The 71818-nt window shown below is 36.1% G+C and overlaps 5 protein-coding genes, 1 long non-coding RNA gene and 2 other non-coding genes across 13 annotated transcripts in view; 2 read left to right on the top strand and 6 right to left on the bottom strand.

The window, feature by feature from the left end:
- LOC139197723 (zinc finger BED domain-containing protein RICESLEEPER 1-like) overlaps nt 1-559 on the bottom strand; it is an 864-nt gene extending 305 nt beyond the window's left edge. The window contains exon 1 of the mRNA XM_070825675.1: nt 1-559. This exon is cut by the window's left edge and continues 305 nt beyond it. Coding sequence (XP_070681776.1) covers nt 1-559 — 559 coding nt within the window.
- A 15741-nt stretch (nt 560-16300) lies between these two features.
- LOC103454766 (uncharacterized) lies at nt 16301-19296 on the top strand. Its single transcript, XM_008394366.4, has 8 exons — nt 16301-16631; nt 16895-17011; nt 17149-17296; nt 17385-17474; nt 17992-18046; nt 18183-18305; nt 18854-18910; nt 19032-19296. The coding sequence occupies exons 1-8, from the start codon at nt 16585-16587 to the stop codon at nt 19163-19165; spliced, it is 771 nt and encodes a 256-aa protein (XP_008392588.1). The 5' UTR covers nt 16301-16584; the 3' UTR covers nt 19166-19296.
- Nucleotides 19297-20737: 1441 nt separating this feature from the next.
- LOC114826210 (U5 spliceosomal RNA) lies at nt 20738-20857 on the bottom strand. The gene has a single exon (XR_003775131.2). It is a non-coding gene; the product is annotated as a U5 spliceosomal RNA (small nuclear RNA).
- A 1151-nt stretch (nt 20858-22008) lies between these two features.
- Nucleotides 22009-22129, bottom strand: LOC114826208 (U5 spliceosomal RNA). The gene has a single exon (XR_003775129.1). It is a non-coding gene; the product is annotated as a U5 spliceosomal RNA (small nuclear RNA).
- A 3803-nt stretch (nt 22130-25932) lies between these two features.
- LOC103415098 (UDP-glucuronate 4-epimerase 3) lies at nt 25933-28300 on the bottom strand. The gene has a single exon (XM_008353453.4). The coding sequence runs from the start codon at nt 27617-27619 to the stop codon at nt 26303-26305; it is 1317 nt and encodes a 438-aa protein (XP_008351675.3). The 5' UTR covers nt 27620-28300; the 3' UTR covers nt 25933-26302.
- Nucleotides 28301-32170: 3870 nt separating this feature from the next.
- LOC139197722 (uncharacterized) lies at nt 32171-35597 on the bottom strand. Its single transcript, XM_070825674.1, has 7 exons — nt 34782-35597; nt 34623-34700; nt 33894-34137; nt 33613-33755; nt 33388-33478; nt 32672-32733; nt 32171-32566 (listed from the first exon to the last, which is right to left on the bottom strand). The coding sequence occupies exons 1-7, from the start codon at nt 35595-35597 to the stop codon at nt 32171-32173; spliced, it is 1830 nt and encodes a 609-aa protein (XP_070681775.1).
- Nucleotides 35598-47287: 11690 nt separating this feature from the next.
- LOC114825779 (replication protein A 70 kDa DNA-binding subunit B-like) lies at nt 47288-63776 on the bottom strand. 5 transcript variants are annotated; one of them, XM_070825229.1, is made up of 17 exons: nt 63213-63776; nt 61947-62008; nt 61167-61244; nt 60400-60449; nt 57478-57571; nt 54083-54128; nt 52508-52560; nt 51203-51350; nt 50213-50486; nt 50007-50106; nt 49798-49922; nt 49647-49728; nt 49431-49563; nt 49101-49258; nt 48120-48569; nt 47776-47928; nt 47288-47685 (listed from the first exon to the last, which is right to left on the bottom strand). In XM_070825229.1, the coding sequence occupies exons 8-17, from the start codon at nt 51344-51346 to the stop codon at nt 47655-47657; spliced, it is 1650 nt and encodes a 549-aa protein (XP_070681330.1). In that variant the 5' UTR covers nt 51347-51350; nt 52508-52560; nt 54083-54128; nt 57478-57571; nt 60400-60449; nt 61167-61244; nt 61947-62008; nt 63213-63776; the 3' UTR covers nt 47288-47654. The 5 variants fall into 5 exon arrangements, with proteins under 5 accessions (XP_070681330.1, XP_070681331.1, XP_070681328.1 ...); XM_070825230.1 differs by having other exon boundaries at nt 57478-57566; XM_070825227.1 differs by lacking the exon at nt 61167-61244.
- Nucleotides 63777-65895: 2119 nt separating this feature from the next.
- On the top strand, nt 65896-66725 carry LOC108170514 (uncharacterized). Of its 2 annotated transcripts, none has more exons than XR_011582554.1 (3): nt 65896-65953; nt 66215-66307; nt 66390-66725. It is a non-coding gene; the product is annotated as an uncharacterized lncRNA (long non-coding RNA). The 2 variants fall into 2 exon arrangements; XR_003774572.2 differs by having other exon boundaries at nt 66383-66725.
- Nucleotides 66726-71818: the final 5093 nt, after the last annotated feature.

The following is a 71818-nucleotide window of genomic DNA, read 5'->3' as shown; positions in this document are numbered from 1 at the left end:
CACTAGAACCACTTGGTTGGTTGGAAGAAGGAACATATTCATCAAATAGTTCGAAGATTAGGCTTTTTATCTCATCCTTCTTAGCTATGGCTTCATCAATACTACACCCACAACGCTTCAAAATATGTGGCACATAGCCCAATTTATATCTTGGATCAAGCACAAGTCCCACAAATAGAAAAGGATTCACTTTAACAAGATCACCCCAATACTTATCAAATTTTACCTTCATGCTTAGTGCCATTTCATGCAATATCAAGCTTGTGTAGGTTTGAGTTAATAACATATCTTCTTCGACAAACAAATCAACTATCTCTTCGTCAATTGCAAGCAAATAAGAAAAAGTACTATGACAAGCTAGATGTAAAGTAACACTCATCTTCAATGTCATTTGATAGAACACTTTCAAAAAATTGACAAAGATAACGGCATTGCTCCAATCTTCCATATTTGGTGGCCCATACCTCTTTTTACCATTGGAAGGTCCACCCATCCGTTCTTCTTCTCCTGGCAAATCTTCACCAAACCATGACAAGTATGCAATCTCATCATCTCCCATTCTCACAAAAGCTTTTTCAAATTTCAAAGCATTTGTTAACATCAAATAGGTGGAATTCCACCTAGTTGGCACATCTAAAAAAACAAGACCCTTGCATTCAATTTTTTCCTTCTTAACACACTCCTAAAAGCTTCCACCCTTTGTGGAGAAGACGTTACATACACCAACACATTCCTAATAGCTAAGATGGATTTATCTAACGTCATCAAACCATCTTGAACTATCAAGTTAACAATATGAGCACGACACCTGACATGCATGTGCTTTCCCTCAAGTATCATTCATGAATTTTGCCAATGACACATCTTTGTCTTCAAATAATCTATTGCCACCTTGTTTGAAGAAGCATTATCAACTATGATGGTTAGTACATTCTCCAAACCCCATTCTAGCAAACAAACCTCAAGAAGTTTTCCAATGGAGTTCCCCTTGTGAGTAGCTATGACATAAAAGTTTAGTATTCTTTTGTGCAACTTCCAATTACTATCTATGAAACGTGCCATTATCACCATGTAGTTTACCTTTTGAAGACTTGTCCAGGTGTCGGTTGTGAGGCTAACTCTGTTTTCAATTTTGCTTTCATTTCATCAAACATGAGGACAAAGTGCCTGGCAAGTGTCCTATGAGATGGTGGATAAAAATGGGGGCAAACAATACTACAGAAAAACCTAAACCCTCTCCCTTCAACATGTGTAAACAACTCATCTAAGACAACCATTTGTACCAACGCCTTTATGCAATCCTTTTTCGTACCCCCTAGCCATAAGAGTACCACCATCATCATCAAAAGATAATCTTTTGCCTTTTATCCTGATTTATTCCTGGGTAACTCTTACATCTTCCTCCCTCAATATGTTTTGTAACGGTTGAAGTATCATTTCCAGAAGGGTTAGCAGCAAAGGTAGTAGAACAGTGCTTTCACCTAGCTTTCCTTCTAATTATTGTTTCTTTGGTCCTATCTGGCTTCACAATGTTTTCTATGTCATCATATTCAACAAATGCTCCCACACTTTTGCCCTATGCCTACTGTTCACAAGAGGAGGCAATGGAGGAACACCACTTGGTTGAGTTGGTGATTGTGCTTGGGGTGGAGTTGGTGGTTTGGGTGGTGGTTGGAATTGGCTTTGAGTTGGTGGTGATGGTGTTGGACCCCGGTAATGACGAAGGTGATGATGAATAAATAGATGCAACAGAAGAACAAAAACCATGTGATTTTGATTGGTTCATCATCCCTAAAATAAACACACACAAAAAACCCAAATTCAACACAGAGTTTGTCATTCACATGCATATTTTGAATTATAGGAATATACTGGAAGGTTATCTTCAGTTCCCTCCGATCGTTGCATTAATATATAATAAACTCCTAATAATCTAACTCGTCTATTGGAATAAGAAAGGACAATTACATACCTTCAGTTCTCTCTATCCGTTGCACCTGATAATCTAACCCGTTGGTCGGCACAAGGCTTCCAAGAAACAGAGGAACTAATGGCTCCAGCCATAAATCTTTCGGCTCAGATTTATTCTTCTGCCCCTACATCATTCAATGTATAGGCCAAAAAAGACACATCGAGTCATTAGAATAAGATCTCATCAATTAACTACACTCAGATTCCAAAGGAGGCAGAGAAGACAATACCTCTGCAAAGCAATTGAGGAATAATTACTCTAAACAGGTAGATTGCAGTAACCTGATTGTTCTCCCTTAGATCACCAACTATCTTCAAATCTATTACCTTTGGAGCCGCTGGAATTTGACAGAGCAAAAAAAAAAAAAAAAAAAAACAGGAAAACAAGAGGAAGTCAGTGACAACATAACAACATCATAAAACCAAACAGAAGCATATAACATGTTAAAATTACAACTGTTATCATCACAACATATATAAAGACTTGCATGAAATGGGCACGTCAAATTGGCGGTGTCCCAAACCTAACATTTGTCGCCAAGTGTTTTACCTTCCCACATGTCAATGTGCCTTTGACATTTTCCAATAATATACGATAACAACCATTTTGCATAGTTAATGTAGGTAACTATATTGCAGAATACACATGTTTCGGTGAAGTCAGTGACCCAAAAGAGCAATCAGCTTTAGAATAGTATACATAAGATGTACATGTATATATGCAAAATGCAAATGCACAGATGACCCAAAAACGCACATCCTTGCAATTTCACCAAGTATTTTAAGCATGTACGGTTAAATGTACCCTTTCTGCAACATAGAAGAGAAGAATCACCAAAACTATAATGAAAAAGAACAAATACCCTGTCTTGTAACATCCATTTATTTTAACTCCTTCATCATGGTTATATTTTTCAAACAGTTCCACTAGATTGTAATTTTATTACATCTTCAAATATATAAGAACAAATGAATTAGTTCTGGAATCATATTGAAGCGTATGGTAACAAAACAAGGAGAATTTAAAAAATAAAAATAAAAGACTTGACAGCTATGGTACCTCAATCAAGTGGTCCATCAAGTAAACCATGCGAGTGAATCCAAAGGTGTAGAGATTTTGTATGTTTAGTGCAGAGGATACAAGTGGGTGATGAACTAAGCATAACTCATGTTTCCTCTGTTTCTAAATTAGACATCGGCAAGGAACCCATCTGCACGACAGTAGTCAAGGACTCAATTAGACATATAGTGCAGGTAAAAGAGAATGGAAAACTAGTGGAACTCAACCATATTCCTAATCTCAAATATGAGAATAGATAGAGAAAATACCAAGGAGTGAGGACAGACCGACAGAGGACCAAATGTCGTGAGCTGTCGCAAAGGAGGGATGATGAGGGCCGTCGCAGTTGAGGTTGTGAGTTGAATCACTAATATTTTGGATAAGAAGTCGTGAGTGGGTGGTCGCCGGTCGACTGTGTGAAATGGGGGAATCAGGAATGGGGTGTGAGTGAGGCTGTGTGTGTGAGTGAGGTGAGGGTGAGGTGAACGAGAGTGAACCCTAATTGGGATGGGATCCAATGCTTTGCAATTTGGTGAAACCAATTTTTCAACCTATCATACCATGAGATGTGTGTGTGTATATATATATAATTAATTTATTATTAATAAAACGGTTCGGTTCGGTTTCAGCCGGTTCTTGGTCATTCGAAACTGGAACCGATTTGAACGATCTGATTCGGTTTTTTACTCAAAGTTGACTTTTCCGATCAACACGATTTTTTTTTCATACGTTTCGATGCGGTTTTGCGGTGTAGTGGTTTTTGTACCCACCCCTAGTCGCAAGATTAGAATTTTAAACTGCTAATCTTGTTGGCTCGTTATTGCTCCGATTCTGAAAACAATGGGTACATAGATCGAATTATGCCAGTGAATGAACAAAATTGGAGGCAAATTCATCATCGAAGATGATGGCGTGATATAAAAAAGGCAACATTTTATACCATGTATGTAATACAATTATTGTTGAAAAAGTTAGAAGCGCATAAACAAAAAAAGTAATAAAAGAAAAAATATGAGAGAATTCTTTTTGTTGTGAGATAAATCTAGCACATGTGTATTTGTGCAAACCATTAGTTGAATGTATGTAGGATACTAGAAAACCTTCTCTTATTAGTGTATTACTTGTCACGCAAGGAGTCCTATCCAATTCACTATAAACAAAGGAACAAATGATGAGAAATACATATCACAAAAATTCCACAACCCTCTCTTTTCTCTCTTTGCTGCACCTTCTCTCCCCCTTCAGTAAAATAGGCACTATACGTTATCAAGCATGCTCCTAATGCTGTGGTAAAAAAACTGAAGGATATTATGCTACAAACTTGTTCACAAGAATCATCATAGCAATCCAGGTTCTTTTAAAATACGAATGCAGATATATTTTCATCTTGATTGCATACATTATGTACCCCATGTTCACACCCAAATGGCCTAGCAATTGTTCATAAGTGCCTTCAATTGATCTTTCAGACCTTGGTCATGAGGACCAAGCTTCCGAAATATGCTTGGGGTTGTGAAATTTTGCACGCAACTATGTTGATTTGCTTGAGACCCATTTTTACCAAATCCATTTCACCATCACCATTACAGCTGATTACTGCATACGAGCTTGACGTCTCGCACTTACGAGTGTTTGATTGCTCAATTTATGTGCCAATAATGCCACCACTGCGTACCAAAATGGGTACTTAGAGAAAAGTGAGAATCTATGTCAGTTATGATTTGCAATCCATTATTTGCTACTTAAAGCCCTTGACATGCGATCTTTTACCACTCGCCTTGCAGATTGTTAGGAAACAATTTTTATGTTGTTATGGGGAGCTAAGTACATTAATGTTCCCGAAGAACACTGTGAATTGTCGTGCATTAACCCCATTATGTCTCATATAGATCACCGTATTGCACAGTCTGAAACAAAAGTGAGATGCATTTTAGATCTACAGAGCATTGCTCGAAGCATGCCAAATGCTTTTAACGATCCAGTAAAAGTGACAAGGTTAGATATGCCAACTGTAAATGTGCTTGAAAGGACGAGCTGCCCCTAATGTACTGCATCTGCTGCGTGGCTGGGCACACTAGTGGCTAGCCAATCATCTGTTCCTACGTTAAAGCGTGGCAAACTTGTTTGTTCAAAGGAGTCATAACCCCAGAAAAGGAAATTCACCATCGCTAACTCATCCATTCTAACACATTAGGTTATTCTAGATTACGGAAGAGTTCTTGAAGAAACGAATTCGCCTCCTGAGAATCGTGAGATTTTGGTCCATTATGCTAGCTTAGATGTACTTTGGAATTGAAATGGGATGACAGTTACACGATAACACTGAATCGTGTTCTGCTAATGAATGTCGATGTAGAATTGATTAGTCACACTGGAAAGAAGCAATCCAAGATGAACTTGATTCACTTGCGAAACGTAAAGTGTTTGAGCCCGTAGTTCCTACACCTTCACATGTTAAGCCCGTTGGCTACAAATGGATTCTCATAAGGAAGCGTAATGAGAAGAATGAGATAGTGCGATATAAGGCATGCCTCGTGGTGCAAGGCATCTCTCAACGTCATAAGATTTATTACAAGGAGATGTATTCCCCCATAATGAATGTCATGGCTTTTCGCTACCTTATCAGTTTGATAGTTAAAAAAAAAACTAAATATGCAACTTATGGACGTGGTAACAACGTATCTCTATAGGGATCTTGATATGAAAATTTATACGAGAGTACCCGAAAGACTTACATTGACTAGATCAAATAGTCCTAGACCATGAAACAACCTCTCAATTAGATTGAGGCATTCACTCTACAGATTGATATAATCTGGACGAATGTGTTATAACCTTTTAAGTGAGTATTTGAATAGGCATGGATATGTAAATGATAACTATGCCCATGCGTGTTTATCAAGAAGTCACATTCCAGATTTGCGAATGTTGCAGTTTATATTGATGACATGAATCTTATTGGAACTCCTGAAGAGCTTGAGGAAACTGCCTCGTACCTGAAATTGGAATTTGTGATAAAAGATTTAGAAAAGACTCGATACTATCTTGGCCTAGAGATCAAACATTGTTTAGATGGTATTCTGGTCCTCCAATTGAAAAGGTCTTGTGACGCTTTAACGAGGATAGAGTGAAACCTTCGAGTACTCATATGGTCGTCTGAACGCTAGATGCAAAACGAGAATCTTTTTGTCCTAAAGACAATGAGGAAGAGGCTATGGAGCTTGAAGTTTCATATCTAAGTGCAATTGACGCTTTATTGTACTTAACTTATTGCACTAGAGTGAACATCTCATTCCCTAGTAATCTTTTTGGTAAGATACAACAATGAGCCTTCACTTAGATATTTGAATGGTGTTAAAGACACCATACGTTACCTTAAGGGTACTATGGATTTGGGATTATTCTATCACCTATGCATTTCAGAAGATCATACCATTTTGGTTTCAAAATGATGATTGCCTTGTTAGTTATGTTGACTCAGGTTATTTATCTGGCTCGCACAAGGCACGTTCTCGTTGACTCAGGTTAACTAAACAAACGTTAATTACGACTTCTTCGAACCATGCTGAATTTTCGCCCTTTATGGAGTTACTCAGGATTGCTTCTGGCTGAAAGCCATTGAGCATGTTCAATGAACTTGCAGACATTCTTCCATTGTTGATGTCTTTAAAACGATAAATATGAAGACAACACCATCTGTATCAACCAGATTAAGAAATGATACATCAAAGGAAATAACACCAATCATATGCTCCAAAATTCTTCTTCTCACATCAGTAGCAAGAGCGTCAAAAGATTGAAGTAAAGTAGAATTAACCCTAAGAAACCTTGCCGACCACTTTGCGTAGTTATTATCGAAGTCTACTTTCCAGAAGTTTGTTCAAGGAATTGGTATGCGTAGATTATCTGATTGGCAATGCTTGTAATTCTCATTTGGTAGTTTTGTCAAACTCAGGGGGAGTATCTAGAAGTATAATCACTTAACCTTAATGTACTTTTTTCCCTTAAGAATTGGAGCATTTTTTTTCACTGAGTTTTTGCTACCTTACTAGGTTCTAACGAGACACATATCCTGAGCCGGTCATGTTGGAAGTATGCCCACAAAGCCACTCATTTAATGTAATAGCTTTTTGGAATACTTATTGTATTAAACTTTTATATGTTTAATGGAGGGCAAATCTTATTGTTAATCACTATTTATTGTATCATGTGTTTAAGCAATAAGGGAATCCAAGGAATGTATTTGTTCTAAGAGATAAGTGATCTAAGTGAGTTAGATTATCGAGACCTTTCTCTTATGTTCATTCCTAAAACGTTCCTAGCCATAGGATTGCCAATTGGGCATTGACAATCCGCTAAGGTTAGTATGTGTTGTGTTGACTTAAGCGTGAGTATGACTAGTCTCAAGTCATTTGGTGTTGGACACTAAGACAAACACATAGGTGCTCGAAAGAGTAATCGAGTACACTGAACTACGATCAAAAGAGAGTTCGAACATACATGTCATGTATGAACTCTAAAGTTGCAATATGCAAAGTAGTCCTTTGACCTGAGGCATCATAGATGTCTAATGGTTAGGTCCTTGATCTTTGATCATGTCAAACGGCATTCCATCGGAGTGTCCACGGCATTGTTGGGGTCAAGCTATCTAGTCATGTAGGCATATGAATGCACAACAAGGGATCTCTAACCTTCCAAGGTGGAAGGAGAATACTCTAAGATATGATTCTAAAGTCTTTGGCCAAAGCAAATAAATATGACTTAGGAAGTTTGTTCCAAATTATATTCAAGGGAATCATATAGGAAAGTATCACATTGGATAGTAGACATGAAACTAACTATCACTTAAACAATGTGATTAAGAGTATTGTATTAGAGAAGGACCGTATTGCATTGTAGTTGTAACTGGATAGGTTCTCCAACCAATTCTACTTAGCTTGGGTAACCATGATATTCTGCTAGGCGTCACTCATGGTTTGTGGAAGCCCTAATGATTAGCAAACACTAATCATCAAAGGGAGAATTGAAATGTGGTTTCAATTCACAATCGATCGTTAAGAGTAACATCGCCCACTGCCTCGCTAAATGGAACCTAATGGATCGTACACCGAGTAAGGATGTATGTGAAGAAATTAAATGAAATGGATAAGCAATTAAATGGTTTAATTGAAGAATGGTCAAGATTAATTAATTAGTTAATTAATTTTACGAAAGGTTTGTATTGGGCTTATATGTTGGTTTTGGGTTTCGGGGCCCAAAAGCGTTTTGGTCCAAAAGGCCCATTATGTTTAAGTTGTATGACAACTAAAACAAAATGAGCAACAAGCCCAACAACAATATGATGGCCGGCCATTAGGGTGGATGGTGAAAGCTTGCTTAATTGCAAGTTTGCCACTCACCAAAGAAAAGGTTATAAAAGCAACTTTATAGCTATTTTCTTTTTAGGGTTTTCTAGTTGAAATTGGGTTAAACATTTTCTCTCCATTTTCTTCCAAGAGGCCGGCCACTAAGGGAAGGGACATCTAGCAATCTCTTCTTCCCTAAGTCATCCATATCATCTTCACAAGATACATCCTTGGTGAAGAGACTTAGAGACATCAAACTTTTGGTGTTTTGGAGAACTTATCCTCATTTCCTCAAATCTTCAAAGGAGAACTAAAGGGAGGAAAACACAAGGAGGATTCAAGGAGCTTGGAGGTGACTTGAAGGCCCTCCACTTGGGTGAATCCCTTGTGTAAACAAGGATGAGCTTCAAGGGTAAAGAAACTCTAAATCTTTACTTATCTTTAATGTTGTTAAAGAGTTTATTGGTTCACCATATACTAGGCTTTGAAAGTCGTGGGTTTTATGAATTGTTTTTTGGATGCATGTCTACTTTAAAGTGTTAATTGCTTGCATATGTATTCAAATGTTCATACTTGTTCTTAGCTAGGACAAATTTTTCCTTCAGGTCATACCCTATTATGCGTTTTACCTGCATCTTGAAGGTGCTTAGTTTTGACTTAATGCATTTTCTCACCTTTCTCCTTAGATTGTGAGTTTTATCCTACCTTGGTTTTACCATAACCAAGTTTTGTGAGTTTTACTCCTTATGCATTCTTTTGTTATTTTTTTATACTCACATCCACTCATTGTGCTGAGTAGACGAGACAACATCATCAACTGCTTTTACATAATCCATAAAGATCCGATGTGACATTTACTTGAGTATTTACACACTCAAGAGGGAGTGCTATGACATAAATTCTAGCACAAGTGTGATTGTATAAATCATTAGTAGATTTTATTTAGGATACTAGAAGATCTTATCTATTTATGAATATATTACTTGCAAGGCAGACAATCTTATCCAGTTTACTATAAATAAAGGCACATGTGATGAGAAATACACATCACAAAAATTCCTCAACTCTCTTTTCTCTCTCTTTGCTGCACCCTCTCTCTTCCTTTAATAACCACAACAATTTTTATTACATAAAAGTGGTTAATCACTATTTTATCCATACTATTTTAAATCAGGGTGATTTTGTATAAAATCACAAAAAGTTACTATATTAACAATATATCAACATGTTAATGATAAATATAACATTCATTTATGTGATACTTAAATGCATTTAAAATAAACAAAATATTCCCTCAAAAAAAAAAAAAATATACAAAATCTGCCACCACGACTGACACCCGCTTAAGATGAAACCCCCTTTCTCATATTGTGAAAAACATTTGATTTGTGGGTGTTGCATACGAATCTACACCGTACAAACTATATATCATTGGAAATATCAATGCAGATTTAGACACTGCAATGTAGTGTCCGTGTCCTGATTTTGTTTTTTACATATGAATTTAGATGCTGCATTGCATTGTTTGTTTCCTGACTTCGTTTTTTTCATCTTTCACACAGCTCCTACGCTTTATACATCACTTGACTCCTTTACATTTGGATTCAGACACTACAATGCAGTGTCTATATTTAGTTCTAGTTTTTGGATGTTGTGTTGTAGTGTCTGTATTTTGGTTATGTTTTTTCCATCATTCACACACCTTTTACGCTTCACGCCTCGTGCGAACCCTAGTTTTTATATTTAAATCCAGACATTGCAAATTTTTCTGGTTCTGTTGAGCATATTTGAAGCACTTGCGGACTTTCTTCCTACATTAACGTCTCCACAATGATATATGTAGACAACGCCGCCTGTATTGATTAGATCAAGAAATGATACATCAAAAGAAATAACACCAAGCATATTGCGCCAAAATTTTTATTCTCACATTAGCAGCAAGAGCATCAGAAGATTGAAGTCAAGCAAATCTGACCTCAAGACAACCTTGCCGACCTCTTTACGAAGTTACTGTCTGAGCCTACTTTCCAAAAGCTTGTTCAAGGAACTGATTGTGTAAATTGTCTGATTGGCAATGCTTGTAGTTCTCATTTGGAAGTTTTGTCAAATTGAGAAGGAGTATATAAAAGTATACTCACTTGACCTTAATGTACTATTTTCCCTTAAGAATTGGAGCATTTTTCCCATTGGGTTTTTGCTACCTTACTAGGTTCTAACGAGGCACCTATCCTGAGCCAGTCATACCTTTGTGTGTGTTTTACTTGCATCTTGAAGGCGCTTAACATAATTCATCTACTCACATTTCTCCTTAGACTATAGATTTTATCTTACATTGGATTTTACAATAACCAGGTTTTGTGAGTTTTACTTCTTATGCATTCTTCTGTTTGTTTTGAGACTCGTATCCGTTTATTGTGCTAACTAGATGAGACGACATCATCAACTGCTTTTACGTCATCCATGCTGTCCCATGGAACGAAATTTGGTTAAATTTCAGTTCCACCTCTCCCCCTGGAATGACTCATTCCATCTCCGTGAAACACAAAATTATAAAATTTTAAGGCAAAAATACCCGTCATCTTTTTTCAATATTTACACCATCCAAACCATAAAATAAACCCTAAGGGGGTGTTTCTTTGACCGGATTAGGGGGGACTGGACTAGACTAGACTAATTGCTAGTGTAGTCTCATGTTTGGTTTGCACAAGGATTAGGTTTAATGGGATTAGATGGGACTCGCTGGGATTAAAGACTTCGTTAGGAGTTCTTGGCCAAGAACCCCAATTTCGGCCGGACTCGTAAGACCACCTGCGAGAGAGAACCTCGCTCTTCCTGTGAGAGAGAGTCGTCACCATCGCTCCCTGCGTTCCCTGCTCCCTCCTTGCCCTGTTTCCTCATCATCGTCTTCATCACCCTCATCTCTGTGTCCTGCTTGCCCTCATCAGCATCCTGGTCGCCCTACACCTAAATCGCCCCTCCTCCTCCCCCGTTCGATCCCACTTGAAGTAACCCTTTCTCTCCCCGTCTCTAACTCTCTCTGGTTCTTTTGAACTTTTTCCATCTGTTTTTTTATTTTTTATTTATTTATGGAATCTGGGTTTATTGAAAGGTGTTGAATTTCAGAATTTAAGTTGAGTTTTTGCAGGTTGTATAATGCGATTTAGTTAAGGTTTATGTGTTAGAGTTTGTCAATCTGTTAAATTTTATGGACTGATTGGATTTTACCGATTGCGTTGACTGTTTGATGGGTTTCAAGCATATTGCTATGTGTGTGTGTGTGTAGTGTACAATGTGCAATGTGCTCCAGGGCTCCAGGGACAATGACATGGAGAAAGAGTCCCTGCTTGTAATTTCCAGCGAAGAAAAAGAAGAAAGAGTCCCTGTTTGGATCTAATTTGAGTTGTTTGTGCTAATTTGGTGTCGGATTTGTGAATTGCATGTTGAAAATTTTATTATCCTACTTCTTAGTCCCACACTGCACCAAACGTATCACTAAGTTAATCCAGCTTAATCTAGTCTAAGCCAGTCCAGCTTAGTCCCTGTAGCTAGTCCAATCCGAGACAGTTCGATGCAACAAACACACCTTAAAATTCTATCATCTTCTTTCCATCTTCTCTGCCTCTGCTTTTTTCTCCCAGGTCTCTCGCAACTTTCTTCTTCATCCTCTCCCGTAGCCTCTCTTTTCTCTTCCCCACGGAGTGGAACTCAAAGCTCTGCATCTCCAGGTTCCAGGTTCCATGTTCGATCTTGCTCTCTGTAGATCTTTGATTTTGCTTTTTTGTTTGGGTTTTACTTTTTCGTTTTCTTGATTTTTCTATGGAAAATTTCAATTTTCTAGGAAAATAGGATGATTCTGAAAAAATAAGTTCGTTTTCTTGGTTTCATTGGTTTAACTTGTGCTTGGGAATTGCATTTGATAAGTGGTCTGTTTGTGGTTTCATTTTCAGTTTTCCATTTTTTTTTTTTAGAGTCCCCCACTTTGTCGATCAATCTTCAGCCTTGTCTTCCTCCCAGAGGTCCAAAAAGGTAATTCCCTACACCACCTTCGCTGTAATGCCATCGGATTTGTGTTGTGTTAGTGTTGTTATACAAGCTTTTTCTTAAACTGCCCTGTGGGAAAGAGTGCACGAAGGTGTTTGACAAATTGCCGCAATGAGATAATTTTCAATTAGAGCGTACATTTGTTATATAGATTGTTAAGGCTGAAGACAGATGTCTCTTGATTATTGGTTACTGTGTAATCAATGCCACATCAGCCTAAGTTGTTATAATGTTTGTTAGGTGGTTAAATGATTTGTTAGTTGGTTAATTAGTTACTTATGGTTAAGTAAGCTTGTATTGTTTAGTATATAATGCACTTCCACTTACAAATGTAGTTAGTTGTCATTTTCCTCAAATATATAAAACTTTCTCTCTCTCTCTCTAAACTCTCTGTGTTCTTCCTTTTACTCATCCTTTCTTCTTGATTTTCCCTTCAATTCTCAAACACTACAATGTAGTTAACATGGTATCAGAGCCACCAGGCTCACGCCATTGATTCTGGTGGTTCCACTTCCCATTATTTTACATATGTTTCCAGCTTAGTTTCTTTTCCAAATTTTCATTAGGTGTTAGGATAAGCTTCTGGGTGCTTCCGCGATCATTCTTTTAGGTTGATTTGTTTTTGGGTTGATTTCTTTCCGATCAAATTCATGAGTCTCCTCGTGCCCGATTGAAAGCGAGAGATCGAAAGTTGGAGAACCGAGGCAAAGTTCTCGGCTTGTTCGACTTCGGAGAAATGGCGGCTTCACCGATTCCAATCCCATATGAGCTGATGGTTGCGCTTGCTGATGGCAGCGACGAGCATCACGGCTTGATTGTGTATTGGGTATTGCAAATTTTTTATGGTTGTTTGTTCACGATTGCAAATCTTGGGAGTTCTTCAGGTTATGATTCTGTGCACTCCAACTGTTTGAAGGAATGGGACAATGAATTCTTGGATCTCTACTCTGTTCTTTGGTATGGAAGAAAGGTCAGACATGGATGCAGTCCACGTGTTTGACGAATTGCTCCGCTTAGAATTTTTCATGTGAAGATTGGTGCAAAGTTTGTTTCAAATCGGAGTTTTTCGAGATAGTGGTGTTTGTTTCAAAGTTTGTTGCAAAGATTGATTGCGTATTGGGTAGCCTCAACGCCATGGTCAGCTTCTGGGTTTGAGACTGGCAGAAGATGAGAGAGACGCTAAATGCCATGTCGTATCTCCATGGTCACAGACGCTTCCACGGCGACATCAAGCTCGGAAACATCTTGGTTGACTCTGATGGGTCTAAGATCGTCGATTTCGGGGTTCAGGTTGTTTTCTGTATCTTTAATCCTTTTCTGCGTATATGGTGTTTGTGAAAATGTCTTAGACATATATTGTGGGATTTTATGCATGATTAAGTGTGAAGGCCGATGTCATATGTTGAAAGATGATGAAATATGAGTTCTTGTTAATTGAATCATAAGGCCGATGCCAATGGATTGATGTTCTGAAGATTCCAATGTTGAATATTGTTAATCTTGAAGTTGAAATTGTTCATCAAGATGTCTGATAAGTCTGTAAGAATTGAAAGTTGGATTTTAATTGCTTGAAGAACTGTGTGATTGGATTCATTGATTGTACTCTGTTCTCTGCTATGAAAGAAAGATTAGACCTATGCGCAATTCATGTGTCTGTCGAAATGCCCAGCTCAACATTTTCATGTGAAGGTGCTTATTAAGGAGTTTGTGCAGTATGTTTCCCTTATCTTAGCCTATAATTTCAGAGTCTAACCAACTCAGTTATTAGCATGAATCTACAGTAAGTCCGGTTACACGAAGGGTAGAAGAAGTTGTTAACGGTAAATCCCACGAAGGGTAATCCCGTGTTTTGAGTAGGTAAATCCCACGAAGGGTAATCCTACATAAATGTTGATTTTTCAGTTGTTGAAATTGTGAAGGCCAATGCCATTGTTCAAAGAAGTTGTTTTTGGTAAAATCCACAAAGGGCGATCCCGTGGTGCTATAGTTAAGGCCGATGCCACACTATAGTTTGTTAATTTTCTGTTTTTGTAAATATTAAAGGCCGAAGCCAAGTTGAATGAGATTGTTGACGGTGAATCCCACGAAGGGTAATCCAGTAAGAAGTTGTTATACCGGCATGAGGGTGTGCTACAACTACTTTATAGAAGGTTGTTCTTGTGTAAAACTCCTGATAGAGGCAGAGGCATACATAGTGTCTTTATTTGTAAGGCAGTGGAAGAAATTTGGACTGACAGACATAGGTTTTTGGTCAACAGCTACAAAGAGGTTATGGGGTACACTTGTGTGTGTTATGTTATGATCAGGCCGTTTGCTGCTACTCCACTGTGGTTGTCTGATTAAAACAAAAGGATAATGAGCAAACATTAGTGCCAAAAACTTTGATACATGATTGGCAGGCATAGCAGAGGAGCCATATGCTGGACCTGGTGCAAGGCAGGCCAGTTTGGAGATTGCAAAGATCAATAAGGTGCAGATGTCTCAACTTGCAGGACTCAACAGTTTCTCTCATGCTCACATTGCTGCAATCTCAGGCTTGGTAACCTAGCTGAGATTGAGGGGGGATGAAGACAGATGTCTCTTGATTATTGGTTACTGTGTAATCAATGCCACATCAGCCTAAGTTGTTATAATGTTTGTTAGGTGGTTAAATGATTTGTTAGTTGGTTAAATGATTTGTTAGTTGGTTAATTAGTTACTTGTGGTTGAGTAAGCTTGTATTGTTTAGTATATAATGCACTTCCACTTACAAATGTAGTTAGTTGTCATTTTCCTCAAATATATAAAACTCTCTCTCTCTCTCTAAACTCTTTGTGTTCTTCCTTTTACTCATCCTTTCTTCTTGATTTTCCCTTCAATTCTCAAACACTACAATGTAGTTAACAAAGGCCAATAGCATTACTAGTTGTGAGGAAGAAGCTCTGAATTGTAGCAGAAAGTTGTAGAAGCCCTTGAATCTCATAGCAGGAAACCCTTGAATCTCCTGAATTTGGGACCTTGTTCCATTTTGCTCTGAACTTTCAATTTGATATTGAGCATCCTAAACTTTCAATTTATGCTAATATTCCCCCAATAGTCAAGTCTTTCACAATTTTTGTCATTTCATCCTGTACATTATGCCTGGCCAACTTTTATGAGACATATTTTGTGCTATGTCAACGAAATGGTATATCGCAAAAAATTAGTAATACTTAATTTTGTAGTGGTTTAACACAATCCAACTACAAGGAACTAACTGTTATGTATGTAAAGTACAAAAACAAAGTGGTTTGGATGCCGCTTTGCATATATTTGATGGCTTTGCATATTGTGCAATATACATGTATCTTACAATATTTTGGATTGGTGTTTTTGACGTAGTTTTGAATCGATGAATAGTTATTCAAAAAACTGATATATGAACACAGAAAAGTCCATATCTGCCAGTAGTGCTAGAGTAAAAAAATATATCATAGATAAGTATATATGTGTTCAAATATTAACAAGTTAAAAAAAAAAAAAAAAATTGTCCTGTCCCGTCCCACGCATAAACATTGTACCAAACAACAAATGAAACATGGTAGGTTAGTCATTTATCTTTTGGTTCCGTGCCGTCATGTGCTTACCAAACGCAAAATGGAACAACCGTCCCGTTCCTTCATGCGCGTACCAAACGGAACCTCTGTCCTGTCCTGTTTCGTCTCGTTCCGTTCCGCCCCATTTGCGTACCAAACAGTACCTAAGGGAAGATGAGTTTGGTTGAGCCACACAATAGTCAACCTAATTTGGTATCAAATTTACCATTTACGAGATTTGAACGTAAGACCTATTATTTCAAATAAAGAGAAATACCACAAGTAAGAACGAGTGACATGAATTTGAATCTCACTTGTAAAGGGGTCGTGGATTCGACCATTATTATGGAATTCCAATTAGACAAAAAAAAAAGAAAAAAAAAGCCCCTGTAAAAACCCGAACCGATTAAAGTAAGCATTCTCGTCTCCCTCTCCTTCCTCATCATTTCATCTCTCTCAGATTCTCGGGGCTTCACAGGGTCTCGAGACATTCGTGTGGTCGTCTGTTACCCACGGTAACATTGGAGTTCTACGCTACTACCGTGTTCTCGTTCCATGTAGCCCTAAATCTCCTCCTCCTCTTCCCCCTCCCAGCTTTCCTGCTCTGGTTTTCATGGACAACAACAATCGCAACGTCAGCAGCAGCAGTACCTCCGGAAGGTAGTTTCTTCCCCCTCCCATTTCCTCTCCTATCCTGTTTGGTTGCTGAGAAAATCAGGGAACGAGTTCCAATTAAAAAAAAAAAAAACAGAATTGTGACTTTCCATTGTTTTCTGAGAAATTTATTCAACTTTTGAATTGTTTCAATCAATTGACGATTTATTGAACTTTTTTTTTTCATTTAATGGCAGAGGAATAATACTGGATTTTTTGCTTGCATATAACAATACTGTGAAATTCTGATAGTATATTTTTGTGGGCAGTGGAGGAGGAGGAAGACATTGGGAGGTGAAAAATGATAGAGAACGATCGAGGGGCCGCGGTGGCGGCGGAGTTGGTGGCGCTGGAAAAGATAAAATTGATGCACTTGGTAGATTATTGTAAGCACTGCACTACCCACTCAGTCTTTGTTTCTTTGTTTCTTTGTTTTGTTTGTATATAAATGTTAATTATTGGTAGAGTAATGCAGCTTAATGGCATAGTTTATTAAAACTTAGCCTCTCTGGTAATTTTCTAGGACGCGTATATTGCGCCATATGGCGGGTGAGTTGAGTTTGAATATGCGAAGCGATGGATATGTGAAGGTTAATGATCTGTTAAAGCTAAACATAAAGACATTTGCTAATATTCCAGTGAGATTACATACTATTGATGAGATTAAGGAGGTTAGTGAGCAGTTCTTGATAGTCCTTTATATGTCACATGAACTTACTGACTAAGAAGCATGTTTAATTATGTGATACTTCTTGTTAGGCTGTCAGAAAGGATGATAAGCAGCGCTTTGGCCTCTTGGAAGAAAATGGGGAACTTTTGATACGTGCAAACCAAGGCCACACAACAAAGGTAATTTATCTTGAATATCTGTTTTGAGTCATTTCATGGAGATGCGAGACCTTTTGTGAAGTGCTTGAATGGGGAACTGTTTTTCTTGGATTACTATTTTACTGCTTTAGTCACACGCTATCCTAGTAGTTTTTGTCTGTGTAATCTTGTAAAGTCATGGCAAGGTATTAACTAGTTTCTCTTTGCATAATCTAGTGAAAGCACAGTCAGGTCAGAGTCTTTCTGTAAGTGGAATCTTTGTTAAGACTTGAAAATTTGTTGACGCTGGAGAATTGTTTTCTTACACTTGACTGGATATCCTTTCACTGTTGTTCTTGAGCTCTGAGTTTCAGATCATTATGTAGATACTTATCGAATGCTTAACAAATCAGAATTTTAGTTCTCCAATTTATTTGTGATGTGCAAGCATTATGTTTACCATTGTTATTTTTTCGTTATGCGTTTTTGGATTGAGCATCCATCTATACTTGTTGGCTTTAACATTATGTATTAATATCTACTCTGTGTATATTGGCAGATAGTTGAATCTGAAAGATTGTTAACACCAATCATTTCATCCGAAGAAGTTCCAGGTTTATCTTTTAGTCTGCAATCTTATTGTATTCTTAGCACATAATTTCTCTGTCCAGAATGAAGAGTTGTTTGTGTTTCTATGGAAATTGTACCTTTTTGTTTGCTTCACTGTTTTTCTTTCCCCTTGATATGCAGTTTGCGTGCATGGGACCTATAGGAGGAATTTGGAATCGATACTAAGGTCCGGTCTAAAAAGCATGAAAAGATTACATGCTCACTTCTCACGTGGCTTGCCGACAGATGGGCAAGTGATTAGCGGTAATGTGTTTGATTAGGGATATTTATATATGTACACGAACCTGTGATGATGAACCCATTTTATTTCTAATCACACATTAACACACGTCCGGAGAGGGCCATTTGTGGACCCAATTGCTAATCATCCGTGCAATTTCTAGTAGGCCTGAATTTGCTTTTTATGTCTTTTGCATATTTTTCCATTTTGAAAGGATCAAAATTCTCATAATTCATCAACTCTATAGCGAGTTGCATACAAGTCTGCATTAGTGAGGGAGCTAGTGAAGTAATACTGTTCATAGGTGAACCTATTGTTTATCTGTTACCCTTTGAGTCTAACCTTGAGGCATTTGGCATTCTGAGGTCACCGATTGTTTCAGGATTCTAGACTTCTTGAAAGTTTTTGGGTATAAGATTGTTTACTGGGGTACGACTTGGTAGTAACTATCATGACTTAGTGAGCTATAGTGACAATGATTGTGAAGATACGGATAAGCTATTCATTTGAATACAAGACACGGACATTATCCATCTCACTTTGATAACTTATTTTCTTTGCATTCTTTCAGGTATGAGACGCGATGTCAATGTTTTGATCTATCTCGATGTTAAAAAAGCTTTGGAAGGTATAGTTCTCAAACCTTTCATTATCAAATGCCCGAGCGCCTTTTATTCTTTATCATGGCAGTGCAGGGAGCATGCAGGACTTCTTTTGCCTAATTTATTTCTTTTTAATCTTTATTGCAGAGGGAATGAAGTTTTACATTTCAGAGAACAAGGTGATCTTGACTGAAGGTTTCGAGGGTGTTGTTCCAGTCAAGTACTTTGAGAAAATAGAATCATGGCCCGATAGAACGCCAATACCTTTCAGAAGAATCTGAACCTAAATTGCAATTTTGAACCTACATCTGTTGGATCGTTGTGTCAGCTTAATGAGATACAGCACTTCTCTTTTGGGTAAGACATGTTCAGCCTTTCGTATCCTTGTATAAATGGAAATCAAATTGATGTCTGTGTCCAGATTGCTAGTGCTAGAATTCTACCTTTCGTATCTAAACTACATATTAATGCAACTCTGTTTTTCAGTCAAAACTCTAAAAAATTATGATTCTAACCCTCTCATAAAACATGAACAAAAATGAAATACATGGGCAATTAGTAATTACATACAACACAAACTTTGTTATTTTTTTTACACAAATCTAACAGCCACGTATTCATCACACGCCCTATTTAAAAATTAAAAATTAAAAATTAAGAAGGTTCTTTTTAACCTGCGTCTCTCACTTCAACCCCCTCCCTTTCTTTCAAGTTCGATGCTCAATTTTATTTCGTTTAGAAAAAAACAGTTTTTTTTTTTAGGAAAACTAATGAAAAGGGTTTGAAAACTTTGAGTTTTAACAATAAGGACAAAATAAAGGGTAAAGTGAATAGTACTAAGATTGATTGTTTAGTGTAAAAATGTGGTTTTTCATTAAAGTGAACAGTACCAGCAGCTTTTTGTTAAAATTCCTTTTTTTTTAAAATTTTTTTTAAGTGATATAAATATTTTCAAAACAAATAATAGACAAATTTAATTACACATATAACGTGTGGGCATATGACTGGTGTATCTAATGAAAGTGGAATGAAGTTAGAACCATTGCTAGTAAATTTGGTAAGCATCTAGAGTCCAGATTTAGGGTTTGATGGGATTGTCAATTGGTACCCATTTAGATAAATGGAGGCACTGTTCTAAAAATTCCTGCCCAGGAGCTAGACAGTTAGCCACCGCCCCGATTAATGCCTAGGCATTTGAAAATTCAGAAGGGCACCTAAACCGATTGAGGCGCCTGCCTAGCCCGCCCAAACACACCTAGACACCCGCCTAGGTTGCGACTGACTTAGACAGAAAATAGATATGTCATTCTATACTTCATAATATATATGTCATTCTATCTTGTCATTTATGATATAATTATATATATTTTAAGTATAAATAGACACTTGTTTACACGAAATATAACATATTTTCTTAAATCTACCTAGTCCGCCAAGGCGCTAGGCCCCAGCCCACCGCCCGACTATCGCCTAGCGTCTTTTAGAACCTTGAATGGAGGTCAAGTGTAAACTATGTGTTATTAGTGGTGGTGAGTGGAGTTTGTGCTTGTCATTGTGATAATGGTGATGTATGAAGTATCCATGGGTACCCATTGACCATCCCACACTGCTAAAATAAACCTGAATTAATTCTTTATAAAATGGAGACTTACGTACACCAGGTAATGACAGTATCACAAATCGGTAGTGCACCAATAATATCAGTTTGAAATACCACCACAATGACTTACCTCCAGAAGAGGTTTGTCCTGCTGATATTGAATTTTACAAATTATCTGAATTGAACTTAGACTCAAGGCTCCATTTATTGCAAGTAAAAAATATTTTTAAATTCTTGAAAACTAATCTTTAGGAGCTCCTCTGTGAAGAGAAACTCCTAAAAAAATTGGCGTATGCCACTAATTGCAGCTAGCACACGGCATTTTTTTAGTAAAAGGTGAAGGAGTAGTTCGCTTTGTGCTCACCTCGTGGCTGCGTGGATCCCAAATGTTCCCATTTCCTCTGTTTTTAATAGCTGTTTCGACCGTGATGGTTTTACTTCTTTTCCATGTGAGGTTTTGAGAAACAAGCACCAAAGGCCTTCTTTCAAATTGTACTGGATCTTCGATTATCCAATCCATTAATAGCACACTACAGCTTTAGGGTAACCCTTTAAACATTTTAAGGTTCTTGTTAGAAGTATAAAGAGGTACGCTTCAAAACAACACAAAAGATGGATGGATAGCAAGGTTTCCGAGACAGTTAAATGGTACTCGGTGGTATTTGACTCAAACTAAGGGACGATTTGGAATTTATTCTCCAAGAAGCACTTTTGGTTATTAGCATTTTGTACTTCTATTAGTAGCAGATAAATTTTTTTCATAAATATGTTTTATAGAAAATCACTTGAAAAGCACTTTATGAAGAGTTCAAAAGTACTTTATGAAGAGGTGCTTCGCCATAAACACTTTTTAATGTTGTTGGAGAAGTATTTTATGGTTAAGGGCTTTCGTGACCAATAAGTATTTGAATGACTATTTTGATAACCATTTCGTTTTTTTATTTTTATATTGTGTGTTTGCGTTAGAAGAGAAATAGAAAAAGAAAATGGGGGATGAAGAAGAGTGAATAAGGATCCTGGGAGAGATGTAAATGAACGTATAAAGAACGACACGCAAAGTGACAAAACAAAAACAAAAAATCAAAACTATTTTAACTGTTTTCACTTTTATGATTTTCTTTTAATTTCTTCTTCTTTTCTCTCACATAAATCTTTTTTATCTATCCATTTTTTGCCATATAATCATCCTCATACCTCAAGCACAAAAGGTGAAAAGCAAAAATTAAAAAGGAAATGATTCCAACATTAGGAATTGATCGTCCGAAAGTACTTTTAGCATTCCAAAAAAAAAACTTAAACAAGCTATGAATCTCTTCCAAGGCTACAACATGCTGCTTGGTAAAGAATGATTGAGTTTTGCGTGTCATGTTTAATTCGAGGAAATAGAATCACGGCCTCACAGAAGGCAGGGACCTCTTTGGACCTGGAATGTAGTTAATGTGTAAATAAAATACTTTAAAGCCTGATTGAGTCGAAAGCTTGCGCATAGAGATTAGAGAACTATAAAGTTGAACTAAATTGTAGGGTTCTCTTGTGAGAGAAATCCCTTCACAAAATTAGCGTATGCCACTAAATGCGCACGCACACGGTATTCCTTAGTAAAAGGTGAAAGAATAGTTTGCTCTATGCACACCGCACAGTGCATTCTAGCAGGGACTCTGCTTTGCCTCTTCCGATGTGGGATTGCTTGTTAATTAATGACGTTTTTCTAAGTTGATATCTTGGGTAGTCGTATTTCTCCATTTAATCACATCACGTGATAAGGGGCATCAAGATTTACAACCATATCTTACTACTAACCAAGTTAGAGGATGAAAAATATAACATAGGAGGACGAAATTTTTTTGGGGGCCCTCAATAATTAGGAGCTATGTGCCGGTGCACCGTTTACACGCCCTCAGCCCTGCTTTGTACTCATCACATCATTTGCCTAAAATGTAATGATTACTCTTTTCACAACTATTTCATAATGTGGTAAAGACCATACTGTAATGTGTGAATATTACACTATGCTACAATTTCTCGCTAATTTGAGTGCAAAATTCCTTTACACAAACAAAACCCCGTCACCGCCTTCTCCACCCAAGCTCCCTATCATCGGAAACTTGCACCAACTAGGGTTGTACCCTCATCGCTTGTTTCAAGCATTATCTCAACGTCATGGCCCTCTCATGCTTCTACTCTCAGGAAGTGTCCCCATCCTTGTTGACTCTTTAGGACTTGGGGCTGGTTTGGTATTGCTGTGCTTTGAAAAAAAGCTGCTGTGAGAATAAGCGGCTGTGCTGTGAGAATAAGCGGCTGTGAAATAAAGCCAGTAGAGTGTTTGGTAAACGTTTTTGTGAAAGTGCTTTTGGAAAAAAAAGCAGGATGATAGTGTGTCTTTTCATTAAATGAGCACTGTAGCTCCGTGTGCTTTGAAAAAATTGGCTTTTTTTCAAAGCAGCAAATAGCAGCTTCAGCTTTTCCTTTGATTTTCAGCTTATTCTCACAGCAGCTTCCAAAATAAGCCATTTTTTTTCAGTTTACCAAACACAAAAATGACCCTCAGCTTTTTTTCACAGTGACTTTTTTTAAAATCACCTCAATCCCAAACGGGGCCTTGAAGGCATTATATTTGTTTTGCTTTGTATCCGCGAAATTTCTACTTACTGTTGTTCTCAGAAAATTAAGAGAGGACAGGAATTGTAGAGCATTTTGCGAGGAACATTGTGGATGGTTTCAGCAGTTGAAGATATAGGTGTCCCTTTCTAGTTTGCAAGGTTCACAATGAGGAATCTTACGCTGTGTGTTTTTTTCTTCCTATCATAACTTTCAAATTCTATTTTGTGTAGAATTATTATGTTTTTGTTGACCTTAAAACCTACTTAGCCTACTTGGTGTGCAGACCAAATAGCTAATGAGCTAACTACGTCATTCGGTTGAATGCGGGACGTGACAACTCGACGACAAGCTGTGTCAAACACGCGCTCCTTGTTTTAACCAGACCCTTGGAATGTTACCAATATTCCTATGCCATCCTGATCTTTGAAGACTCCTGATTGAATCAGGACTCAGCCGGATCAGTCCCTTGTATTTCATATTGGTGCTTCTTTGATTCTCTCTTCTGTAGATGTACAAGGGTTTCTTGCAGAACCGGCATCACTTGGTGCACTTGGAGCACTTGGGAAGGGAGTACGCAGGTATTTGTTTGAGGTACTCCAAGTTGCTGATCCGAAAGCAGTTGAAAGGAAACAGAATCGACTTTATCACGGTACGTACCGTTACGTACGGAGTGCTAGAAACGCACAACTTGTTAAACATAGTTTGGTAAGTTCCTTCAAGAAAATCCGTGTGGAGCCAAATGGCTGGATTCTTGAAATTACTAGGCTTTGCTGGCAAGTTAATGCAGGCGCGCACACACCCAACACAATTTCTCACAAGTGTCCAATATTCAGGCACATCAAATAATTGAATTGCTAAAGAGGACGGCCCCTCTCCAAAGAACACTTGACAGGCAATAAACGTCTAATATGTAAAACAAACCAACAACACAAATAAACATATGTCGAAACGACATACAAGAAAACTCATTACCATTTGAAGCTTTCGCAGCTTGTTCCGTTCCACATGTCAAATGATCCGGGACAAGAAGGAAGAAAGCCATACGCTTGACGCCTTCCCGCTTGTTCCTTTCTTGTTGAATGTATGTTCCAGATTAAGAGTGTTGATAACATAACTTGCCAGATATCTGAGAAAAGAATATTACCCTTTCTCGAACTTCTTGCAAAACAATCCTAATGATTCAGTGTTCCTGCAACTTATTCGCACACAAACTACTAGCTTATAATAGAATGCTTTCGTCCCTAGCATGTAAAGAAAGTATAACAAAGAGTCAAGCGTATTCTTGCCGTCTTCTGGAACTAAAATGGGCTGAGCATGAGACTGATTACAAGGAATAAATGAATTGTAACAAAAAGCAAATCAACTATTTTCTGCCAGAGCACTGCTGTTATTCATTCTACATTTGCAAACACTACCAGTCTACGAATCTTTACTTACCCTGCTTGCATGCCAGAAATGTACAAACCATGTTACCGAAAAGAAAAAAAAATGCCCAGCCCTGCATTTGGACAACGGAATTATCATCTTTGTCATAATTCACTTACTAAACAAAGACAACATACAGCTTTCCAAAACCATATCATGCACAAACAAGGAAATGTGGATAAAAAAGATGAAGGAGTTACTTGAGGTAGTTTTAAGTTTTAACATACGTATAATGCCAAACAGGTCTTTCAAAATCAGCCGAAGGAGCAAAATGTGTAAGAATTCATGTGAGTTCATTATGTATGAATTCATGTGAATTGCAGCCAAGCTTAGTAAATGAACTATACATAGAGTTAGACTTCTAAGGGTTTTATATCCGGACAACTTAAACCATATTGGAGGGAAAATGTCATTAAGTCACATTTGAACTAATGTAGCAGTTGGCTTAATGAAAAATGTAGGTAATTGCCTCGTTGATGGGCTGAGATGGTTACCAAAATGAAAGTGGGATTGGTCTCTCTTCTCGGTACAAACATAGGTTGTTCATTTTGTGCATGGTTGTCTCATTGACAAGTGACAACCAAAAACTCCCTTGCTGTGCGTACAAGAGAAGAGAAGACAATTCTCTATACAAACCATGACTGCAAGTTCAGGTTTGTATGCATGATTATTATACTGTTAGGGTTTTATCAGCAACTGCATTTATTGCAGTTAGAATTAGGGTTTATCATTAGTACAAACTAATGAAAGACATGTAGTTTGGACTTTGGATACTTTGGTTGATTGGATCCTTGTATGGAATGGTTTGCAAAAAGAAGAAAGGTAAAGTCTGTAACAAAAGAAATTGACAACAGAAGGAAGATATATAAATAAATGAATAGAAGTTTTCACTTTCCACCTTTTTATGTACTTCTATATTCATCGTCTTTCAACAAAAGAAGAAAACCAAAAAGTTAATAAGAACCCTATACGGGAGAGAACCAAATGCCAGAGAGGTAACAATTAAAAGTTCTTTCGCTACCTATATCATAAACGAGGAACACAGTAAATGAGCACCCCAAATTCGTGATCTAGGGTACAAAGCTTAGTAGAACATATAATTTTAGCACCCCAAATATTGTGTGTATTAATGACAATATAAACCAGAGAGTAAAGGAAAACCGAAATGCAAACCTGATATGCAAGAATGATCTGTCATTAACTCTAAGCAATAAAAGTGCGAGCAGGATTAGTCTTGCAGTTGAGCTACATGACATGCTTAAGCACGTTCTAAAGGTCAGAGTGCAGGACGACAAAGTCAGCTGCAAAACTAACCATAAAACTGCAGCATAGGAATCGATGGACATCAATTACAAGAAAATGCATTGAATGAAAAACAAATAACGTATTACACAAAAATACTGTAATTCACTTCATATAGTATTAAGGACCCAAACTATCATGTGCTATTTTATTGATTGCTTGGCAATGATACACGTTCACCAATTAGCATATGTTCTATCAGTCATGAATTCTACAACGCCGTAGCTCCAACAATTACATTCCAAGAAAAAAAAGAAACAGATGGTCCTCGATTTCGCTCAATAGAGCATGGGAGTGCTTAGAAAACAATGTCCCTAAACCACAAAACTTCTTCACCATAGTTCACAAGGTTCCTCCTCATATGGCATTACATCATTATGATATATGGAAAAACGTACCGGGAAATGACAGAAATGTTACAAAAACAATCGTAAGAATTATAATGAACAAGAATTCGAAGGGGGTCTACCGCACAATCAAAAGAATTTTGTCACCCAGAAGCCTTCTTCCCACCAGAATAGTAACTGAGGTACCACCGAACGAATTTCTTCAGCCCTGTCTGCAGATCAGTTGTAGGCTTATATCCAAGTTCCCTCTGAGCCGAACTAATGTTTGCGTGTGTAAACTGAACATCCCCATTACGTGGCAACTTCATTATATTTCTCTTAGCCTTCACCTTCAAAAGCCTCTCCAAAATGGTCACAAGATCCATAACTGGCACTGGCGATGTATTTCCCAAATTGAAAACCCGCAATTGGGCAGGCCCCTTCTTCTTTCCTCCACTCCCAGTACTCTTCTCAGCGGTATCTAATGACGCCAAGCATCCCTTCACAATATCATCAATGTAGGTAAAATCCCTTGCAACGGTTCCATGATTAGCCCCCTCAAAGATTGGAATGGTCTTTCCCTTCAATATATCCCTCGTGAAAAAGAAGTATGCCATATCAGGCCTTCCCCAAGGGCCATAAACAGTAAAGAACCGCAACCCGGTAAGGGAAAGGCCATAGATATGGTTGTAAGTGTGTGCAATTTCCTCACCGGCTTTCTTGGTGGCGGCATAGAGACTAGCCGGCTGGTCAGTCCGGTCTCTTTCCGAAAAGGGTACCTTAGTATTTAATCCATAAACAGAACTAGAACTTGCCCAAACAATTGCAGGTTGTGGATTTGCATTTTTACAAACTTCAAGAAGATTAACAAGACCAGCTATATTACTATGAACATATGAACCTGGGTTTTCCATGGCATACCTCACACCAGCTTGGGCAGCCAAATGCATCACATGGGTGAACGCCACCACCTCGAAGAGCTTGCTCAGCAAAGGGGCGTCGTTTATGTCGCCTTCCACAATGAACACCCCACTCCGCTCCAAAAGCGCCTGCCGAGCCCTCTTCAACGAAGGGTCGTAGTAGTCATTAAAGCAGTCCAGACCAAGGACCCCATCTCCGCGACGTTTAAGCGCCGCTGACACGTGGGTCCCGACGAAGCCGGCAGCACCGGTGACGAGGACGGAGATTCCGTGGCGAGACCGGACTTTGGCGGATGACCTGACCCGTTTTTCCCAGGCGGGTCCGCCCCAATTGTAGGTTCTGAGAGAGCGGCGGGAGGGATCGGACGGCAGAGAATTGGGGGACGGGGAGTGGAAGAAGAAGATCAAGATCAAGCCGAGGAAAACGAAGGACCAGAATGTGAGCTTGGCGAGAGAGCCGTGCCCGCGGAGGCGGTGAATATAGGGCGACTTGTCCATCTTGAACTTGCCGGGCGTTGGCGGACTGATGTCGAGGTGGGACATTTGCTTGAGCTGGGTCATCTTCAATGGCGAATGTGAGCAAAACCCAGGTCTCCGGTTGCTGAATTTCGGCCGGAAAGCTTGGGATTTGGGTCCGGTTTAGGGTTTGACGAACTGGGTTCCTCGAGATTTCCTCAGAAAAAGGCGGTGGCGGCGGCGGCGGGGGTAGCGGTTGTTGCAGATAAGAAAAAGTGAGCTCCTTTTAGCTCCTATCCATGTTCTGGTTAGGTGATGGGGGAATCTTCTGGTTTCTTGGAGAGATGGGTTGTTGGTGGCAGCAGTTTCTCTTCTTTTATGCAGAAAGAGTAAAAGCAAAGTTGAAAGCTTTTGATTTGGGTTAATGATCTGTGATTAATCACTGTTTAGAGAGAGAAAGAGAGGAAGAAGAGGAGAGAGAGATTGATGGAGATCAGAGGACAAAGAACTGCAATATTTAATGAAGATCAAACAAGACAAAGAAACTGTTTAAACTTAATTAAAATCAGTTAATCTGATGGTGGTTTTCTGCAAAGATAGCTGGTTTTGGTCTCATTTTTCGGTTGACAGTTTTGGTTGATCAAAAGAAAGAAAATTCAAAGATTTTGGTTTTTGTTTCTGTTTTTGTTTTTTGTTTTTGTTTTTTTTTTTCTGTCAAAAATTAAAAGATTTGTTTAATGGGGGAACGAGAATTCCAAATTTCAGGGTGGAAATTTTAACATTTCATTGGTTGGGAACCCCTCTAAATATTTGGGATTTATTTTGGGATATTTATTTTGGGATATTTTGTGGGGGAGTTGTATCTATATTTGGGTTGGAGTTATAATATAAACGTTTATGGCTTTGAGGAGTGTGGGGATGTGGTTTGTTTGTTGGAAAGTTTGACTCATTGAGTAAAAAGAAATTAATTTAGCTCCCAAACTAAAAAGAAATTAAAAAATTACAGCAAATTGCTCATTGGTAAGGATCCAAATTGTGGCTCCCCAATAAACAAAAGTTGTGAGATGTCTCATGTTCGATACTTCAAGTTAGTGAGTTTTTTTTTTTACTGTTGCCACAGGCAGGGTGAAATTCCGTATAGTATCTCTGGGTCCGAAAGAGGTGGATAAGTGTGACTTGCCACCAGTTATTCCTCTTTAAAAAAAAAAACTAAAAAGAAATTAAAAGAAAAAGTAACTAGTTTTTAGTTTTAGTTTTAGTTTTTCTTTTTGACATAAGCACGTTCGGGAGCATTCTATACAAAATAAATAAATAAATAAATAAAAATAATTTTTAAGAGAAGTGATTTATGTATACTTTTTCTATTAACACCTATATTTATTTTTTGTATTTGAATTGAATAAACTTGAAAGAAAGTTTATTATTGCAATTGACATCTCACATTGTCGCTTGTATGAAAAAAAATTTAAAGACAACATTAAACAAGAGTATGATGAAGAAAAAAAATGTACGAAACTATATTTCTAGTTAAAAACTTAAAATACGAGAAAAATGTTGGGATAGGGGATTGCAATTTTTTCATAAAGAGAGAGTTATAATATAATAATGGTGATGATTAGGACACATTATAATAATTACATATACCAATTAATCACATCAATAATTAAATTATGCGGGCAAGCTCCTTAATTAATGACCATGTAGGATCATGGGTTTCTCACTCTAGTTTCTCCACCTTAGGTAGACAATTTCAATTTCTTCACATTGACCCTAACCAAGTAATCTTCAAAAGGTTCACCCCAACTATATTTGTTATTCAATTATCTAAACTACTTTTTTTATTATTTTTTGAACAAATGATATTATTTACACTAAGGGAGATGAGATGAGCTTAGCCTCATAATGAGCTAGTAATAATGTAATTTTACAGATTCAAATTTTACTGTTTTTTTTATTAAAATCCCACTTACAAGTGATGTTAACATGTATCTAATATTAAAAAAACAAAACAAAACAAAAACCTCCCACTCCCACTCCAACATGCGTTCTCTCTCATCCTCTCTGTAACATCCCACATCGACCAACAGAGAGGGGTTGATCTGCTTTATATGTACATGCCCACCTCCATATAGCACAAGGCCCTTTGGGAGCTCACTGGTTTTGGGTTCCGTAGGAACTCCGAAGTTAAGCGAGAAATGAGGCTAGAGTATTCCTAGAATGGGTGACCCACTGGGAAGTTCTGCTCACGTGTGACACACACCGACCAAGATCGAGGCGTGCTGGCCGTCACGTGAGGGTGACGTAGTCATGTGCACAATGCGGAAGCGATAAGGATAAGAAATTTACGAATAAATAAAAAAAACTGAAAGCTACTAATGTGCACTAATAAGTAGAAAGTGCTAGGAACGAGATACACGAGTAAATACTCATAATCAGAGCATAGAAAGTCTAGGTGCAGTCCAGTAGGTGAAGTACTAGTTATACAGTACCAGAAGATATCCTACGAATATTTTATTCTGTCAGAACCGCCGAGATCCTCAAAGCCACCAACAACAAGTCTACCTAAAACCTGGAAGGGTGCAAAACAGAAAACGTGAATGCGCAAAAACAAAGCTTTTCAAAAATCATTTCATTATCAAATGCTCTAACCCCTCGTCGTAAAACATGTATAATTTTCTCAGAAATAGAATATAAATATATACATATATATATATACATATATACATATATATATATATATTTAACAATTCATGCTTCACATAACCATATTCATAAAGTATGCCATGCCAAAACATAAAATAGAATAAGTAACTCATGGAAAATAACATATTAGCCTGAACCCCTACAGAAGTCTGTACGGCTGAATTCATAACTCATTAATCAATCTAGTCGGAGTCACTGTAAGTGACCTATACGACACTACTCTGCAAACGAGTCGGAACCATAGAAAAGGTCTATATGACAAGACTGGGTGTAATATAGTTATGCTCAATGCTACGCACTCATGATAGCTATGCGATAAATCGCTAGTCACCTACGAGTTGGAACCACCTATAGTGGTCTATACGACAAGACTGTGGACCTAAATTGGATCCAATGTGAGCATAGGGTGCAAGATGTGACATTATAAACAGACATGGGCCATATCTCTGGCTAAATCATTAATACCAGGGTGCAGGTTTATGAGCTCAATGTTTCTCAATTAATCACAACCGTTATTCACATTCACAATTGATAAATTCACTTGGGCTTACCTGAGTGTCCACAACACCACAATTATATATAATGCATCATATACTAATTCATATACTGAACATAAATTTATATGCATGGCATTTCAAGGCATACTTTCATTTAAACGCATTTTCTGGAAAAATATCAAGTATATAAGTATATACTAAAAACCAAAAGCCCACTCACTGGTATGCCAAAGGGTCGTAGCCCCCGAGTCTCCCTTGACTGCGCTCGTCCTCGGAATAAGTCTCCTATATATGCGAAACAAATATAAAAACGTTAATTTAAAGAACATAACCAATACTAGCTAATAACTTCTCATACATTGCTCAAATGAGATGTTTGAATATAGAAATGTGATCTACACAACCTCACGAACATCCTCATATTTTTAGAAAACATTTCCGACCCCTCATGCGCCGGCCAAGTCATGGCCAAACGCATCGCCCATGTGCAGGCACGTGGCTGGCACACTGACAGCGGCAGTTAACGCCGTCAGGAATATTTCGTCTAAAAACTAACGGCGTTACCTTACGCCGTTAGCATATTCCGTCAAAACTGACAGAATATGTTTCTTCTTCATCGACGAGTCACCTGACGCCGGCAACTGTTCACCGATTTCTGGAAAAAGTTTCTAACCCTAATTTCTCTCTCATTTTAACACCAAACTTCAAGAAACTTGAACCATTTTGAAAATCTCACCAAGACCAACAAAACCATACTTGAGTCGAGTTCTGAAACCACCAGAAACCTGCCGGAAAAAGCCTTGATATTCCGGTAAATCTTAAAACCCGTCGTTCTCGATGATTTGACATCTAATTTCTTCTAACAAACCACTCCAAGCTTCGTGAGAACCTCCTAAAGCTTCAAGTGAGCTTGAAATTCCAAAAAAACACACGATTTTATGATTGCATGAATAGTGACAAAAAATTAGGTTAAGGTTTTCACGAGTTTTCGAATAAGTTCTTACCTAAAAATGGTATCATTCAACTCGTATGAACCTCAGGAACACAATGGCGCCCTTTGAACCATCGATCTGTGCGTGTATGGTTGGTTTTAAAGTTCGTCCGTACGTTTTGTGCATATTTTCTGCAAAATCTGAGAGGGAGAAGAGAGAAATGGCACATGAGAGAGGGAAAGTTTGTGTGTGTGTGTGTGTGGTCCACGTGGGTCACTAACCAAAACCAAAGAAAACACTTTGAGTCCTAAGTGTTCCCAAACTTAGGAAAAATTTAGAATTTGTCCAAATAAATTTAAACTTAAACCACACCACCACATAACTCAATTATATCTCAACGTTCAAAGGTAATTTAGTAACTTCCATGCCATCGATAATTTATTTCAGGACGGGCTATGACAATCTACCTTCCTTATAAAAATTTCGTCCTCGAAATTTATACCATCTTTACAATCCACTAATAATCATAAAATAGGCGTGGATACATCTCTCTCATCCGGTCCTCTGTCTCCCAAGTAGCTTCTTCCACTGAATGATTTCCCCATAAGACTTTTCACCAAACGCATTGTCTTATTCCTCAGAACCTTATCTTTCCAATCCAAAATAGTCATTGGTTCCTCATCATAAGTCAAATCCGAATTAATTTCCAAAGGTTGAGGAGGAATCACATGTGAAGGATCTGAGATATAATGTCGGAGCATTGAAACATGGAATACATTATGCACTTTAGACAATTCTGAAGGCAACTCAAGCCTATAAGCAACTTCACCAACTCTTTCAATGATCAAATATGGCTCGATGTATCTAAGACTTAACTTGCATTTCTTTCTATACTGCACAACACCTCTCCATGGTGATAACTTCAAAAACACCCAATCACCTAATTTATACACCCGATCAGTGGCATGTTTGTTTGCTAAACTCTTATGTTAATCTTGGGTCACTTTCAGGTTAAACTTAATTACCTGAACATTTTGAGTAGTCTCGTCCACAATCTCAGGGCCCACTAAAACTTTTTCACCAACCTCTGACCAGCATAAAGGTGTACGACAAAATTTCCCGTAAAGTGCCTCAAATGGTGACATACCAATACTTGAATGGTAACTGTTGTTGTAAATGAACTCCATCAAATCTAAACAATCATGCCAACCATCGCCAAACTGTAGCACTGAAGATCTCAACATATCTTCTAATGTCTGAATAGTCCTCTCAGATTGTCCGTCAATCTAAGGATGATATGCCGTACTATAAAGTAATCTTGTACCAAGAGCTTCCTGGAATGCTATCTAGAACTTAGAAGTAAATCGAGGATCCTGATCCAAGACAATATCAATTAGAACACGATGGTACTTCACAATCTTCGATATGAATAACTTAGCTAATAGGCTTAATGGGTATTTTTCCCTCACTGGAATAAAGTGTGCTGACTTAGTAAGCCGATCAACTATCACCCAAATGCCTTCATAACCATTCTGTGTACGAGGAAGCTTGTACACAAAATCCATGGTAATATTTTCCCATTTCCACTGTGGAATGGGAAGTGGCTGCATCAACCCAAACGGTTTCTTCCTTTCAGCTTTAACATGTTGGCAAATGGCATACTTACTCACATATTCGACAATTTCCTTTTTCATACCAGGCCAATAATAAAATGGGTGAATGGTATGATACATCTTGTTACCTCCTGGATGCATTGCATATGCCGAAATATGCGCTTCATCAAGGATTTCTTTCTTTAGCTCTACATTATTCAGCACATACATTCTGCTTTCCTGCATAAGCACACCATCAGTTTTCTAATTCTGAAATCTTTCTTCTTCCCCTGATTCCTTGCTTGAATTATTTCCTAAGTCTCTTCATCATTCATCTGGGCCTCAAGCACACGATCAATTAAGATTGGCCTAACTTGAAAATTAGCAAGTAAGGATTCCTCTCTATCTTCCACTCCTAACTCCACTCCAGTGGACCTCAAATTTGCAAGAAGAGGAACATGACAATCATATATGACATTAAGTTTAGCTGGAGTCTTCCTACTAAGTGCATTCGCCACTGCATTTGCATGACCAGGGTGATACTCAATCTTGCAATCATAATCACTAAGCAACTTAATCTATCTCTGTTGTCGAAGATTAAGATCTCTCTGAGTGAAATGATACTGAAGACTCTTATGATCTGTGAAGATCTTACATTTCTCACCATAAAAATAATGTCTCCAAATCTTCAAAGTAAAGATGATAGCCGCTAACTTCAGATCATGAGTAGGGTAATTCTTCTCATGAGGTTTCAACTGTCTCGAAGCATAAGCAATCACCCTACCATGTTGCATCAATACATAACCCAGACCATTCAAAGAAGCATCACTGTAGACCTCGAAATTACCAATATCATCAGGGAGTGCTAAAATAGGTGCATGAGTGAGATAATACTTCAACTGTTGAAAACTTTACTCACAATTATCATGCCACTCAAACTTAACATCATTCCTGGTCAATCTCATCAATGGTAAAGCAATCACTGAAAAATCTTTAACAAATCGTCTATAATAGCCTACAAGGCTAAGAAAACTCTGCATCTCAGTGACGGTTCGAGGTTGCTCCCAATTCTCCACAGCTGCCACTTTTTTAGAATCCACTCGGATACCTTGAGTTGATATAATATGTCCCAAAAATGTCACTTGATCAAACCAGAATTGGCATTTGCTAAACTTAGCATATAACTGGTGTTCCCTCAAACTTTTCAACACCAATTTAAGATGTCTAGCATGCTCAGCCCTAGACTTAGAGTATACCAGAATATCATCAATGAAGACAATGACAAACCTGTCCAAATACAGCTGGAATACTCGATTCATTAAATCCATGAAAGCTGCTGGTGCATTAGTTAACCCAAATGGCATCACAAGAAACTCATAATGACCATATCGAGTCCTGAAAGCTGTTTTAGGGAATCTTCACTTCTAATATTCAACTGGTAGTAACCAGACCTCAAGTCAATCTTAGAGAACACACAGGCACCTCGGAGTTAATCAAACAAATCATTTATATGAGGTAACGGATAACGGTTCTTAATTGTTACCCGATTCAATTGCCTGTAATCAATGCACAACCTCAAGGTTTCGTCTTTCTTCCTCACAAATAAGACTGGAGCTCCCCAGGGTGAAATACTAGGCTGAATAAAACCTTTATCCACTAATTCTTGAAACTTAACTTTCAATTCCCTTAATTTATCAGGAGTCATTCTATAAGGAGTCAAAGATATATGATTCGTACTAGGAAGTAGATCAATAACGACCTCCACATCTCTGTCTGGCGGCAATCCAGGTAAATCGTTAGGGAACACATCCGAAAAATGCCTGACCACACGCACATCTTCCACACTACTAGGAGCATTATCATTCAACACCACAAGAGCCAAATATCCCTGACAACCTTTCGACAACAATCTTTTGGCTTTCATGGCAGAAATAACACCATTCTTCTCCCCGCTTGGTTCTCCTACAAATGTAACTTCAGGTAATCCAGGACGATGAAATGTGACTGTCTTTCCATAACACTTTATTTTGGCACGATTATAATGTAACCAATCAGTGCCCAAAATCACATCAAAATTAACAATGTCTAACAGAATAAGATTAGCTGGCATAACAATATCCTCCATCATCACTGGACATCTTGGATATACCCGATCCACATAACATCCTTCCCCTCTAGGCATAGAAAACTCTAAATCATATCCTAGGGGTGTAGGATGAGGTTGCGTCACTTGAACAAATGTATGAGAAACAACATAATGCGTAGCACCATAATCAAGCAATACTCTAGCAAAATGACCAAGAATATTTAACGTACCCATGATTAAATCAGGATTGTTTTGAGCATTTTGCAGTGTCATGTTATGGATACGTCCCTGATTCTACTGTCGTCCACCACGACCTTTGCTAGCATGAATACCTCGTCCTTGTCTTAGCTAACCAGACTGCCTCGAAGATCTTGCACTGTTAGCAGCAATCTCTACCTGTTGGGGCTGTCCCCCCTGGTACCATTGGGATCCACCTGCTGAATGTGGCTGATATGGCATAGAACCTCCCTGATACTGAGGGTAACCACCCTGATAATTAGGGTCATACGAGTACTGATATTGTTATGTAGCTTAAGGAACGGTGTCGTCCTGATAATGGTAAGCACCTCCACGACCAGTCTGAGCATAACCACTAGGTCTTGAAGCTTGCTGGTTCGGCGCAGATGGTGGTAAGGAAGGCTGTTGGGGCCTCTACTGAATTTAAGGGCAATGTGCAACCCTATGCTTCATCTGTCCACAAGTATAGCATGCATTGCTGCCTCTCCTACACTCCCCAAAATGCCTATTATTACACATGTGGCATAAAGGAGCACTTGAACCACCTAAACCACCAAAGTCCCTCTGCCTCTGAAATCTTGGGCCTCCAGAAAATCTACCACCTCTCCTTTACATATTAGAGCTCAAGCCTTCATTAGAAGAGCTGGAACTGACACCACTTCTCTTAAAGCTCTAGGTCTTACGAGGTTCTTAAGATGATTGACCTTTACCTTTATCATCTCGCCTCTGGTTCCCGTTCTTTTTTTCTTCATCTTCACTTTCACTGGGCATGTTCTTTGAGTCCTCAATTCGCAATAAAACCTCATAAAACTCCTGGTAAGTGGCACAGAGAGTCAATGTCACTATAGAACGCCATTTCTTCTTAGTACCTAACCTGAAGCGATGGAGCATCTCAACCAGATTAGCAGCAACCTCCAGATCATATCGAGACAAATCGGTGAACCTCCTTTAAGACTCATTCGCTGACATCTTTCCTTGTTTCAGATGTGTAAACTCTTGTTTTTTTGCAATCAATGTACTCAAGAGGAATAAACCTTTTCCAAAACAACTGTTTAAACACTTCCTAATCGGCTGCTACCTCTGGTGGCATTTGATAGGACTCCTGTCTCCACCAGGATGTAGGCTCTGGACCTAGAAACCAGGTAGTCGTCTCAACCCACCTATCAGGAGGAAGATTCCCCTGACTCTACACCATAAGGAAAATCTTCTCGACATGATTAAGCCACTTCTTCGCTCCCTCATGTCCTTCATTTCCCATGAAATGATTCAGTTTCAAATTATACACAGTCTCAAGAGGTGTCATTTGAGGAGGACGGAGCGAAGATTGAATGGCATTAGCTATAGCCTCCCCTACTTAATCACAACCGTTACTCACATTCACAATTCATAAACTCACATGGGCTTACCTGAGCATCCACAACACCACAATTATATATAATGCATCATATACTAATTCATATACTGAACATAAACTTATATGCATGGCATTTCAAGGCATACTTCATTTAAACGCATTTTTTGGGAAAATATCAAGTATATAAGTATATACTAAAAACCAAAAGCCCACTCACTGGTATGTCAAAGGGTCGTAGCCCCCGAGTCGCCCTTGATTGCGCTTGTCCTCGGAATAAGTCATATACGAAACACTTATAAAAACGTTAATTTAAAGCATATAACCAATACTAGCTAATAACTTCTCATACATTGCTCAAATGGGATGTTTGAATATACCAACGTGATCTACACAATCTCACGAACATCCCCATATTTTTAGAAAAAATTTCCGACCCTTCATGCGCCGACCAAGGCACGGCCAAACGCGCACTGACGGCGGCAGTTAATGCCGTTAGGAATATTCCGTTAAAATCTAGGGTATTCCGTCTAACCGTTAGCATATTCCGTTAAAACTGACGGAATATGCTTCTTCTTCCCGACGAGTCACCGGAGGCCGGCGACTATTCGCCGGTTTCTGGAAAAAGTTTCTAACCCTAATTTCTCTCTCATTTTAACACCAAACTTCAATAAACTTGAACCATTTTGAAGATCTCACCAAGACGAACAAAACCATAGCTAAGTCGAGCCCTGAAACCACTAGAAACCCACTGGAAAAAGCCTCGATATTTCGACAAATCTTAAAACCGGTCGTTCTCGATGATTTGACGTCCAATTTCTTCCAAAAAGACCACTCCGAGCTTTGTGAGAACCTTCTAAAGCTTCCTGTGAGTTTGAAATCTCAAAAAACACACGATTTTATGATTGCATGAATAGTGACAAAAAATCGGGTTAGGGTTTTCACGAGTTTTCTAAGAAGTTCTTTCCTAAAAATGGTACCATTCAACTCGTATGAACCTCAAGAACACAATGGTGCCCTTTGAATCCTCGATCTGTGCGTGTATGGTTGGTTTGAAGTTCGTCCGTACGTTTTGTGCTGATTTTCTGAAAAATCCGAGAGTGAGGAGAGAGAGAAGGCATTGGAGAGAGGGAGAGTTTGTGTGTGTGTCTGTGTGGTTCACGTGGGTCATCAACCAAAACCAAAGAAAACACTTTGAGTCCTAAAAATTTAGAATTTGTCCAAATAAATTTAAACTTAAACCACACCACCACATAACTCAATTATATCTCAACGTCCAAAGGTAATTTAGTAACTTCCACGCCATTGATAATTTATTTTGGGACGGGCGATGACAGTGTGAGTTCCCAGAAATAGAACCATGAGGGCGTGGTTGGGGTCTAAAGCGGACAATATCGTGCTATGGCAGAGGCGAGGCCGCGATGTGACAATTTGGTATCAAAGCTAGTCTATCGTGTGGTGCGAGTGTGCCGACGAGAACGTCGGGCCCTTAAGGGGGAGGATTGTAACATTCCACATCGACCAACGGAGAGGGGGTGATGTGCCTTATATGTACATGCCCACCTCCATATAGCATGAGGCATTTTGGGAGCTCACTGGTTTCGGATTTCGTAGGAACTCTGAAGTTAAGGAAGAAAGGGGGCCAAAGCATTCACAGTCACTGGGAAGTTCTGCTCGCGTGAGTTCCCATAAACAAAACCATGAGGGCGTGGTTAGGGCCTAAAGCGGACAATATCGTGCTACGGCGAAGGCGAGACCGGGATGTGACACTTTCTCATTTTCATTTTAAAAACAAAAATAAAAAGAGTTCATACACATAATGTGTGTAGATGTTAGTTAATTATTAAATCTTGAGTACATAATTGTGGGTCTAAATTTTAGACAACTATTATTTGTGTTCTAAAAATCTAATTGTGCACTTCTCATATGAGAGCACTCCAAAATTTAGGAACATCTCCTCATTTGTAAAGTCTCATTTTCAACTAAGATTTTAAATTAAAATGCTTTTTGGTTATTTATAAAATCAAGTGGGTCAGAATTTAATAATAAAATATTAATAAGAGAAGAAAATAAAGAAATATGTGGGTTCAACATTAAAATAAAACATTTTTTTTATGTTGCCTTTAAATTGGAGAATGTTAATCCATGTTAAAATTTTGGCATCTAATTGGAACCAGAAACCAGCTTTTTTTTGTCAAAAAAAATTCACGTAGGATTTTTGACATCTCCTTTGGAGATGCTCTAATTGTGCACTTCCCATAAAAGTATTTTCTTTCAAGATATAAAAAGTTTAGAGTACACAATTAAAATTTTACAATGTTAATAACAATTTTTAAAATTTATTTCATGTATTATAATTTAAGTAAACTTGCAACCCAATGGACATGTCATGCGATATTTACATCACACACCAAAATTTGTCCTAAGAGTGAAAGCAATTGGTGATGAAAATGTGCCAATGTGGTGAGTGGTCACATTGTTTTAGCTTCTAGATATCTTTGATCAGGTCATTAACCAAAAAAAAAAAAGTCAAAAAGTCAACAAAAAAAAGAAAGAAAAAGTCCCAATCTATTTCCATTAACATATACAAGAATAAGTAAATATAAAAAACTAAAAATGAAATTCATATAGGCAACATGGATTGGCTTGATATACAATTAAATTAAAAGGAAAACTAATGAAAATGTCTTGAAAACTTTGAGTTTTAACGATAAGATCAAAATAAAGGGTAAAGTAAATAGTACCATGATTGTCTTTTTAGTGTAATAATGTGATTTTTTGTTAAAATAAACAATACCAGAAGTTTTTCATTAAAATTCTCTAAATTAAAATACTTTCCTATAATGCGATTACAAGTGTCCAACACTTTAAGTATTTTTTATGAATTCATAATTATGCTGCGCCAAATAAATACATAATGATTGTAATTTGTATTTCAAACTAGTCTTTACATATTTCTTTAAATTTTCCATTATGTGTCATGTGGTAGGTGAGCTTACAATTCCATGATAACCACATTGTGATCGTCATGCGTGATTGTTCAACACTATGTTATGCAATGCCATATTGATCTGGCAAAGAAGCCTCTCTATCGTGATCGTGCGAGAGGGACTTTCCTGCATCACGTCAGAAGTGAAATAGGCACAAACAACTGCATCTCAATATATATATGTACATATTTCAGCTTTATCAGGGGTTATCATTTTCATTTTTGTGTTATATTGTATGAACAATACTTTGCTCTTACTTAAAAGAACACATTTCTTTTAAGACACAAGTTACAATTCCATACACGTGCATAATCTTTTTCTTTCATGTTTATAACGAGTTGTTTATGTCAAGGCCAGTTCTAAGATTTTGAAGGCTCTGTGCAAGACTCAAATGAAGGCCTTTACATGGTCTAAATTTTGGTTGCTATGTTTTCTTATGTATAAATAGATATAAACGCAAAAGAAAATAAATAAAAATGAAGCATGGTGTGGTGGCTATGTATCTATCATATTACCGTATGAATATCATAATCAGAAACACTCATGCTTTTTATTATCAACTAGTTAAACAAATCTTTGGTAATGATATTTATAGCATCTTATAATAAATCGTTAGGAAGATTCTAACCCCCACCCCGGTTGATTGCCGTTAGATTATTTAAAATTCGAAATTCGTTCCTTAAATCAATTATAGCAAATTAATATAACAATAATCATTGAGAGGCACTTTAGTGGTGTGAGCAAAGTTGTATAATAATTTTGAAAGATCCCACATCGCCCAGGAGTGATGATCTTGTAAGCCTTATATGTATATTCTCATATCTACCTAGCACAAGGCCTTTTGGGAACTCACTGGGTTTGGGTTCCGTCGGAACTTCAAAGTTAAGCGAGTTCACACGAGAGCAATCCCATGATGGGTGACCCAATGGGAAGTTATCGTGTGAGTTCCCATAAACAAAACTGTGAGGGTGTGGTCGGGGCCCAAAACGGACAATATGAGTCGAGCTCGAGATGTCGTGGGAGCCTGAGCCAGGATGTGACAAATTTCCTTTTTAATTTTTGGATGACTAAATGATTTTTAAAGAGAATGAAAATTAGATGACCTTTAAACAATGACCAAAAGAATAAATGAATGACATGTATTCGATTAAACGGAGGCATATAAGGAAGCTTTTTAAAGATTATATCTTCTGAGTTTTAAGGAGTTTAATTTATTATGAATATTCCTAATTAAAGATTTATTACCAAAAGTTATCTTTTATAATGAAAGAAATTAAGCTACAAATATTTAAAAAATAATAATATAGCTCAAAAAAGGCTCAAAATGGTTACCCCGCACATGGCTAATATGAAAAAAAAAAAATGGAAGTACTAGCGCTTGACAACTCTGTTAAAAGAATACAATAAATTGGAAGTATCGGCACTTGACAACCCCGCTAAAACAACATTGTCAATTATGTTCACGCTTTTTCTATATGTAGTACCTTACAAAGGTTATTAAAATTCAGGGGCCCCTAAAAACCGTGACCCTATGCGGTCGCACACAGAGCAGGCCTAATTTATTTATACATGTCATACTAGTATTTGCTCGTAAAGAAAAAGAGATAGACACTCTCAAATGCGATTAGTACTAAGTAATGCAAAGGCTTGCTTGAAATGAAGGCAAAAACATCATTCCAAGAAGTGTTATTGGTATCTTATAGTGCAATTTATGGCAGGCTAAGGCTAGCAGCATCATGTAGATTGGTGCAAAAGTGTCATGTGAAAGTTAATATATATTATTGGAGGATACAAACCCAAACTGCATTACTTGATCCAAAAAGCTCAGTGCCCCCTCAACCCAAAATGAATAAATCACACCTCTGTTTGTGCCCCACTTTCCATGCAACGTGCTCTTCATTTATGATAATACATGTCATGCATAATCTTACATTTTGAATTTTTTTACCATAAAAGGTACGCTTTTTAGTCTACATGGTTTTCGAGATTGACATAATTCCTCATTTTGGTCACTGAGATTTGAAATCGATAGAAGTGGTCATTGAGTTTATCCACCATTAATCATTTTGGTCATTCCGTGAAAAATATCCATTAATTAAGGTTAAATGACAAAAATACCTTCAATTTTTGTCAAATTATTTTGGTCTATTGTTTATTAAATTTAGGGTATTTTGTGATTGGTCATTATTTAATATAATTTTTCACAAAATGACCAAAATGATTGATGATGGACAAACTCATGAACCACTTCTATTGATTTCAAATTATAAGGATTAAAGTGAGGATCTATGTTAATCTATGAGATCATTTTGACTAAAAAGCCTTAAAGATAACAATTATTTTGGTCTTTCCAACCCCTTTTTATCTGCCTTCTCTCTTGGCCATTGGCCAATATTGCCCATTGCCCATTGCCCATTGCCCACTGCCACTAGGGAACAACACTTTTTTCCTTCTTTTCTTTATTACTCATTTATGGAAAGAATAAACCTTGAGAAGGACTTAGGTTCTTTGTTATGTGACAAAATGAGTGGTAGACGAAGTTAAAACACACCACTTGTTTTTACTTATGATTTAGTTAACTTCTTTAACATGTATTATGCTAACTCCATTTACTCAATAAACCCAAACAATATTTTTATCCAAAGAAATAACTTCAATAGATATACCCAACATCACATAAACATGCTTAAAAGGAAAAAATTGTTGAAGCTTGTCTCGCATCATAAATGTCACATCCCGGTCCGGGCCCCTACCATATCCCGGGCTTGACTCTATTGTAGTACGAAATTGTCCGCTTTGGGCCCCGACCACGTCCTCACGGTTTTGTTTCTGGGAACTCACACGAGAACTTCCCAATGGGTCACCCATCCTAGGAATGCTCTCGCGTGAACTCGCTTAACTTCAGAGTTCCGATGGAACCCGAAGCTAGTGAGCTCTCAAAAAGTCTCGTGCTAGGTAGAGATGAGAATATACATATAAGGCTTGTAGGATCCACATCCCTAGATGATGTGGAATGTAACAAAAAACCTCATAAAATTATATTTCCATTATAATAAATGGTTTTACTACTAATTAAATTGAGGTCTTTTGTATAAGACCTCACATCTATGGAATTGCACACATAATTAAATTGAGGAAAATATTGTATGTTGATTTGTTAATGGGTTACAGGATTGTATCTAAAAGTTTGACCAAAAAAATGGTAAAAAAGCAGGAGAAATAGCTAAATAGACTGTAAAACCAAAATTAATCTTAACTACTAGTCTAGTCCAAGCAACCCAAAATCACGAGAAATTTTTTAAAGTGTCCGATATTAAGCGGATATTCTACGTGTCATAATATACAAGTAGAGGGAACATAGAAAAATATATCATTTCTTCTATTTGTATAATGACATGTGGAGTACCACTTGAATGTTTAGCATTTGGAAAAATTTCTCCAAAACCACCAAAACCTAAATTATAAACTTGAGAACAACCGTTATCAATCTCAACGCATATAACCAAGAAGAATATGGAAAACATGATGCAAATTTAGGCAAAATTTACGGGGTATATCTTTGGTAATCTAGCCTACTAAGAAACTAACTTTTTAAATAATTTTTACCTTTCAATATCTTAAGGTTAATCTCGAAATCAATTTTCACGGTTTAATTTCTTAACTACTCCGACTACTGAAGAAAAATTTTAAACTTACATAATGAGTGAGTTGATTATAAACCGTGGCACAACATACAGATACCAAGAACACTATATTTTGAATTACATTTGATCCTCAAGATTCAATGGATCGATGTTTTGTCCATTATAGAAATGTAAGAAGAAAATAAATTTCTCAGTTATCAATCACCATCTCCAAGTGAATCTGATACAAAAGAAGACAACGTTCACACGTCTTGTTAGCCCCTTATATTTAAATAAGATTAGAATTCTCTAGCCTCATCTTTCTATTTCTATTCATCCCCTCCTCTCACATTATCTATTTTGCCTTTCTTTTTCTATAAAAAATTAATATAAAATGTTAACGTAATTTAGTTGTAACCGTTCAAATAGAAAAGAAAAGAAGGAAGAAGAGTAAAAAGATTTGAAAATCCTATTCCATTTAAATAAGCTGGCATCATGTTCCATGCCCTCCAAGTTAATCTAAGCAGCTGGACATGGACACGTCATTAAATCCACCCCCAACTTGTACTATATTGCAATCATGCCCTACCCAGGATCCAAGACGGTGTTCCTACATGCCTATGTTGCTTTTGGATGGGGTCGGTGGACTATCGGTTAAAAGAATTCCCCTAAAACGTATCTGATGGAACTTGTCCCATAAAAAGGTACAATAGAAAAAGGACTTGTAAATTGTATTAAGCTTCGAAGCTGAGTGGATTTGATGATTCCGCCAAAGACAAAGTACCTTTTTCAACGCCACCCTTATTTCTTTATCTCAGCATTTGCAGGGGAGAAATAAAATTTGCTCAACATTTCTCTCCCCTCCAAATGCTGAGATAGAGAAATGGGGGTGGCATTGGAAAAGTTACATTGTCTTTGAGAAGTGAAGAGACAAAATTTGCTAAAAAAACTATGGAATTTGATGATTCCGCCAAAGCTAAAGATTTTTGTGTGGCTCTTTATTCACGAAAAATTGCAAACTAGGGTTCGTTTAAGTAAATTTGCTCAACATTGACAAGCTTTGTCCTATATGTGGCATTGATGAGGAAGACCAAAATCATTTGTTTGTAAAATTTCACCTGAATTGGTTCCTTATAAAATGGTGACTTCCATACACGAGGTTATGGGAGTATCCCAAACCGGTATTGTCATGACATTATATTACTACTTTGAGATGCTGGTATTGAATTTTACAAATTATCTGAATTGAACTCAGACTCAGTGCTTCATTTGTTGCAAGTAAAGACCATTTTTAAATTCTTGAAAACTAATATTTAGAGGCTTCTCTGTAAAGAGAAACTCCTCCAAACTATGTGGATGTGTGGATAGTTCACTTTGTGCTCACCACATGGCTGTGTGGATCCCAAATGTTCCATTCCCTCTATTTTTAGGGAGTTTTAACGAAAAGTCCACGGTACAGTTCACTTTAACAAAAAACCACATTTTTACACTAAAAATTCAATCCTGGTACTATTCATTTTACCCTTTATTTTGTCATTATCGTTAAAACTTAAAGTTTTAAAGTCATTTTCATTACTTTTCCTCTATTTTTATAGCTGTTTCGATCGTGATGGTTTTGTTTTTGTAACATGTGGGATTTTGGGAAACAAGCAGCAAGGGCTTTCTTTCATATATTGTACTGGATCTTCGATTAGCCAATCCATTAATAGCAAATTATAACTTTAGCGTAACCCTTTATAAATATTTTAAGGTTCTTATTACAAGTATAAAGAGGTACACTTTAAAGTAACACCAAAGATGGATGGATATCAAGGTTTCTGAGACAGCTAAGAGCAATTCCACCCATGGAGCCCTTCCCCTGGCAATCCACTATTCAATCCACCCTATTAAACAGTAACTGCCTTAAATGAATAGTAACCACCATTAATGAACAGTAATTGCCATTTACATCTCCACCCTTGCAACCCTCCCCATGACAATAAGCAATTAAAATAATAGTTTTTTTTGTTTGTTTAAATAATAAAAAACCCCCTCTCTCTCTCTCTCTCTCTGACACAAAAAAAAAATAAACAATTACAAAGCCCTCGGGCCACAGGCCCGTCGACTTCCCACCCCCCCTTCGCTCGGCCTCCCACCCTCACTCGGGCCCTTCCCCGCTGGAGCTGCTCCCACCGGCCCTCAGGCCCTTTCTCCTCCCCTGTCGCCCGAGCAACCAGCATCCGCTGGAGTTGCTCTAATAGTACTAGCAAGAAGCACTTTTGGTTATCAGCATTTTTTGATAAGTACGTCTATTATTAGCACATAAAAATTTGTTAAAAGTATGTTTCATAGAAAATCACTTAAAAAGTTCGAAAAGTGCTTCAGCATAAACACTTTTTAGTGTGTATGGAGAAATATTTTATGGTGAAGGGTTTTTGTGACCAACAAGTATTTGATATAACCATTTTATTTTTTATTTTTATGTCTTGTGATTGTGTTAGAACGGAAATACATAAGGAAAATGATGGATGAAGAAGAGTGAATAAAGGATGGTGGGAGACATGTGATGAATGTACAAGGAAAGACACGCAAAGTGACAAAATTGAAAACAAAAAATCAAAACTATTTTAATTGTTTTCACTTTTATGAATTTGTTTTCATTCCTTCTTCCTTAGTTCTTTTATCTCACATAAATCTTCTTCGTCCATCTCGTTTTCCATATAATCGTCATCATATCTCAAGCATATAAAGTAAAAGTAAAAATTAAATACGAAATGATTACAACATTAGGATTTGAATGTCTGAAACTACTTTTAGCCTTCAAAAAACAACCTCAAACAACCCATGAATCTCTTCCAAGGCAACATGCTGCTTGATAAAAAATGATTGAGTTTTGCTTGTCATCTTTAAAACCGTATTCTTACATAAAACTTTCCAGAACTAAAATGTAGGGATACTCTTGTGCGACAAATCCCTTGAAAAAATTGGCTACTTCCCTTGCCTCCCAACGTCATCCCTCTTCTCTGTAAATTGTAACCACCACCACCACCAGTTCACTCAAACTTTGTCTATAAGTCAGAACATGAAACCCAAACTCCCTCTCTGTTTGGTTTCCACCTCTACTGAAGGTAAGCAATTTATAGTTTAGACGTTGGTTTAGAGTTGCAAGTCTCTTGCTCTATTCTTGGTTTGAATTTTTATGTATTGCCTTACTTTTTCATACAAAATCTAAACTGACTTTTCTGGGTTTTGATAAAAAAAATTGGTAATTGTTGCTATGATATTGAAGGTTTGATCTTTTGAGAAAATGCTAAAAATGGTTGAATATAATTTTGATAAATGATTGGGGGTTTTCGTGTGATTGTATTAGTGGGTTTGATGAATGATTGTATTAATGTGATTCAGGTTTTAGTTTAATTTCAAATAACATATTTCGATTACTACCTTCGTCCTTTAGGTTTCAAAATCAGGAAGGGTTTTGTTAATTTCAATAATAGTTAAACATAGGCTTCAATTGAGTTATGGTTTAGTTCAATTTCATTTTTTTGTTTTAGTTTAAAACTAGTAAAAATGCCTGCGCGTTGCTGCGAGAGTTGAATGCACGAATCTTAAGTACACGGATTAGACACATGCAACTTGAAAAAAAAAATTAACAAAATCATGAACAAATAAAAAGGATAGATGAGTGAAAGGTGAAAAAGTAGGTTGTTTTTGTTTTGGCAGCTTATCTTTCAAGCATATATGTTCAAAGCAACAAAGATGTAGTGTGCTTGTTTCCATAAGTTAGAGAAGGAAGATGCAGTCCACATATTTTGCCTCTACAGTTTTGGTGACAAAATACATGCTCTGCAATCTAGGCACTTGTTTAAGTAGTTACAAAAAAGAAACTCAAATGTTCAAAGGAATAAAGATGCAGCATGCCTATGTCCATTAGTTACAAAAGGAAGATGCAGTCCACACATATTTTGCCCCTATAGTTAAGGTGACAAAATACATACCCTGCAGCCTAGGCACCTGTTTAAGCAGTTACGAAAAACCCAAAAAAATGTTATGTTGTTGTTTCCACAACTAAGTTTTCAGCTGCACATGTTTTAAGGGCAAAAAACTGTAGAGCAACTTTGTAGCAATTCATAACGAAGACTGTAGTCATTCATTTTTTCAGTGGGCGAACATCTTCAGTACTATAAGAAAAAACAGGAATCATAGTTTAGTAAACAGTGATATAACAGATGTTATGCAGGTGTGCATGTGAAAAATAAATTGTAATTTACCTATCCTTGGTTTTTTTGGTTTGAGACTTTGTTTTGAGTGCAGCTATCGGTTCTTTATCGGCAGGCTCAATCTTAGGGACAACCAGTTTGTGGAATTCTCTGGCAATTCTAGCAGAATTGGTTGTCTCTGTTTGCCCGGTGCGAGTTTTTTTGCTGTGAATGAAGGTACAATTTATAAGGTCAGAGAGAATTGTGATAGGTATGCAAAAAAAATGTTAAAGACTGAAGCAAAAAGATTGGCTAACGGTTTTTTATCAACAACATAACACATATGTACACCCAAAATAAGCAAGCATATTTATGAAGATTTATACATAAGATGATAACTGAGAGGAAAACTTAACCTGTCTGGTTTGTCTGCTTGATCAATGAACAATGCCCTCTTTGAAGTTTTGGGAGATGCAACCAATTGGGGATGGCGATCTGATTGCAGGGAAGGCATCACTGGGGCGGGAGTCGCTTCACTTATAATTTGTTTTCCTGTAGTGGCAGGAGGCGTTTGCGGGTAAATAGAGGCAGTCGCTGGGTTCAAGGGCAGCTGATCTTGAAGCAATCCATAAATGATAAAGTCCGTCTTCCGAAAATCACTGTTTTGATTGCCAAAAGATAGCAAAAATCTTTTTGTCTCTCCCTCCAATTTTTTTAGAGGCGGTGGCACGATAAAGGGATCGTCATATCCATCTTCTATTACCATAGTGTGGCAAGAAACATGAAGTATCTTTTCAGCATGCCTTCCTAACATAAGGAAGTTGTGTTGATTTGTGCTATCTTCCACTATAATATTGATTTTGAACCTAAGGAAGAGTTGGATATTTTCATGTTAGGCAGTTATCACTACCATTCTTGAAGTAAAATAGCACAGGAACCATATGTTTGCGTATTAGAAAAGTAGCCACAATGAGCACATCATTGCAGTTAAGATGCAACTTTCTCATTCATTTCTCAATAATCTAATACCTTTCTGACTAATTACCCTATCTAACCAATTAGTTGTGATCCAAATACAAAGACGTTTTGTTTACAAAAACAACTTTGAACGAAAGTCCATGAGCATTCCAAAACTTTGGTCAACAAAAGACACTTCCATTCATATGTATATTAGAGGCAAAAAAAGCCAGCTTTTTAACACATGGATACCAATCTCTTTATTAAGTGCAAAGACATATGTAAAGGAAGCTTTGTCATGCATTAAATCTTCTTGTTGTGAAAAAGATGATAACCATAAAAACATCATCAATCATAAATTTTATAATTGCAAGAAATTTAAAAATGACTAAGCAGCTTAATACAACAGTTATATGTAAAAGAGGTGTAAAAGAGATTACCATGGTTCAGGTAACCTGTTTAATAAACCATGTTCATTGCACTGAAATGATCCGGAAGTTTTTTTGACAGCTTTATGGCAGAATGGGCACGACTTGTACCACCAACCTCTAGTCAAATCAAATCTAACGACAGTCGCTTTGCATGCAAAACTTGCATTCTGTTATGGAATCACACAATTTTAAATAATGAAATACATTTACTCATCGTCTTGTAAACATGAAATATAAATGAATAAAGTAGAAAGCAAGAGATAGCCAAGAAAGAAGTTCTAAAATTTATTATTAAAAAAGATGTGATTTTTCTTAATAAGTAGGTGATGAGAGACTAACTTTGTGTAAAGCAGGATCAAGTAGAAGGACCTCCTCAATTGTTTTGGACTCAAAATTAGGACCAACAGCACGGTCTGCATACATTACAGCTGAGGTGCGCAAGATTTGAACAGGTGATCTCAGATCCTTAAACCTGTGTCATGTATGTTTAGGTTGAAAAAGACAAATTGAAGAAATATAAACAACAAAGTTATTGAAGGAAGGTTGTCAATTTACTTTTGTTTGTATTGGGTGAGCTGCGGAATCTCTGGATTGAAAATATAAATAGTTGATCCAGTGCTTCCAAGAACAGGGTTTCCTATATATAAAACATAAGAATGAACAATTGAAGCTTTAAGCAGCTAAATAAAGGATGTTGAGGTACAACCTTGGTATTCTTTGACTTTGAGGCTTGTTACAGCAGCGAAGATAGGTGGTGGAAGGGATTTTATTCCACTGTCCTCAAAAGTTGTTGCAGCTTCTCCCCATAAGGTGATCCTAATTGTTTCGCCCCTGTAAGTTTAAAAAAATGTGATGTTTTATGTCATAAATATGACGTTTTATGTGCGTAATTTGAACTTAACGCATAGGAATGACCTGATATCTTGCAAGTTAAGATTCTTCTTCTTTGCAATTCTTGACTTTTGGACAGTCACGTCTTCAATCGGCTGCACAGCCGTTAAATAACCAAACACATCTACGAACAATATTTAGCGGTGAAAATTATTGCGCACCAAAGGCAATGAATAAATTATAATGATAATTTTAGATGTTAGTGCAACACGCAAAACCAAATTTGTTACCTGTAAGCTCAACATCGTTGTTGATTCTCTTATGAAGTTGATCAAGGTCAATCAAATTGAACCATTGCTTTGGGATCTCGTGGTTTGTTTTGTCAATTGGAACGAATGTGGTTCTCCTATTTAATTCAAGCGCTGTAGGATGAGGGACAACTTTGCTCGATGTCCTGTTGTGAACAACACGAACTTTAGTGATCTCGTATGCATCGCCGACTCTCAGAAGGTCCAAAAAAAATTGAATGTCTCGAGCATTCACAGTTGCGTGAACTGCATCTCCCTGTTAGAAGGAGAAAATTAAAATAATATAGATTATTAAATGTGCAGGAAAACATTTAACACATGCGGTTTAAGAAGCTAAAAAACAGTGAGGATAGCATAATTCTTGCCACAGAGGCAGCATTTAAGATAAAATACACCACAACAGTAAAGATTACTTTATGAATCGAAATGATAGCAATTGAAGCAAACTTATAAATAAAGTTTGAATTATATTTTTGTGGGTAAAAAAAAAAGAAACAAAACAAATTAAGAAAAAGAAGAATTGATGGACTCTACTTAGTTTTGTTTACATATGTAAAAAAATTTGTTTGAGCATAATTAAATATAATCTCTATAGTGAAATGCAAAGAGAGCAAAAGTGTCAACAACAGAGTCTAAAATTTGTTTTTCTAAGAACAAAATTTATTGTATCACATGGCATTATATGGAGAAGATGGAATTTTGATTTCTTTTGGATTTGCATGAATGTAGTGGCCCGGTTTAAAAATTGATATCAAGGCCCATGATTGAATCCAATAGAACAATTAACCACACAAACATTAATCATGTGGAAGTGATGTATAATTCGGCAACAAATTGCATAGAGCAATTAGTTCCCAAACTTTAGAGAATGTTTGACCACAAAATTTGTTGTACCAAGAACACAGCATGCACACTTGGATACATAAAAAACGTAAGCATCTTACGATAACGAAAAAGATGAAAAATTCTCACCTGTTTATCAACAAACACATAATCAAGACTCTGTGGCTGAGGATCATCTTCGATGGTTTTTGTGATCCACATCCTGCAAACCCTGATTTGGAGCTTGTTTGCTGGCTGGTATGGTCTTAGAGAATGAAGCGACATTATCTCCATGAATCTAGATAGAAAAAAATTGAGAAGCAAATTAAATTGAAAACTTAATAAGCTGATTTATCAAAGTAACGGCGGAGTCATGTTTAGAAAAATAAACAAAATGACAAAATAAAAATGCAAATTTATATCTTCATGTAAATGTTTTAGAACATCTTTATGACCTATGTTTTTTGTATAACCGTAAGGCATGTCGGAATCATGAGTAATATATGGGGAAGATAATTTTTTTTAACTTTTCTTTAGTTAATCCGTCCTTTTTTTTTTTAATTATAAATGGTTTTCAGTTTTACATATTTTCTTACATATGCTTCAGTCCTTGAAAGGTGGCTTCTTGCTTGTTTAATACTAAAAAACAAAATTACACAAAACACATTGAATCTAAACCTTGACTGTGTCTTTAATGGACATCTAACTACCAAATTGAGCTAAGAGGATGCAAAAAATGGCGATCTTATTCTTACCCATGGAAGTTCTCCCACTACTTTTCTTACCTATCAATTCAGTTATGTTCACAACTCTAAGTTCAGTTGCTACAGTACCCCTGCTCCTCCGGTTATAAAAATAACCTTATAAACAATATTAAGCAACTCTATTTAAGAATCTAAAAACAGCCCAAACTAACTACACAGACAGGACATACACTCAAACATGGAGACATGCAACACAAAATCTGTAATTAGATACCAATCACAAAATGGCAAAACAAAATTCCTAATCTAACTATCCCTGTACTAACAGCCCATCCAAGCAAATACAATTGTAATGGGGTTTAGAACAAATATACCAATCATCAAATTCGAATGGTGTTTGGAACAAATACAACAACCATTCAATTGGAACGGGTTTGGTACAAATACATGCTCAATTATCTCAAGCTTTCATAAATAGAGACATACAGACATATGCACAAAATAGAAAGAAGGCAAGTTCCATTCTAAGCTCAAACGACCAAATGGATGCTTAGTTATCTCAATCTTGACATAAACGGTCAGATACATATATGCAAACTAAATAGAAAGAAACTTAGTTCCAACATAAGCTCAAACGACAAAAATTGAATTATATATTTAAATTCCAAACATGAAAGCTTCACAAATATAAATAAAAAAAGGTAGATAGCTTATTAGCTTTGAATAAAAGTGATGGCGTATAATTGTATACCTCAAAACGGTATAGAACCAACTTCTTCCTCCAACGATCCAAATTTATGAAATCTGCAAACAAAGTAAATCCATTAGCAACTCAGATACTTTCAAATTTAAAGACCAAATCTAATGAAATTTTAGCCAAATGACCAAAAAGACACACCAAAAAAAAAAAAAAAATTACATATATTTTGAATCCAATAGAACTAATTTGGTTCAACGAAGAATACCAAAGGTTAAGGCCTAAGTGAAATGTTGAGTAAACTGCAAGAGGCCTCGGCCAACGCTATAATGAACTGGAAATTGATAGGAAGATTAACTTTTATTATGTTTCTTTCCTCATGTAAAGGAAACAGGATCACTAAGTCAAGCTCTTTATCTTCTTCCACTACTCTTAACGTCTTCAAATAAGCAGGAGAATAGTAGCAAATGGATATGAGTTAACATGGTAAGCATGTCAGCAACTTTTATTCATGTTAGTATAAGTCTTACAGAGCTATAATAATTCAGTCATGAGGTTCGAATCATTAGCATTTCAATTATAAGGAATCATAATTTCAATTTTAAGATAGTATTAACTGTTTAGAAAATTAGAAGCAGCTGATGGCATAGCATAGCGGCTTCAAGTATGCTAAAGTTGGACATAATCTCGGCAAAGAAATATTGCTTAGTAGAAATAAATAGAGTAGATAATTTCTCTGTATAACTATTTCATCTAACATGTATTCATGCGTTGTTAAAAGGCAACTCATTTTCTAAGACATGGGTTTTTTTTATTAAAAAAAAAAAAATCTGATTTGTTGAGAAAGTGCAGTTATGAACAGCATATGTTAAAGTAATTCGGGAATGATGAAATAGTTAACTATCGAAAAAACCCAATTAAAACACCAACCAACCAATAACAGAATCACAGAGATGAAATGTCTAACAACGTTTGATAAAAAAAGCTACAATGCTGGCCTAAACCAGAATAAGAGAGTTAGCAAGGCACCTTCAACCCTAACAGAATCACACAAACAAAATTAAAAGAAAAAAAAAAAAAACAAACCAACCGTCCAACCATTGGACAATAAGATCCCAAACCAACCACATAAACAGAACAAAAACAACATGGAGACATGAACACAAAACCTGGAATTAGATCCCAATCACAAAATGCCAAAACAAAATTCGTAATCTAACTATCCCTATACCTACAGCCCATCCAAGCAAATACAATTGTAACGGGGTTTAGAACAAATAAACCAATCATCCAATTTGAATGTCGTTTGGAACTAATACACCCACTACTCAGTTTTCTCAATCTTTACATAAATAGACAAATACAGATACGTTCACAAAATAGAAAGAAGCCCAATTCCATTCTAGGCTCAAACCACCAAATAAATGCTTAGTTACTCAACCTTCGCATAAATGGATAGATAACAGATACGCACATAAAAAAGAAAGAAACTCAGTTCCAATATAAGCTAAAATGAACAAAAATTAATCATATATTTAAAATCCAAGCATGAAAGCTTCACGAATATAAATAAAAAAAGGTAGAAAACTAATTAGGCTTTGAAAAAAATGATGGCACATAATTATATACCTCAAAACATCAAGAAACCAACTTCTTCCTCCAGCGGTCCAAATTTCTGAAATATGCAAAAAGTAAATCCATTAGCAACCCTAAGACTTTCAAATTTAAAGACGAAAGCTAATGAAATTTTAGCTAAATGACCAAAGACACTAAAAAATCAAAACAAAAAAAATTTAGGAATATTTTGAATCCGAAAATTGTCAATCCCATAAAAAAGTTGCATCTTTTTCACTGTATTTTTCTAGACTTTAATCACAGAGAATCAGCGAAAGCGAGGGAAATTATGTTGATGTTTTATGTAATGGCCAAATAGTGAATAAGGTTCCTCAGATTTTGTCAAGTTCTTCAAATTAGCACATATCCAAATTCGAATTGAATAAACCACACGTCCAAATCAATTCAATAAACCACTCATTAAAACTTCTAGAAACTCAAGTTATCGCTACTTGGTTAAGAAGACAGATATATGTCAACATGAAACCAAAAAAAAGGCAAGAATTTGCCAAAATTTGTAAATCAAACACAGATGTATCAACTTATTCTCCTCTGTTAGTCCGTTATCACCTCACATGTCACACTTTTTGAGATTGGATCAATTTGATCACAACCAAACCACCAGTATTAAATTTAAGGGAGACTTTGGATGTGGTCCCTAGTTATGAACAGTCTTTGACTGAAACCTTGTTGGTTTTCAATTTTTGATCCAAGTCCCTGAAATTAATTGATAATTTATTTCTATGTACGTTACTATATTTTTTAAATTAAAAATTAAAATTTATAGTTGTTTATAGTAATGAGATTTTAAATAAAAAATCATAATTTGTGGGATTAAAAATATTAAAATATAAATATACTATTGTGTGTGTGTGTGTAAACATGGGTACATTCATAAAAAATAACCAAAAAATTATTGTATCAAAACATGGGTACATTCTTCAAAATAGGTACATTTAGCAAAAATAAAAATGGGTACAAATAAATAAAAAAATATGGGTACAATACAAATAAAACTTTAAAAAATATGGACACAAAAAGAAATTAATATATGGGTACAAATTAAAACTGAAAGGAAAATTGGTACAAATTAAAAAAGGGTTGCAAATTAAAATGGGTACAAACTAAAAATAAAAATATATGATAAAAAATATAGCCATAAATATAAATATACTAATTGTAACATTTTTAATATTAAATGAATATATTTAGAAATAAAAAATATTTTATTATTGAAATAATTAATGATATTATTAATACAAAGGACCTTGATCAAAAATTGAAAAGTAATAAGGTTTTAATCAATAGAGTAGTAAAAATAGGGATGAAAACCTAATTACTCCTAAATTTAACTGACTGACGATCAAATGATTTAAACATTGTGTATTACAAATTCAAATCAATGGTGGTAATAAATAAGATAATTTCAGCTACCATTTGCGATTAAAAACGAACAATGCTTACTCCCAAGGAATATCTAACAATTTGGGTCTACTTTTGAATTTCGTCCTCATTAAACTGCTTACTTACCTGGTTTTAGATGTCTTTACTTAAGAATCTATTTTTTTTAGAATGAAGTTAGAAAATGTTCTAGCACCAGAGACTATTAGAAGTTGGAAAGATATGTCGATGCAGTCGTTTGAGAACAGTTTGGGAAACTTTGGGTAGAAAATACGCTCGCAAGGAAAACCGACAATGGGTGAGTATCACTCTCAAAGCTGGTTTATGTTTAAATTAGTGAATTATCATAATCTTTACTAATCGGTTTTCACTTTTGGCCTACTTTAGTGTGTAAATGCTAAATGTATCACTCATTTTGCTTGATCCTGGGCAACACTTACACCCTTACTCCATTGTCACCTTTCTGATTTTTGAAAAACGAAGACTTAACTTTGTCCTAAACTTTTCCTAAACCAACGTAATTATGTCTTAAAGATTTAGACCTGATGACATAGCAGTGTTTGTGGCAATTCTATTTCTCTTTCGCCTTAATTACAGAAGCAGAACAATTTTTGGGGAAAAGAAGTTTTCATGATGATGAAAGAAATACACTCACCATCTTTTAGATTCGGGGATTGTACATTTTAAATTGAATTGAATAAAGTTGAATATATTATCTGAAAGACTCAATTTTTAGAAGTTCTAATCATGTCCTATTTATTCTTAGTGTCGTTGTGAAAATCTTCTAATGCATAGTTTAAGGAGGTGCAGGAATCCGTTTTGTTCTGCTGGAACACTCAGGTAACAGTGTAATAACAGGCGAGATTGGACGTGCAAAGAAAAAGACCAATAGGATCATCTGCTACGGGACTTGAATGCACGAATCTTAACCACATGAATTAAACACATGCAACATGAAAAAAAATTCAACACAATCATGAACGAAAAAAAAAAATATATGAGTGAACGGTGTCGGTAAGATAAGTAGTTCCACTTTTACATATATTCAACCAAGCTTATTACAAAAGATATAACTGGAAAAACATGCTATGTTTCCCTAACAAATAGGAGCAACATGCATTTAACATTTAAATTGGCCTTAAAGTTAAGATGGCAAAATATATGTTCTGCGGGCTAGCCTAGATCCCACCAAAAAACCCCCAAAAAAAATGTTAAACTTCTTCATCCAACGGAACTTGTTCTTTTGGCGAATTACTACGATTTTCAGGTGAATGGATAATGTGAACCACCAATTTGTTTCGGTTTCCACCTTTACCATAAACACGCAAACCCATCCTTGTTTTTTTCTATTTTCACTGCTTTCTTTGTACTGGGTCCTGGGGCAGTTTCTCTATATATCTGTTTTGTTCCTCGAATCTTTTCATTGTTTCGAGCCTCAATCAGTTTCTTTAAATTTTTAACCAAAACTCCTCCTAAAATTTGTTGTTCGCTTCGATCAATCTCTTTCACCATTTTATCTACCCTGAATCACAAATTAAATATAGCGTTAATATTTATAATTTTTAGAAAAATATGTTTAGCTTGTAGGTCTTTAGAATAACACAGTTAAAAATTTCAAAATTTTAAATATGGAAGTTGTGATTTTTTTTTTTGGAAATATGTCTAGTTTGTTGAGAGATTGCAGTTGTTAATAGTACTTATTAAAGCACTTCAGGGAGGATGAGATATTGACTACCAGAAAAACCTAACGAAAACATCGACCAACCAAAGTAATTGCAGTTGTTAACAAAATTGCATAGACAAAATTTAAACCAAAAAAAAGAAAGAACTATCGGACCTCTGGACAATCAGAGGTCACAAAGATAACCACGAATGAGAAACAAAGCACAGAACAAACATATAATATAAGCCGAAAAAAAAAAAACCAAACAGTCATTTTAAAAATTACAAAATCACATTGTTTGAAATGGAAAGCATGGGGAAACAACGTATTCGAGTTCAGGACATACCAAAGGCTTGATTGAAATGTAATGGCTCAGAACCCCTTCATTAAAGGCAGCAGCAAGAGCAGATTATGATTCCATGATGCGAGCCCGATCTAAACTACAAAAAAGCAATGAGACTGTGATTAAGAATTCGAAGTGCAAACAAACAGATACAATAAGAGTAACTTAAATCGTTATGGTATAACGGACTCAATATGTGAAAGTGCACCAAATAAAGGGTGAGTCTCAAAACATTAAACATAAAAACTATAACACCCCCATCTCTCTGCAAATCTTACAAACAAAATCCTAATCTTGAAACAGTTTCTCCCGGATACCCCATACCATAGAAAATGCACCCTATGCCCCAAACATAATGCTTAGTGGCCAGATAGCAATCTGTGCAGGTTGATCAAGATGTCACTAATTAGTTTTTGCCAACAGATGGTTAACTATTTTGCCTTTTTTTTTTTGCAGAAAGTGGAGCATATTTAACTTTAAAAGACGATCTCTATTTTGTCTAGACAGATTGCATCACCAATGCTTTGCCACACATTCACAAACATGAGCAGTGATGATTGACAAATGGACAAACCTGAATGGTACTAACCGAAGCACAACAATCCTCCAAAGGAAAACAAACAATGAAATGACTTTGAGAAAAATATGTATCATTTATTCAATGAAACACTCTAAGTTGGAAAAGAGTAAAATTTAAATTGAAAAACAATAATCTATCAGAGAAAAGAAAACGAAGAACTGAAATCATTGACAATTCCAAGCAATATAGCAACTATTATCAAGATCCAAAACAAATTCTGGAAAGTATGGGGACCAAAGACTATTAGAAGTTGGAAATACATGCCAATGCAGCTGTTTGAGAACACAGTTTGGGAAACTTTGGATAGGAAATATGCTCGAAAGGAAAACCGACAATGGGTGAGTATGACTCTCAAAGCTAGTTCACGTTTAAATTACTGAATCACCATAATCGTTGTTGGTTGGTTTACTCTCATGGTCTACTTTTTATTCAAGTTCTTGTAAAGAAAATTGGTCTTTTAACATGTTCTTTTCTAAATTTTAAAAAGGATCATAATTCTGTAAATAAATTCAATTCCCAAATTGAAATTGCAGTATAAGCAAACCATAGTTGATCACATGGTTTTTTATCATAGCCATAATTAGACTAATGTAATTTATACTTAGAGACAAATGTGTTTTTTCAGATCGTATTTTCTGTCAAAATTTATAGAAATATGAAAACGATCATCAAAAATTTCAAAACCGGCATTAACCAAAATTAAAAGGAAATGAACATCATGAGTGCTTGCAAGATGAGAGAAGGGAAACAAAAAAGGAAATGGTGCATTTGAACAAAATGATGATAATATAAAATCTTAGGTATGAAAATGTCTGGATAATCAGAGGATCACAAAGAGAAGAAAAAAAGAGAAACAAAGCCAAAACCAAATGAATAACATAAGTCGATCAAACTTAACATCAAATAAAAAGTTCATAAAGTCGCATTGTCTGAAATGGAAAGCACCGGAAAAGAAAATTACATTTGTTAAAACAGTGGACTTATAAAGCGGGTTTATTTTTGCTTCAGGTTAATAGAGCGGTAACTGCAGAACTCGAAGTTAACATGCACTGTGAGGCTTGTGCAAAGCAACTCAAGAAAAAGATATTCAAATTAAACCCTTTTACCAATGCAGAATGTGAAACACTTCTGCAGATTTGTTTTGGTTTTGGTGTAGTACAGCACTGCAAGTTCAAGTTTGTTTTAAAAAAACTGCTGAGAATTTTTTCCATGATATTTTATATTTCCCCTTCGTTGTTTGTAGTAATGCTTAATTTTGTCATAACTCCACCCTGAACCTAAAACGCAATGTGGTTCCATGAGACAAAGCATGTAATAGCATCAGAAACTTACCAGTTAACCATATAATAATCTAATGCGATCCTAAGATGATGTAGTCATGGACAAAGCATGTAATAGTATCAGAAACTTACCAGTTGCTTCTAAGTTTTGGTCTCCCATTGTATAGGAAGATAAATTTGGCTGCTTTCTTTTCTAAGCATGGTCTTTAATAAGTGTCATTTGATTGAGGGAGATGCATATGATTTTATTTAAATCTAATCAATGGAGATGCTTCCTATAAATTTGCTTTCTACATGGCTTTAATCACCTGAAGCCGATAAAAATGTTTAATAGAGACAAAGGTATGTATTTATTGTGCTATAAATAGCCTGTAGTTTGTCATTTGGGAGAGTTTTTTTTTTTTTGGAAAATGTTTGATAAAGAAAATAACCTTACAAACAATATTAAGCAGCACTATTTAAGAATCTAAAAACAATCCAAACTAACTACACAGACAAGACAGACAGCAAAACATAGAGAATTGCAACACAAAACCTGTAATTAGATCTCAATCACAAAATGGCAAAACAAAATCCCTAATCTAACTATCCCTATACTAATAGACCAGCCAAGCAAATACAATTCTAATGGGGTTTAGAACAAATAAACCAATCATCCAATTCGAATGGCGTTTGGAACAAATACACCAACCATTCAATTGGAACGGGGTTTGTTACAAATACATGCTAAGTTGTCTCAAGCTTTGCATAAATAGAGAGATACAGACACGTGCACAAAATAAAAAAAAAGCCTAGTTCCATTCTAAGGTAAAATGACCAAATGGATGATTAGTTATCTCAACCCTGACATAAATGGACAAATATTGATACGCACACTAAATAGAAAAAAACTCAGTTCCAATATAAGCTCAAACAACAAAATTGTTCATCACATTGCATCATATAATCAAACATCCCTCCATACTTAAAAGCTTGTAGTGCCAATTATTTCATTTGACTGAAAATTACATGGGTGAATAAACCCTAAGAGCTACGGTTTAGAAGTAAAAAGTTGAAATTGTTTACCTTGAGTACAGAGAGCTTCCTACAACCAATTGTCAAGACTTGTGTTTGATCTACATACATGTCAAGAAAAAAATTAAAAATTTATCAGACAAATACATAAGGAAGCAAGAATTGCAAAAACAATCCATCAACAAAGGAGCAAAACAATAAGTAAAAAAGCCTTCTAACACCCTTCTCACGCAAATACAGAAGCAATAAAGCATGGAGAAACAATCTACCAATAAAGGGATATTCAAAGGATGTAAAGCAGAACATATCATTGTAGATGCCCCAATTACTGAAGGGATTCAATTATTTTCTGAATTCACAGAACATATCATTTTTGCTTATTTTCATTTATTTATTTTTGCTCTGCAGGTAATTTGGTTCTACCCACTGTACGTATTCAGCATAATCCTGAGCAACATCTGGTACTCACAAAATTACCCCTTTATGCTTCATTGTTTTACCTGTACATTATTTACTTGATTCGGTTTTAACTACCATAGGTTAGGTACACATCTTTATCTTGCAAAGCAGGATGTTAAAAGTTCTGGACGTCACTCTGATCCTTTAGTTGTTGTATCACGATTGGAGTGACAATAGTTTTTAATATACAGTAATTTGTTTAAAGTTCTGCATGTTTTGATGTGTCTATTTTCCGTTGCCTTATTCCTTTTCCATCTCTACCACGTGATTATCCAAATCTACAATTTTATTTTAACTCAAGGTACAATGACATTGTTAAGTACGGATTTTCTACAATAGGGAGGGAGATCTGCGCTAACCACATTGGATCCGGCCAGACAAAATGTACTCGTGCTCCATAAACTACAGAATCAACATGTCCCAAAGCATGCCATGGTCTATTGAAAAATGTACAGCCGTTGTCAGTCAACTATGGAGTCACAAATTAACACTGCTAGAGAGGACTATTAGAATTCCATATATATATATATAAGAACCCAAACTAAAGTTAACATGAATCTTAAAACCCAACATGTTGGGGACAATTTAATACGGTGGAATCATTAAAGCTAGTAGTTAGTCTTCATTCAAGTCTTGATTTTTCACTTTCCAGTAAATTTCTTCCTTGGCAATGCAAGACGCATTTGGTTCAAGGGCAGCAGATAGACTTACATGATGCGAGATGTTGTAAGCTAAATATCAGTGGAGGGAAAATGTGTTCTTTTCTTGGATAAGACTCTTAGACCAGAAAAGCTCAACCTAAGTGGTTTCATTCTTCCCACCTGCAAACACTCTGCTCAAATTTCACAGAAATCAGGTACCCCTAATTTTATTCTTTCACGTTTTCATCTTCTATTTAATCACTTGTTTTCACATGAAGATTTCATTTGATTCTTTGATAAGAAACTAAAACTCCACTGAATGAGTTCTAGTTTTACTCGAAGGGCTAGAATTACATGCACACGCATACACAAAAATGAAACAAAAATATAAGGGTCATAAGATAGAGACCTGAACTATGTACAGTATAACCAAATTTGAAAGTTCTTGCAGCAATTTACCAAAAGGAAAAAGAAAATCCAAATTATCATATCACATACGTATTACACGAAGCGCATCCAACAATTACACCATGAGCTCCTGCCCTTCTTGCTGCATTGACCTAAAATTAAAGGGGGAAACAATATGAAATAAAGGTCAATGGGAATCAATATAAAGGTTTTGCATTAGCTAAATCATATTAGAAACAGTAGCAAAGCATGAAGAAACACAGAAATGAGCACAGTGCAACCTCAATTTGACTTGTTGAGAAGAAAACAGCAGCAAAGCAAGAATAAACACAGAAATTAGCACATCAACTACATCTCTTTTCAAACCTAAAGGAAAACAATTCAATAAGTCCAAAGCTATGAGCATTCCTCTCACTCCTGTTTGTGGTGAGCTTAACACACACTGATGAATCAGTAACATCTTCCTTCAGCACCTATATCTGCCTTCACTACCAAACCTATTCAATTTGATCTATTCTATGACAAACATCCTCTATAAATTGCATGATTGGATCATAAGAGCAGAAGCTATTACTCATTCACATTTACATGTTAACCCGTCTTAACCACTAAGATTACATATATTCAAACATATAATTGCATATCCAACACAAATTTAGGAATACAATCAAAGAACGTGAACACCAAACTTTGTACGTGGTTTGACTACTTGCATGCACCTACGTCAATACTCAAAGTTCACTCTAAAGCACAATACTAAATCAGACTAAAGTTTTACCGTGCTAAAGCTGCAAACAGGGGACCTTGGAAATTAATATTGTTGTGGCATGTGAATTCCCAAGTGGTATTAAACCATCAACCATCATAAGATAGCTAATGATGAAAAAGAAACTGAAGAACAAAAAACAATGATGCATTTGAACACAGAGAAGAACCTTGTTTCAAAATTATACTACCTAGCAACAGAAGAGCAAAACAATAAATGAAACAGCCTTCTAACACTCTTATCATAAATAGAGAAGCAACAAAACATGGAGAAACAACCCAGCAACAGAGGGATATTCAAAGGATGAAAAGCAGAAAAGGAACCTGAATTCGACTTGTTGAGAAGGAAACAGCAGCAAAGCACGAAGAAAACAGAAATGAGCATAGTGCAACACCTAAGTTTAAAAGACACAAACCTGACTCTAACAGTGTACAAAACAGTGCACTAAACAGACCTATCCTCCTAACACCCAACTAAACAGGCTATAAACATCCATTACAATTTTATTGAAACAAAAAAATGTCAATCACAGTTTTAACAAAGCAAATGAGAAACAAACAATGAACAATAATTTCTGAACAGTGTTTTACCTGTTGAATCAGAGGACAAAACCGAAAACCCTCTCCTCTCCCATACCTCCCTCAGACATCCTCTGCTCACCAACCCCGTGGGGTAACCCGTTAACCCCAAAAAACACACATCATGCTCTCTGCCCTATCTCTCTCCCTGTCCATCCGTCCCTCAAAAAGTGGGAAAAAAATCTCTAAACATCACTCCCACTCATGAAATCGAGGATCTGCAGCAATGGTGCTGAGATCCCCACTCCTTCCTCTCCCTCTCTCTCTCGCTCCGTCTGTCTCTATCCATCTCTCAGAGGAAGCATAGCCTGCCATCCCCGAAACCTGCACTGAATGACAGCAAACCCAAACCCACCCCAATCCGTCTCAAATGCACAGGACAAAATTACCCTCCTAACTTTTAATAACTACGTTCCAACCCAGCCCCAAATCCCACGGTTTTGTTGTAAATAAAGCAAAATCGAGGGGGGAGGAATTGACCTCAAAAGACAAAATCACCCTCTGAATTTTTGAGAATTACCTCCCAACCCAGCCACATTCGGCTGGCATTGTTGTAAATAAAGCAAAATCAAAACAAACGTGAATAGTGCCTGCCCTCCCCCTACTTTAGAATAGATAATTCTGGCTTCAATCTCATTAGTTTGATTCTAATTTGATACATTTGTGTAACATAGTTGTTCTATTGAAGAAGGGGGTTGACATTTGAATTAGGGTTGTTGTGTTGGTAGTCGTTGCTGAACTGGAAGGTAAAAATCTCAACCTTTTGTTTCCAGTGAATGTATCGGTTGCTTGCGGCATATGTGATTTGAATTCAAACTTCAAACTAAAAATAAATAAATAAATAAATAAAGAATGTACTTTATTGATACGTATGTGCATCGACAATTTTAAAATGTGTGATTTTTTTTTTCTTTTCGGTTTCCTCCCTGTAGTTGCGTTAAGTTATATGTGGTGACTACAAAAAAAGTGATCATTACCAACGAAGATTTTTTGAGGGTCTAAAAAATATCGTTGTAAGAAGTACATATTTCGACCATAGAATATTGGTTGTCGGTAACATGTCACGAAACTTAACTTTATTACTGACACATATAATAATGTCCTCGAAACATGTCTCACATTTTGGTGCAAAGACATGGCGTAGTTGCATTAATGACAAACAAATTTCTTGTTGGAAATATAATGGTTATTACCAAGGGTTTGCTCACATTGACAAAATTGATTTAATATTTTCGAGGAAAAAATAGTCCACTCGATAATGTTTTTATATTTTCAAGTGTGATTCGTTGTTGTCGGAAGTGATCATACTTTTTCAGACAATATCTTTTCTTTGTCAGAATAATTTTTTAAAAGACATATGGTTCTGTTGGAATCAACCATTTACCAATTGGTCACATGTGTCATTGGAATATTCTCAAAATAAGTTGAATGCTTAATTTAATATTCTACAATAAATATATCATATAACTTAGGATACATATGTAGAACATTATACCTATACTAAAACCCCAACCACGTTGTACTGTTCACGGACAGTGCGCGGACCAAAATGCCCCTCAATTCCTTTGTTAAGCCACTTTTTTGCCATCTTTTCCACAGTAAAATGACTTCATTGCCCTCCTAGGCCATTCTTCTGTCATCGTGTTTAAAGCAACTGATGGAAGGCAAAACATATATTAAAAAATATGAATTAAATCCGGCCACATGTTGTGTGGCACGACAAACTATAAAAATTTATAAAAAAAATTAGAGCAGGGAAAGAAAATGATTAAAAATGGTGAGGCCGGTTTGGTGCTCTTCTACACCATGTGTCCACCATCCGTGACCGTGAAGCCTTTCCTTTTTTTGAAAGTTTTAACGAAAAACTCACGGTACTGTTCACTTTAACAAAAAAATCACATTTTTACATTAAAAAGTCAAACTTGATAATATTCACTTTACCTTTATTTTGTCCTTATCATTAAAACTCAAAGTTTTCAAGGTCTTTTCATAAGTTTTTTTTCTTTCTTTTAACCTGTTCTTGGTTTTTTAAACCCACACACATGATATGTGGTACAGAAAAAGATAAACAAATGATAAAAAAATCGGTTGTAGGATGAAAAACTAATTAAAAAATATCAGATATTCAACCCAACCACAGGATTGTGGCACAAAGGATAAAAAATGATATTCTATTCTATATATACTAAAGCTCAGCGGATGGGTACTGTTCATTAACAGTGCCCATCCGGTTTTACCCCTCTTTCATTTTTGTTTCCAGTTGTTGCTCTCGTTTGAAAGGTGCTTTTTGGTGTTTTTGGTTGAGCTTTGGCCACGTTGCGTTTTGTAGGAAAGATACTGGAAGAGCATTACACCTTTACTTCTACTTCCAGCATCTTCCACTTTTTCATTTCCTTTTCTTTTCTTCTCTCTGTTTTTCCGTATCTCTTTGCGTTTCTCTGTGTGTGACTCGCTGTTTTTATCGCGATCCGATCGTTTAGAAGGGTGGTTGGTTTGTTTTTTCCCGCTGTTTTCCGCGGAGGAATCGCAACGATTTGGGTGCGTTGGTTGCTGTGTGCCGTTATTCTGTGCTTGGTTGGTAAGAAATTTTTTTAATTGATTGTTGTAAAATTTGATTCCTGCTAAGTGTTTTCTTTATTTTTTCCTATTTTGCGTGTGGATCTTTTGTCTGATTTTGTTTTTGGTTGCAGGAAATGTTTATCTTCCAACTTTAGGGTTTTGTTGTGGGAGTTTGCAAACCCTTTATGGGCCAGGTATATAATTTATCTTTGCACTGTGCTTTTTATTAGATCTTGGAATTCACATTTTCGTTTTTTTTTCTTGGGTTTTCTTGGTTTCCTGAGAAAATTGGGGTTGTTTGGCTTATATTATATTGCACAAATTTGAGCTGAATTTTACTGGGTTTGTATTTGTTTTTGGAATCGATCTCCAACAATCTTCGTGATCTACGTTTTTTCTTTTTAAAGTAAAATTTTATGTTCTTCTTTTCTTGATGGATATGCTTTTGTTTGTAGGTTGATCATGTTGTTTCATTTTGTGAAACAGTGTAGCCTTTGTCAATCAAATGCTTTGCTGAAACGTCCAATAAGAAGAATAAAATAACTATGGTAAGAAGCAACCTAATTTCAGAAATTTTATGTGATTCAGTTTTTAAATTATAATCTTCTAAAAACCTTTTGTAGATTGCAGAGCCATTGGAGAGAGGACTTGCTGAGGACATTGAGAATGTATATAAGCTACAGTGTTCGTTTCTGCATTGCAGGTTGAGTATAATTTCCTAGATTTGATTTATGCCTTCAATCGTGTTAAGTCGGTTAAATGTACTATTTGGTTTTTGGGGTTGAATAATGCTATTTGAATCTTGGGTTTAAAATTTTTGTAGCCTTGAGTTGAACTTGATCCAGAGCTAATGCAAATGGATTTTATTATTCATATATATAAATGAATGATGGCTGTTGAAATTTTTTTCATTTATTGATATCGTAGTTTGCCATCGTCTGTCCGATTCCTTCATGTAAAAGTATTACTGCTAATTAATTACAATTGTATTAACATTTTGTTTCAGTTGTAACTTTTTTTTTTCTCCAGATGATCCAAATTGTTTTATTTGCAGTGAATGCTTAAAGGAAAATGTGCTCTTATGGGATATTCCATGTTCAAGTAATTATACAAATGAATGTTGGAAATGTGCCCTAAAACCAATCATATGATGATACTTTACGGACATTTCACATGTTAAACTAATCTAGTTTAATATCAAGGGCAAAGATTATTGTTTGAGCCGTCTCATATAAATGTTATATGCTTAAACGATAAGTCCAAGGAATATGTGATTGGGAGAATGCAATCTAAAGAAGTTAGATTCATGAGACCATTCTTTCGTAGACACATCCTAAACGTTCCTGATCATAGGATTGCCAATTGGGCATTGACAGTCCGTTAAGATCAGTACGTGCTGTGTCTTCTCTCAGGGAGAGTGACTAGTCCCGAGTCATTGGTGTGTGTGACATCAAGACAAGTACGTAGGTGCTCAATAGAGAATGAGTTCACTGAACACGATCAACGAAGAGTTCTCATATTCATGTCACATGAGAACTCATGGTTGGGATAATGCAAAGTAGTCCTTTGACCTGAGGCATCATAGTTGTCTTGTGGTTAAGTCCTTGATCTTTGATTATGTCAAAGTCACTCCATCAGGAGGGTATCCACGGCATAGTTGGGGTTAAGCCACTTAGCTATGGAGGCAAGTGAATGCGCAACAAGAGATCTCTAACCTTCAAACCGTTTGGGGGAGAATACTCTATGATATGATTAAGAATCTCTGGCCAGAGTATGAATGAAATTTAGGAAAGTCGTTCCAAATTACATTCAAGGTAATCATATAAGCACACGAATCACATTGGATAGTAGACATGAATAAACTATCAAACCAAACAATGTGGTCAAGAGTATTGTATTAGAGAAAGACCGTATTGCATTTGTAATCCTAAACTGAAAAGGTTCTCTACCTCTTCTGATTAGCTTGGGTAACCATGATATGCTGCTAGGTGTCACTCTTGGTTTGTGGAAACCCTAAACGTGTATAAACACTAAAGGGAGAATTGAAAGTAAGTTTCAATTCACAATCGATTTGAAACAGTTTTAATCGTCCATTGCCTCGCTAAAAGGAACCTAATGGATCGTACACCGTGTAAGGTGGAGATTGAAGAAACAATGGAGATGAGTAAGAATAATTAAATGGTTTAATTATTTATGGCAAGGATTAATTAATATGTTAATTAATCAAACGAATAAGTTCGTTAAAGACCTTGGGATAGTTTTGGACCTTAAGGCCCAATGAGCTTCGAACGTCAAGCCCATTGACTTAAGTTGTATGACAATTTAATGAATAAAGATTCACAAAGGCCCAAAAGCCCAAATCCCTTATGTGGCCGGCCATGTGTGTTGAATTAGGGTTTTTGGTTCTTTAGGTCATTTAAAGAAGTGACTATATAAAGAACTTTATAGCCTAAAATTCATAAAGGGTTTCTTTTAGGAAATTGGAGAGAACACAAAGCTCTCCTTTCTCTCTAAAGAGGCCGGCCCCCTTGGAGGGTGTATCTAGCAATCCTACCACTCCAAGGTCACTCATTTTCTTCTCCAATCTAACCTTGGTGAAGATACTTAGAGGTTCTCAATTTTGGGAACTTGGAGAAACCTATTCTTCCATCCAAATCCATACATTTTAGATGCAAGGAATGAAGGCCCTCTCTTTGGGTGATTAGCCTTTGCTTATGCAAAGAGGAATCTACAAAGGTATAAATTTCAACTCACTTTGTTTTGAGTTGAGTCTTGGTTCACCAATCTACTAGGCTTTGAATTTCATGGGTAATGTTTTGTTTTTGAATGCATGCAAGCATGATTCCGCCTTTTAATTGTTAAATGCATGCTATAGATGTTATTCAAATGAACATGTTTTCACAAAATCATCATTCAATGAAGCACTGGGATGACTGTAAATGAGGAATACTAGACTAGCCATTTTTGTATATCAATGACAAGGCATTTGACAATGTCTTTTCTGTAAGTCATATAAACTTATACAACTTTGTAAAAATATTTGCTCCATTTTCTACATGTTTATCTTAGTCTTTGGTTATTTATATGTTAAAAATATAGTCTATAGTTATATTTTCGCTCCCGCAACAACGTGCGGGTAAAATTTACTAGTTGGACCATAAAAATAAAACCATTGAGCAAAAAGGTGTATAACTTAATATAATATTCCATAACAAAGAAACAATTTGTTTGCCTTTGTTAACTCATAACATTTGTCATGGACATTGAACAAATTATAATTACATCACTTGCATAACTAAATTGTCAAACAAAAAAAGAACACAATCATGATTGTATGAGAGCTTATACCACAATTTCATCATCATTTTGGTTGGCCTGAATACCCCTATGCGCCTCTTCTTCTTGGTATGGCTCATCATCATCATTATTAGGCATCTCATAACATTTCTAAGCTTTGTTTCAATCACATAACTCCGAGCCTTATTTTTAATCTCTCTCACATAGAAAGCTTAGGCTTGGTTTTGGTAGCACAAATGGCTTTTTAGTATTCAATTTGCGAGTTGTATTAATACTAATTATTCCGTAATGATCTATCTTATAACCCATTCCTTTTCGCACTACATCATACCAATCAAACTGAACAATACAACTCTATTGTCTTCAGTGTAACAAAGCTCAACCATGTCTTTTAATACTCCATACCAAGGCACACTATCAATTTGATTCTCCCCCTTAACCATAACTAAAAATAGATATCGTGCTCTTTATTAGATTAAGGCTATATCTATGCCATTCTCCATATTAACGCCTCCAACCTTCAAAGCAGGCAACAAAAAACTCTCCATATTCAATATTTGGAGTTCAGACGATCAAACTAGCAAAGAAGCATATAGGTAACCCTAACGACATCTTCTTCATCCAGTTCCCTACCATTTCTTTTTCAGTATTATAGATTTTGTGACCTTGGATTTCCCTTGTTGTGCAATTTTATGTTGGGAATCCAAATTTTTTTTGTGTTTTCTTTTATTTTGGAGGTATGAAATTCGAATACTAGGATCATTAATAGCATGTAATTTTCTTGAAAGGATCAGTATTAGCATCTATATTTAATTTAAAATGATCAGTTTTAATATTTATATGCAATTTCAGTTTTATTCATTTTTCATGGCTGCTGGGATTTGCTAACAACTAAGTTTATGTATATATTTTGGCTTAGAAACATATGGGCCTAGAAATTCCAAATTGAACCTAGCTTGATTGATTGTTTCAAAAAATTTCATTTGAGTAAGCGTAAGAGTGAAGGTGAAGAAACTTGGGCAAATAAAAAGGCCAACGAACTTTATGTATGTTGTCACATTTTGAATCCATTTGTTTACATGATATTGTTTATATTACCTATACTTATATATTATAATTTTATTGGAAGAAAAAATGGACAACAAAAAAATACTACCATGGAAACAAATGAAGTGAATAATTGAGTCATATACAAGGAGGTGATTGGTGGGCCATGTCATGGTCGTATTCTTGGTATAAGTGCTTGTTTAGGTACCAAAGATGCATATCCCTCAAATAGCTAAAGTTGTAATAAACGTTTGTGCTTAGAACGTGAAAAAAGTCATGAGCAATAGAAGGGCCAAGTCAGCACTTTAACAAATAAATTATTTTTTTGCTAGAATTAGTTGAAAGATTGATGCCAACCAACTCAAATAGTTCCACATGCTCAAGATTATTTGCTTCTATGGTAAATTGTTTTGTTTGATTTTTATTGTTTGTCTTACTGTTGAATAGTATATTACTTGTTTATTTAAGTATTCTCATTATTGTTTATTTGACAGGAGAATGTTGAAAGTTGGTCAAATGCTCAACATGAAGAGGGGTTGCGTGTCATCACTTTTATTTTGACATTACAAATATCTAAACTTGTTTAGTTTTATTCGTGGAAGCTTTTTTTTTTTTATTATTATTATTTTATTTAGTTTTAAGTAGTGTCTAGACTTTGCTTTTAATTTAATTCAATAGTTTTGTTAATTTATTATTAATGATTACATACCTATTTGATCATCTTTTTTATTCCAATAAATATTTTAATTATAATAAAATAATAAATTTTTCAATAATAAATCCCTCTTGTTAATGTGCACATTTCTAACAATTGAACATGGTTAATAATATATTTGCAATGAAGCTTCACTATCAAGAATGTATATCACCAATGAAACTTCACCGTCATAAATATATATTATTGACGAAACTTTGCTGTATATATTCTTGACAAAGCATCATTGTTGAAAATATATATTCCCAACGAAGCTTGCCATTGCAAATATGTATTACCGACAAAGCTTCACAATCGTAAGTATATATTTTCGACGATGCTTGATCATTGCAAATATGTTTTTGTGCCTATTTCTAACAAGCCGTTATTTATTTTCGACAAACTCGTATTGTTAGTAAAAGTAATAGCGATGATTGTGCATTGTCATAAATAAAGAATATATTGTTGGAAAAAGATTTTCCTACACGATCGTTTTGGTCAAAATAAAAACCATTGCAAAAAACATATATCATCATTCAGAAAGTAATTTTGACAACTATATAAGTATTTGCGACCACATTTCTATGTCAAAAATATAATAAGTTTGTCATTTTGAAAACTCATTTCCGACATAAATATAACTAGTAACGATGAGTCATGTGCATCGAAAGTGAAGTATTTTTTACGGTTGGTCGGTAAAAAAAATATTTCAAATGAGATAGTTTTTGACGCCTAACGAGGGCTTTTTCCCATCGAAAGTAAGTATCTGCAATGGCAAAATGTCTTTTTGATAGCATTTGACCCACGCTAATGATACTTTATTTTGTAGTGGGTATTGGAAATTGAAGTGAATTCGCAAAGAAATTTTTATTCTGTTTTTTGCTGTTTTCCTTTATTCTCTTACTAATAAATGTAAAAGAAAGGTAAAGTCTAGCTTTTGATTCTTAGGGTGTTGATTGAGACGAAGATAAATGTTCGCATTCATGTGTTGATGGTAAAACTTTTCTTAGTGACTTCATTG

The sequence above is a fragment of the Malus domestica genome, chromosome 07 (assembly GCF_042453785.1).
Source record: "Malus domestica chromosome 07, GDT2T_hap1".
Taxonomy (NCBI): domain Eukaryota; kingdom Viridiplantae; phylum Streptophyta; class Magnoliopsida; order Rosales; family Rosaceae; genus Malus; species Malus domestica.
This window is presented reverse-complemented; position numbering and strand designations above follow the sequence as displayed.

Excerpts from the sequence above, each read along its gene's own strand:
- LOC103415098 (XM_008353453.4), bottom strand. The coding sequence starts at position 27,619 with ATGACCCAGCTCAAGCAAATGTCCCACCTCGACATCAGTCCGCCAACG.
- LOC103454766 (XM_008394366.4), top strand. The coding sequence starts at position 16,585 with ATGGACAACAACAATCGCAACGTCAGCAGCAGCAGTACCTCCGGAAG. Across the intron at positions 17,012-17,148 it reads GATGCACTTGGTAGATTATT|GACGCGTATATTGCGCCATA; the intron begins GTAAGCACTGCA and ends GTAATTTTCTAG. Across the intron at positions 18,911-19,031 it reads TGTTAAAAAAGCTTTGGAAG|AGGGAATGAAGTTTTACATT; the intron begins GTATAGTTCTCA and ends TCTTTATTGCAG.
- LOC114825779 (XM_070825229.1), bottom strand. The coding sequence starts at position 51,346 with ATGGAGATAATGTCGCTTCATTCTCTAAGACCATACCAGCCAGCAAAC. Across the intron at positions 48,570-49,100 it reads AACAGGTTACCTGAACCATG|GTTCAAAATCAATATTATAG; the intron begins GTAATCTCTTTT and ends ACTCTTCCTTAG. Across the intron at positions 47,686-47,775 it reads ACCAAAAAAACCAAGGATAG|TACTGAAGATGTTCGCCCAC; the intron begins GTAAATTACAAT and ends TTTTTCTTATAG.
- LOC139197722 (XM_070825674.1), bottom strand. The coding sequence starts at position 35,597 with ATGACACTGCAAAATGCTCAAAACAATCCTGATTTAATCATGGGTACG. Across the intron at positions 34,701-34,781 it reads ATTACAGGCAATTGAATCGG|ATTGACTTGAGGTCTGGTTA; the intron begins GTAACAATTAAG and ends GTGTTCTCTAAG. Across the intron at positions 33,756-33,893 it reads TTATTTTTATGGTGAGAAAT|TGGCGAATGCACTTAGTAGG; the intron begins GTAAGATCTTCA and ends ATGCAAATGCAG.